This window comes from Carassius carassius, chromosome 41 (assembly GCF_963082965.1).
Source record: "Carassius carassius chromosome 41, fCarCar2.1, whole genome shotgun sequence".
NCBI classification, from domain to species: Eukaryota; Metazoa; Chordata; class Actinopteri; order Cypriniformes; family Cyprinidae; genus Carassius; species Carassius carassius.
This window is the reverse complement of record NC_081795.1, coordinates 15,143,879-15,202,900: the sequence shown is the minus strand read 5'-3', so window position 1 is coordinate 15,202,900 and position 59,022 is coordinate 15,143,879. Positions and strand designations below refer to the sequence as shown.

Genomic DNA, 59,022 nt, shown 5'->3' with positions numbered 1-59,022 from the left:
ATAACAAAAACTACGACTTTATTCAGCATTGTCTTCTCTTCAAAACAAAAAAGAGTTCAAAACAAAGCAGTCTGTGATATCCGGTTCGCGAATGAATCATTCGATGTAACCAGATCTTTTTGAACCAGTTCACCAAAACAAACTGAATTGTTTTAAACGGTTCTCCAATACACATTAATCCAGAAATGACTTAAGCTGTTAACTTTTTTAATGTGGCTGACACTCCCTCTGAGTTCAAACAAACCAATATCCCGGAGTAATTAATTTACTCAAACAGTACACTGACTGAACTGCTGTGAAGAGAGAACTGAAGATGAACACCGAGAGTCATCAAAAGATGACTTTTTCACTGGAGAAAACAACATTATGGATAGAGGACTTATTTGAAGTTAAACTTCATTTGGATGTGGATGGCCTGAGGGTGAAATTTCAGCTAATTTTCATTTTTTGGTGAACTATCCCTGCTTCAAGGGATTTGCAAATTGAAAGTTCAGAAAATATACTGTATTCAGGAATATTCAGCATATATTTTGATCACAGATGTTTCACACAACATACAGCAAAGGTTAGATGTTTCGTCTGCATGCAATAATTAACTGTTTTGGAAAAGTCAAAAAACTGTATTTTTGTCACGTTTATGTTCTGTTTTGGTTGAGATATCCCCGTGTTTCTGTTCTACCTGCCTTGACCTATAGTTTCCTGTGTTGCTTGATTAGTTCATTCAATTCCACCTGTGTTTATGAATTATCTGGTTTGTCTCAGTTAATTTAAGCCCTGTGTTCTCCCGAGTTAATTTGCAATGTATTACTTTAAGCAGTTATCCTTTCTGCTTGTTATTTCCCTGAGTTTAAATTGGAGTTAAAGACTTTCTATTGGATTACTCCTGTGTCATGCACTTTCTCTACAGCCACAAACTGCTAGTTTTATTGTTTTGCTTCATTTTCAGCATCGATTGCCCTCTCACAGGCCTCCCTTTCTGAGCTGAGATCTTTTAAAACAAATACTAGCCTATGGGCACACTGAAATACACTTTTATCTAGGCATAAATTTATTATGATGGCAGCCTGGATATTTTTTTTAAGCAACTGAGTCTTGCTGATACACTCTAGGAGAATGCCTTTTGTCTAATCACTATTCTGTGTTGTACTCAGTGGACTGTTCATATAACAATTATTGTTTTAAATGTAGTTTCATTTGTGTTCATTTTTACAAGCAAAAGTTAGATTTTTTTTTTAATGAATGCAAAAAAACGTTGTTCCTTTGAAGTGGGATGGACTAGTTTCCTTTCCTTTTTTTAATTAATATTTATTTATTTTTACTTACCATTTATATGAATGTACTGTAGGCTTACTGGTGAGAAATGACAGCTCTACTAATTAAACATTTTGACTCTATATAGCAAAATTAACATAATCAAGCTAAAACTACAACTTAATCAAACTCAAACTATAATCAAACTTTAAATATCTTTATACAACAGTTTGTTCTGGTTCTCAGATTTAATTGGCTGTGCAAGAGCAACATTGTCAGAGTAGTGCACTCCAACAGAACTGGAAATTTTCACTTGTTTGAAAAAAAAACATTTTATTTTTTTATTTCACTGTTTACATCACTCTGCTTGTTTGCATATTCCAGACAGAGGCTGCATCCATAATCGCACATCTCCCTGTTATATAGTAGGTGAAAAACAGCATGTGACAAAAGAAGTATGTATGAATGCACAGCACTCATAAAAGTGTAGGAAACAATTACAACATGGTGAATGTACTGTAGTATGTCCAGATACCTGTGGCCTTGTGCCTGTATCTAAACAACAACACTCATGTTCTTTTGAAATTGCTTAAATCAGAAACCAAGAGCCTCTAAACATGATTAAGACACAATATAGGCCTAACATCCAAACACACCCTGAAGGCTGTATTGCGGCATGATTCTTTACGCAGACCGCTGAAAATTCAGTGAGCAAAGAGAATGTTCCTGGGATAAGACAAGCTACTTCTCAGGGTGACAGAGCAAATAAATGATTCAAAATCATTTCCCTGCCGTCTACAGAGATCAAAAATTCTGCAAACAATATCCCATAATGACAACATGAAAGAAGTCTGTTTGAAATCTTTGCAAATATATATATAAAAAAAATATATATATATATATATGTGTGTGTGTGTGTGTGTGTGTGTGTGTGTGTGTGTAACCCAGTAAAATAATATTTTCAGGTAATGAGTGTATGCTTTTAAGAACGTGAGCATATATCAAATTAGATTGTTTTACACATGTGAAAAACGAGGTGTTAACCTACAAGTTAGGTCTTTCTTTATTTTATTGGTTCAAGAGAGTTAAGTCCCGCCCGCGCTTATGTCTTATGTTTTTTTAGTGGTTGTTGAGGGGGTGATTGACAAGGCGGAAAAGGGAGATTCAAGGGAGAAGAGAGACGCGCAGTATGCGGGAATAGAGTGGTGAATGAGCTACGAGTTTACAAGTTTAAAATCTTGAACTGTAATATTGATTGCGTGTGAAACACACGATTCATATTTATTTGTATTTATTGTGAGTTCGCGGTGAGTGTTTATACGACATTCCGGTATAGTAAATCGTTCAGTCACGCGCACAGAATGTTACTTAAAGGGTTAGTTCACCCAGATAGCAAATTTATGTAATTAATTACTTACCCTCATGTTGTTTCAAACTCGTAAGACCTCCGTTCATCTTCGGAACACAGTTTAAGATATTTTAGATTTAGTCCGAGAGCTCTCAGTCCCTCCATTGAAGCTGTGTGTACGGTCTACTGTCCATGTCCAGAAAGGTAAGAAAAACATCATCAAAGTAGTCCATGTGACATCAGAGGGTCAGATAGAATTTTTTGAAGCATCGAAAATACATTTTGGTCCAAAAATAGCAAAAACGACGACTTTATTCAGCATTGTCTTCTCTTCTGTGTCTGTTGTGTGAGAGAGTTCAAAACAAAGCAGTTTGTCATATTCGGTTCGCGAACGAATCATTTGATGTAGCCGGATCTTTTTGAACCAGTTCACCAAATCGAACTGAATCTTTTAAAACGGTTCGCGTCTCCAATACACATTAATCCAGAAATGACTTAAGCTGTTAACTTTTTAATGTGGCTGACACTCCCTCTGAGTTCAAACAAACCAATATCCCGGAGTAATTCATTTACTCAAACAGTACACTGACTGAACTGCTGTGAAGAGAGAACTGAAGATGAACACCGAGCCGAGCCAGATAAGTAATTGAGGTACCAGTGTTGATTTTGTTTGTGCTCAGGAGAGTGAAGGGGCCATTTTAAGTTTCCCGGCCACCACGAACACAAGCTACGATCCAAGCCTGCAACTGTGTGTGTGTTTGTGTATATGTGGGCCCACAAAGTTTAATCTTCTTTTATATTGTGTTTATTCAGCGCGCTTATTAACTGAATATTCAAAGAGATTTCTGACAGCTAGAGTGAATAAGTTTGTACGTTTAATTCCAAGTGGATTCATTCGTTCCTTTAATTCTGAGTTTTGTTACAGAGACCATTTCAGTACTCTTGTCACCTGAGATATATATATTTTTTAGGGTTATTTGGTTAGATTTAAAGTCTATGTGATTGTGTGAATACCTCACATCACTCAAATTCTATAGTTGACTTGCTATTTCTGTTTAAATTAAATTATTTATATTTTGTTACTTATCTAAGAGTTTGTGCTTGACTATTTACTATAGTATACATATAATACATTATACCTATTACATTTGAGTACAGTACGTAATTATATATACTTTCTAAAGTAGAAGTAATTCACTTGTGACACCAGAGGGGCCTAACTTCAACATCTGTAGGCACATAGTTAACGAATCTTATACACTGCCCTATTTAATCAACAAAGACCAGTAGGGGGTGCTACATATATATATATATCAAATGAAGAATCAGTAGGCTAACCTTGTCATTAATTGAAGAACGTTTTGTTTATCTTTGTCCACTAGAGGACAGCATTGATCCCAAAATGAACCACAGACGTCGGTTGTGGGCAAGTGAGGTTAATGTGTAGCCTAGTATTTACATAGTGTTGCAGACATTGTCAGATGTATTGTTTTTAAAGGAATGACAACACCTGTTGAATTGTGATTTTTATATCTTTCAAATGAAGACCTGATAGGTGTAGTCAGTTGCCAGTTGTAATTTATTACTTGATGGAAAATTCTCACATATCCTTAATCCTTTAACAGGAATTCATTGAGTCATTGATCTAATAAAAGCACTGTAGCTAGCTGGAAATAAAGATGGAGACTTGCTTTGCATAATCATAATTCCATGCAGTTAGTTTGTGTTCTAAAATAATGACCATAACCGCATTTGCTAATGGACAGGTTGACAATATTTTGCCGGTTAAATTATAGTTACACATTTATCAGACTGACAACAAAAATAATTAAAAAAGAATTTTAATAAGAAAGTTTAGAGCATCACATCCCATTATTACAGGTGTTTTGTTCTTTGAACAGCATTTATTTGAATTAAGCTATATCATTCAACTATAGTGTGCAAATTTCTGTCCCTGGAAGTAAAAATTTCCTTACAATAAAATATCACATTATTCTTTCTGTTCTCATTATTTAAAATGTAAGATGCATACTGACTTTCAGCATCTGTCCAAAAGGAACTGACCCATGGACTTTCACTGTAAAGTCTCTCACGATCAGATTTGCATTTTTCTATATTTGACAGCAAGTCAGAAAGAAAAGTCATGTACCGTAATTGAAAAACGCGTTACATTTCTAGAGCTGTGCACCACATAATGCCCATCCACATTCATGCAGTTATTATTAAGAGAAATATTAGAGTTTGATACCTTGACGCCGTAAAATTTGTTGTAAGTATTTTTTTTTATAGTTTTAGTAAGTGTTTGAGACATGCAGTCAGAAAAATATATTTTGGCACATATTAGAACATTTGTCCTCATCACAGTATATATATATATATATATATATATATATATATATTTATTATTATTATTACAGTTTCCACAAAATAATGAAGAAGCACAACTGTTTTTAATGTACATAATAGTAATACGCGTTTAACAGCATATTAGAATGATTTGTGAAGGATCATGTGACACTGAAGACTGGAGTAATGATCCAAGACTTTGCCATCACAGGAATAAATTACATTTTAGAATATAAACAGTTATTTTAAATTGTAATTTTTTTTATGTCATAAGAGACTTCTTTCCTTTCCCTTCATTTCCTTTCCTTTCCTTTCCTTTTCCTTTCCTTTCCTTTCCTTTCCTTTCCTTTCCTTTCCTTTCCTTTCCTTTCCTTTCCTTTCCTTTCCTTTCCTTTCCTTTTCCTTTCCTTTCCTTTCCTTTCCTTTCCTTTCTAACTGTATTTTTATCATTACACATAAAACCAACAACATACAAGTTTGGAACTACATGTTGATAATACTGACAAATGTAAAATTTTAAGGCACTTTTCTCTTATTTATATTCATACATATTCAATTATTTTTTTCTAAAATGTTATTTAATAAATTAACTAAACATTACTTCATATTTATTGAACTATTGTTTGAAAGCAATATCTCTCTTGTATTTGTGTTGTTGGTTCGAATCTGTGTTTTCCTGTGGCCCTCAGCTGAATTACATCAGACTTTACTTTCTAAACACCTTCAGCATTTTTCATTTGGATTTTTATGATCTCAATTCTCTATTTAATCCCCCCTCCCTTTAATTAGATGTGTAGTGTAAAACATCCATCAGGAATGTTGAACGTTGAAAGATTTCTTATTATCCTGACACAAGCAAAATAATTAGCTGTCTTTGTATTTTCAGTCAACCAAATATTTTTTCATACATTTCCATTTTAGGTTTCTAGTAAGTGACACACTTAGCGTGAGAAGAGATTACATGAGAGATGGAAAAAATATCCAACTGGAAGAGGTACCCATGTAGAAACAGGAAGGTGTGCACATGAGTCACTCACAGAGAGGACAAAAACGGTAATCTATGTTTTGATAGTTGCACTGTCTAAATAACCCTAGATGAAAAGTCACTAAAATAACTAACATACATACTCCAGGGCATTTGAATTTACTGTGTAGACAAAAGCTTCACTAGTAAGAGCTGAGGTATCAGATCTTCATTTCTGGTCAACACTTATCCCTCATACTGAAACACTGTACGTCTATAATGATCAAGTGAAGGCATCCTTTGTCCTTAATGTAATAAAATGAATGGTCCTCTAATGCTAAGCAAAGGTGTATGAGAATCGCACCATGCTATAATAAAAACCCCAAATGACCAGCAAAGGTTAGTCTTGACATTACCAACGATGATGCCGTGTCATTCGTGCATGCTCCTCACTAATCTGGAAGGTTGATGCAAATGCCTGAAAAACGTCCTGCTGATTATTTGCATGCAAACAAATATGTGAGGGTCATTTCAAAAGTTGACTTCTGATCAGCATCTATAGTATAGTTCACTACAGCGGAGCTGGATTTTGTGTCTTTGGTATAATGGTCAAATTCAGCTGGAGTTTGGAAGCAGACAAAGTTGTTTCACTGGGATAGATAGCTGACTATTTCCTGTCACTTACATCTGAAGTGTCTGCATCATGGAAACAGGTAAGGTGTAGTTTTACCTGTTACTGGTATTTAAAAACTCTGTAGCTTGAGCTCAGTTTTTGTCATGCTGTTTATTTTGAAGGTAAAGATTAATCTTTTTGGAATGATTGAACTACATCACTTAATATTTAACTCGAATGTTAACTGCTCTGATTACTTAATTACAAGACAACGTCATGATAGACATGGCTCAGTGTACTTTGAACCAGTTTTAACTTACTTATAAAACAGAAAATTTCAATAAATGTATATATTTTGGACAGTCTTCGATGCTTGTAAGTGGCAGCAGAACTTCAGAGCTCCTCAACTTCATTCATGAAGCTGGGGTCTTTTACATAACGCTACAATGATTTTTGCATGCAATTTCCTATCACAGACATTTTAAATTGCAAATACACTGTTCTGTTGACTAGGATCTTTGCTTCCCAGGAATCATTGTATTGTGTGTGTGTGTGTATATATATATACATTTCAATGTTGAATGATGATACCTTGTTTTGCTCCTTTTACATCTTATGTCGTAATAGCATATTTGACATAAAAGTAAAAGTGGCGTTTCAACTGGACGGAGTTAGTGTTTATAAACTGATCAATTTGCATTGACCAAAACCAAAGATAATTTCCATGCCAGTTATAGATGCACGCCATAAAACTGACTAGAGATACTGAACATGCTCGAAAATCAAGCTGCAAATTATAAATTATTGTACACTTGTGATAATAAACGTGCAGTTATAAAACAAACCAGAGCTTCGAACTGAATACTAGCAAAAGCTGTCTTTCTGTGCAACTGATTTCCTGTGAAGCCATTTGCTTGACATTCACTCATATGATCAGTAACCTACACAAACGGAATAACATCAGGCATCCATGGTTAATCAGCATGGGTTTTCCATGTTTACAAGTACGTTATGCTCTCTGTGTATATCTCTGCAGAATTCTCGAAGAGAGCGTATCAGGGAGTCAGGGTGAAGCACACGGTGAAAGATCTGCTGGCAGAAAAGAAGTCACGGCAGACGAGCGGCCCGCGCTACGCTGTAAGTCCACCGCTTAATCTTACCTGGGCAATACCCTCAACTGAAACATACCCCGCCCTATCATTCATAATGTCTCCTTTCACTCCATTCACCCTGCCACTCTACTCTTCTTTCATATATGCAAACAGACAGTTTAAAACAGTTGGTATATTCTGTGCCCGGCCACTATATTTGCTCATTGGCTTATCTTTTTTTATTCCAATGGTGAGCTTATGGCCTCTGATACAAACCCTCGGAGCCTCGTCCTTTTCTCACACGGGTGGGATGAAACAAAGCCTGTTAGTGAATACCTGCACATAAGCGGCAGACAATAGCAGCAGTGCTGATGGTCATGAGCTGCTGAGGTTTGGGAGTTAATCATTCTTTTGCTGCTGTAGTATGGCTATGCAAAGTCTTACACTCGCACACCTGCTCCACTGTATTGTTCCTCCTGTAGACCACAGACAAGTCGCCTGTCGTCACTTTAGACAGGCACAAATCAGACTTGCAGACATCTGGCTGCACAAGAGAGAAAGCTTTTCTACATGTCAATGGCACGCTGAACTCTCTTTTGTTTGAATAAGTAGCTTAATGGCTTCTGGCTCGTCACTGTACAAACTAATAGACAATAACATTGTATTTAAATTGTACACAAAATATTTATTAAATGTAAGACAAATAGCGAATGATCGAATCCAAAATAAAAGTTTGTGTTTACATAATATGTGTGTGTACTGTATATATTTATATGTATATACAAATATAAATACACATACATAAATATATTTATGGAATAAATGTTATATATTTATATATATTTACACATATAAATGGGTGTGTGTGTGTAAATATTATTTCTTAAGTATATACATGTATATATGTTTGTTTATATAAACATAAATATATACAGTACACACACTTACATTATATAAACACAAACTTTTTTTTTGGATGCATTTAATCACGATTAAACGGTTTGACAGTCCTTAATAATACTTGAACAGTAGCCTACTAAGTATTGTGAAAATAAAATTAACCTGTCTAAAACTTGTCCAAATATGCAGTTGTGGTCAAAATGTAATTAAATTAAAAATGTAAATGTGACCACAAGTGTATACACATAATAAAAAAATAATAATAATCATAAAAATGTGTGCATGTAGGTGTCAATCATTTTGATTCCACGGGGACACGACTGAGACCAAACACGTACCACAATGGCAGAGCAGGGGGAGGGTTGCACAGGAGAATTGGAGCATGTCGAGGCCACGCAGAACAAAAATTGCTTTATAATAAGCTTACATCTCTATCTATGGCCTTTTATTTGGGGTAGAAGAGCCATCTGCAGACTTCAGCAAATGTTGTCCACAGAAGTCATGTCCAAACACAGAACCAAAACAATACAGACACTTGCCAGGGGTTTCAGACGAACAATAGTAAAATACTGCTCTTATATAATCTTTGGTCAAAGAAAAATGTTTAAATAAAAGTTGCATGGATCAGATAATAAAAAATTTTCAGTGAGAGCTGATATTACAGAATGTGATTGGATTTTATTTTACATATTGTTTTAAGTATTGTGTTAGTAGTCAGTGTTATTTTAGTAGGATTGAGACAGTATTATATTTTTATTAATATTTTACATTAATTTAAATTGTAATATATATATATATATATATATATATATATTATTGTTTTAGTTTTACTTAATTTTAGATTTTTTTTTTCAATTTTTGTCATTTGTATTCATTTTTTTTTAAATAATGTCAACATAGCGTTCATCAGGGAACTACACTGGGCATATGCGACCTTTTGAAATGACATTGCGACCCTAATTTTTATGAGGTCGCAAATGTATCACTCACTGATTATTTTTGTACCTACCTTGTTTGGTTGTTGTTTTAGGCAATATGCTATCATTTACTATGAGCATTTATTAAAACAGAAATGTGTATTTTAAAAATACATTTTATAACGTGCTCTGAGCACATCAAGTTGGCTTCAAGATTCAACACATCAAGTTGGCTTCAGCCCCGCGATTCAGGAAAGCTCGACTGAGTAGCTGGTTACTCACTCGCTGTGCTCGGTGTGCACGAGAGCCGCGTCTCACGGACAGCAACTCTGAACCGAGCTCTCCTTCAGGACGTTTGCGTCCTCCTGCACCTGAACCAACAAATACAAATCGCAGTTTAAACAAACATTAAAGGATGCGAAAGAGGTTAATTCAATTAATTACTGTCTTTAATGTATGAAAATGAAAGTAAATCACTCAGTGCTCTTGATTGAATTACTTTGTAGTTTTAACAAGAATTTATCCATAATCAGATATAATTGATTATATATTTTTTTTACTAGTGGGTGCAGGATTCATTCGTTAGTTAAATAGTTCATTTATGTAAGTGAGTATAGCAAAATACAGCGAACTGTGAAATATTATACCCAAAAACTCTTCATACTGTAGACTACCAGTGAAATTGATAAATATATATATATATTAAATTAGGGACCTGACCATGTTTTGCTTAAGTGTTTATTTCTTTAATTGCTAATGCAACCTTTTCAAACCACAGACTGAACAAAATTAAGCATTGCTTGGTAATTGTTCAATAAAGTATATTGAGTTGTGTAAATGTCATACTGACAGTTGTCTGAAGTTTTGGTCGATTCCATTACATATTTTTCTATCAAAGTTATCTGACATTATCAAGAAGAATTTGTTCTGACACAGTTTAACTCTGAGTTCTTGTCATATTTTTTTTTACCAATTTCTAAACTATAACAAATAAACTGTGATAATGTGAGAAATGTTGAAGGTGTCTGAATACATTTTGGTTTGTGTATTTTATTTTACAGTGAAGACTATGCAGTGCTATTTTAAATTAGTTTCTGGACACCTAAAAAAAAAAAAAAAAGGAAACATTGGGTAAATAGCACAAATAAATTCCAAGATAGAGCAATGCACTGTGTGTACTGTAAGAAATAAAACAAGAAGGCATGTGGTTTAAAAGATGGCAAGTAAAATAAAAAGCACATCTGTATGCAATACAGTTTCATTATTATTCATAGCGGCTTACTGTAAAAAATTTGTGCGACCAAATCATGTTTTGCGCCTGTAACTGAAAAAGGTTAGTGTAGTTCCCTGGCGTTCATCTTTTTTCCCCCCAATTTTTGTTTTAGTTATTTTAGTGCATCAAGTTAAACTAAACGGAAATGAGAAATGTTGCATTGAGAGCTAACTGAAACAAACAAATAAAATATTAAAATTAAATAAAACAACAAGCACCAATCGTAACAGCCATTTCAAAATGATTTCAGAAAGTAAAAGTTTATGATTAATGAACCAGTACAGAAAAAAATAAAATTTTGCACACAAATTTTGCATCTATTCTAAAACGTCACTTTATTTCTAGCAACTTGGCATAAGCAAATACTCTCCATATAATGCATAAGGACATAATGCATATCATCCAGGCATCAATTCAAAAGCAGAATCCTGGTAAATATGAAAAGAGAATAAAGTGCTTGCCAACTTAATGCACAGATTGATCTTCATTTGACTGTTTCACACTCTTGTACAGTGTGTTATTTTGAGATGCTCTCCATCCTGAAAACCACCAACCTCTTCACTTCCACCTACTCCAGCTTGGTTTATCTTGAGTCTGAATCATGTGGAGTGCCACAGCCTTGGAGCTCTTCAACAGCCTGATTTCCATACCATGCCTTCAAAGAGGCACTGAGGCGTAGCCTGTTCACACAGGGAAGTCTTGGGACGAGCAAACAGCATTCAAATACTAGCCTCAAAATTTGTTTGCCCTCTAGCCAGTGCTGCGTTGATATCAGCTCTTTTATGCTTGTAATATGCAAACGAAAGAGAGCCTGTGTCTGTCTATTGCCTCACCAATAGCTCTCGACCATTTAATATCAAAATCGTAAGCTACAAATCTCTAGCTCCCACTGGTGTTTTGGTAGTAGAAGAACTGAACCTTAACTAGTCGCATCATCTAGTCTTGCAAAACATGAGATATGCAACAAATTTGTGTTTTAGAGTCTGCACTGATGAATATCATTGTGTTTTTGAGTTTTGTTGTTCATGGGACCAGACTGTTTGTTTTGAACACTTGCAAGTGAGACACTCTTTGCAATCTCTCTGAGATTTCCGGCAGTTCAGTAGATGCATGCAAATATTTGGCGTTAGCTTGTCGTGTGCCATTAAGACTGGACTGCATTAGTCAAATGAACGAAATAATCACAGACAACTGATGGTTAATGGTAAAGTGATGATATCGACCTTTTTTTCCAGGGTGTCTCATCTCCTCCGAGTCCATTTGTTCAAATGACTGGTGAGTCTCCAAACACTTAACAAATCTATGCAATGCTATTTCTATATATGTAAATACTGTCTGGGTCATGAATTATTTTCATGTAATGATCAGGATTGTTGTGGTCTCTTCAGGTTCTCACATGCTTCCGAGTTACTACGGCATGAGAAGACCTTTCATTGCAGACACAGAGTTTTGTTCCTCAACGAAACCATTTTCTACTGATGTCTACCCATCATCGCTAATGGGAAAGTCTCTCTCGGTTGACCCCGGATGCGTATCTGGTTATTCCTCGCTTATAGACAGCTACTACCCAGAGTCTTTTGGAGACTACCGCAACACACCTTTCTCCAGCGGAGGAAGTACAATATTCTCGCCCTCTGCATTGTCTTCTTTTCTTCCTTCTTACTCCAGTGACACATCACATTATTCGCTGGTAAGATATGGCACATGGAGTAAGGTGGCACAGTAACAAAAATGTCAATGATGTTTAAATGTATAGCCAAAATTGTTCAAATTGTGTGTCCATCTGTCTACAAGTGCGGGACAACACTTGTTCTGCTTTGTGATAGAACTATTTAGTAGTTCAGCCAATATTAAACTATAAAGGGACTTTTTTTCTCTTTGCTTTAATTTGCATATGAGACAAAGATCAAATGAATCAATAAATGAAATAAGTTTGCAGGCAGTTTCATCTAAGTTGTACAAGTTTTTAGAAAACAAAATACAATTATTTAATTAATAAAAAATATATATATTACATTAATATTATCACATTTTATATGTTTATATAAATACAATTAAATATATATTTTCATTTGATTAATTTATTTCAAATTAACATTATTTTTATGTAAAAAAAAATTGGGGGTGGGGTAGGGTAAAAAAAAAATGTAAATGTAGTACTAATTTTAGTATATATATATATATAGTATTCCTTTTAAGATATATTGTATACTATATACTTTATTATATTTATTTATATTAAAATATTTTCCAGTTTCATCCAAGTATTATAGGGCAGTTTTAACCAAATAGTACACATTTTCAGAAAACTTTTTTTTAAATAATAATTATATATATATATATGTGTGTGTGTGTGTGTGTGTTTAAAAAAATATTTTATTTCATAAGTTTATTCGGGCTTTGACCATTTCTTTTAAACAGTTCTCACTTTACAACATCATACAGGCTTTTTTTGTGTGTATATTTCAAATTTTTGTCTATGGCCTGTTATCTCTCCCATTGTTATTCATCTTGTTCTAAAAGATCTTGTCTTTAGTAAAAGGAGATACAGCAATAGAATATTCTATTGGTATTGAACTCTTGCTTGTGTTCACTGCAGAGGGACTCTTGGGAGCCCACGGGGAGCGACGGCGTGGAGGGTTTGTGTGGAGATGCTCTGGCTCCCATGCCCCCGTCTACACCCAGTTCTCTGGTCAACCCCGACACCGTCAGCCCGACCCAGTTCCGCTCATCGTCCCGGGGCTCTAGCATGACGTCTTCACAGCCGTACTCTCTCCATTCACTGGAGGAAGTCAATTATCACTCCTCATTTCAAACCACCTCTGGCAGCTTTGCTTCCCCTTCATTCATGACTGAGCCTGCGACCAAACTAGTACCAGTACTGCCCTCAGAAGATACTGAACATGCCCCTTCAGCCTTGAGCGACAGCCTGGCTTGGGGCAAGGAGGACACTGCTAGCACTTGGTCACAGTATGAGGTCAGGAGGGCATTCTGAGCTTGAACTGGAAGGAAATAAAGGCTTCCCAGCCTAGAAGATCAACACTACTTCAATACACAACAATTAGCACTAAAACATTTTTGCCAGTTTTACTTAGCAGAGCTAAGGTTTAACATTTAACAAATTATATCTTCAATTTAAAGATTTATTTGTATCATTTATTATATTTGTACTTTGTATATATATATTTTTTGTCATCACAACTTGATAATTAGGAGTCTGTTTATCCAAATTTTTAATACTGTGACAATGTATATTACCTGCAAACATTAAGTGTTACAGTATTTATAGTCGATGTGTAATATCTAGCTAGTCCTATTTCTCTTCTTGTGAGAAATGGTCTAAAGGGTAAATAAACTAGAAGTACAACAAATTATGTAACTCTACAGCATGATGGAATTTAAAGAATTATAAAAAGATATAAACAACAGAAAGAAACTTTATATTTAATGAATTCTCAGACATTTTATTGAATGATTAAATGTACAAATATTTTCAAGAAAAATACATAACATTTCCTTTCTTTTCTTTTTTTATTTATTCAAATAATTAGACTAATATATATGTAAATGGTTTATACTTAAAAGGTGTTTTTGTGCGTGTACTGATTATGATGGAACTTTGTGAGATTGCGATGAGCTATGGAGAGTGGCTGCTTTTATTGATTATTAAGGGAGTTTGCAATGTGATACTGATTTAAGACAATTCAATAAACAAGAAATATTAAGTGATTTACATTGTCTGACTATAACACTTTTGCCTAAGCTGTGCATCTCTAAAAGCAAACACAGCGGTGTTTTGTTTATCAAAGAATGTGCGTTTCATGATTCATGATTACCTAGGCCCTATTCATAATTGCTTCATTCCTGTACGAATCAGCCATTCCAACGAATCAACTGAAATCATTATTCGATGATAAAATCAGTGACCTGATGCCACTAGCAGTTTTAATTCACTTTTTAAAGTATAATTTCAGTCATTTCAATTATTGGATATTTAAAAATCCTTTTAAAGTTGTTATATTTAACATATTAAAGTCAACATGTTCCTGTTGCTCAATTGGTAGAGCGTTGCACAATCAAGCGCAAGGATGGGGGTTCGATTCCCCGGGAACACATGATGGGTAAAAATTGATAGCCTGAATGTACTGTAAGTCACTTTGGATAAAAGAGTCTGATAAATTTCATTTAAATTTAATTGCACTCATGCCACCTCTGAGCCTCATTAAACATCTGAAAATACACCCAAAATCCACTTTTGTCTTCTTCTATGCCATGTATTAGCCTATACAAATTAAAATTAATACTGTTTCCATATGATTGTCAACTTATTCTTACTTGTTCTTATTCTATTGTTTTAATTAGAAATTGTAAAAAGCTTATAATTTGATTTGATTCTAATTTGAATTTGACATAAAAGCTGACATAGCCTACTTGTAATAAAATTAGAAAAATCCCATTACTGTTGTCTAAATCACGTTAAGGAGTCAGATATCACCTCATAATGGTAAGGCTATTATTTTATTTTTTTATATAATTTTTTGATTAGCTATTGAACAGAAGGTTAGGCCTATACTCCTTATTTTTCTGACAGTGCTCCTTAATTTTTTGTACATTTATGAATGCTCCTAAAAGAAAAGTAAGCTCAGAGCCCTAAGAAGCAAGCACAAATGTTGTCAACACTGTCCCTCGCCTTTTATTATAATAAAATAGCTTCAAGACTCTGCACCAACGAGGTGTTTCTTAAAGTAACTAATGTTAAACTGAGACGAACAGATCATTCACATGCAATTTTTATCCTGTCTCTTTCAAAATGGCCATATTTAAGTGGAAATAATCATGTAGTTTGCATCATTGGGTCAAAGTGAAAGTGATCAAAGTGACGTGACATACAGCCAAGTATGGTGACACATACCCAGAATTTGTGCTCTGCATTTAACCCATCCAAAGTGCACACACACAGCAGTGAACACACACACACACAATGGCTAGCTCAATTATTGTTTAGTTTTTTTTTTGAGGGGAGGGGGGTGGGGGGGAGGGGCTATTCCCTGGTGGTAAGGGCCCTGAGATAAAGAGATGTACTGTATGTCAGTTTAATTCTAAAGTAAGAGTCTGTCATGAACCTTTTATGCGCATACATTATACCATATAAAACTAATAAATTTACCGAATTTTGATTTATCTACTATACTAACACACACACACACACACACACACACATATATGAAAAGCATTTAAGAAGGATTGCTGAAATGAGCACAAATCAGACTATAATTCACAATATTAACAATTAAATAATAATAATAATATTAATAATAAACAATAAAACTGCTATAAAGTTGAAAGCTTACAAGCAATAATATAAAACAGATTTATTTGATTTAGAAAAGGCTACTGATTAAATACTCATATTCAATAGCAGTAGCTTTCCATTTTTATTTTTATTCTTATTTATATTTTAAACGGTAGAATTTTTCTCTGCGTGTGAAAATTTTGGAGAAATTGCCTTAAATTGCATTATATCTATTGCCAAATAAAGTGATTATGCTTTATCTTCACATAAATCGAGTCAGATGAAAGACGCAAGCCTCTTGCAACATGACCTGCAGGTGTCCTGTTTCATCAGCAGGGGGCGACATTCAACTATCTCGAACTAACAGACCTCCTCAAGCCGCTTAAAGTCTTTCTAAGAGATTTTCTGAGGGTTATGGAAGACTTATTCATAAATTCGACTGATAATAAAAGACTGGTAAGAAAACAATATTTTGAAACTGGAGGTCTATGTGCAGCGGATTAACGCTACAAAACTATTTCACAAAGGCATATTCTTTCACAGATTATACCGAGACGAGTTTAAATTAAGACTAACCAAGATGTTTGAAGACATATTTATAAAGTAGGCTACCCCATATATATATATTTTTAATCACTAATCACTCTTTTGTTTCGAATGAATTTTTCAATTTGTCTGTACTACATGTCACTTGGAGACGTTTTCGGTTTTCTCTTTTCTAAGACAAAGAACCTTTGCATATAGGTTAATCATTTTATATGCGTTCAGTCTTAAATATTCGACAATTAAATCTGACACAAGCACATTAACAACGGCATTGTGATTTCAGAGGTCTTGAAATATAAATGTGCTACTTGGAGCTTTTGATGTAAATGAGGCTATTTCCAAAATAAAAGTGACTAAAGAAAGGTGTGTGAGATTCTGTTTGAGAACCACTCAGCATCAAACAACACCCAACTTATATATTTTTAAAGGATTTAAATGATGATTATATGCAATGATCAAATAAAATGTTGCATTAAAACAAAAATACCCTGAGAAAATAAACTAATAAATATTATTGTGAACACTGATCGTTTAAGTCTCAATTAACTTGGCTTCTGATTTATAAGAATGGCCGAGGACCCTTTCAATTAAATCTATAATTATAATTGAATTTATTTCATATTCAGCTTTGTTATACCTGCCTCCACTGTCCTAATAACTTGACTTCAGCAGATGTCCCAATTGTTCTGATGACAAACATGGCTGCTGTCCTATGCCACGCCCACCACTGCAATAATTCTTAAAAACGACCTAAATTTGATCCATAAGAAGCAATATTTAATTTTTTGACATGACTACTTATTACATAAGATATTTAAAATGTGTCATGGCTTGTAAAACTTCATTTGAGCCTTCAGTCTCACTGCAAAGTTGAAATAGTGCTTCTAAGTGAGACTCCAACCACCAACACCAAAAGGATGATAAAATGTTAAAAATATATATTTGCTTGATGTCAAAATGTGAAATAACACAACATTCTATTAAAAGAGATGTTGTTATATGCACTTTAATAGCGAATATCACTCAGAAATAAGTCTTTTTACGAAGCCTTTGAATATTCAAATTGAAAGTATCGCGCAATCAAATCATTGTCAAATCATTGAGTTCTTGGGGTTTTAAATAGTAGGGATGAGGGGAGAAAAACTCAAACTAAAATATCCCTAGCTATATTACTGTATAATTGTATGTCCTGAGAGTGTTTTGAGCTTACTTTATTGAGACTTTTTAAGACTTTTGTGAATAATTCGTTCTTGCCCATACAACAGAGCAAAGAAGTGAAGTTGGGGTATTTTACTGTAGCTCTTCCAGAGATTTCCTCCTTTTCAGACCAATATGTCTGGTAAGTAAAAAAATATTTTTCTTTCATATAAGATGTTCTCTTCTTCAGCAACCTGAAAAACATTGAGAGAGAGAAATATATTAATTAAAACAATTAAATTCATTGGTAAACGTTTCTTGGAACTGTACAGGTCAAAACTTAAATATTTTAAAACAGCAAACACATCTGAAGGATTACATTTAAACAAATTGGTGCATTTTTATATATACAGTTAATTTGATAAGTTTGCTGCATTACATTTATTTCTTGCAGTTTAATAGGAATAACAGGCTAATATTTCTGGTGATTCATTCAAGTTCAAGTTTTCTTCATAGCTTGAATATCTGTCTGCTTTGTATTTTAAACTCAGCTTTTCTTCAAGCAAAACTGAACATGCATTTACCTGAAGATTTGTTTACTTTGTTATATTTTCAACATTTATTGAATGCAACGGTTTTCCTGAATAACCAACAGTATGCTAAACGCTGACTGAATATAATTTCGACATTTTAACGAGAATCCAAACTTTGCTTTAGAGCGCATATGAATAAGCTACTCATTAAAATATGTTAAGTTGTCAATACGCTCATTAAAAAACTGCCGAGGGACGTTTTTGCAGTTTTCTCAAGCTCAGCGAAGCCTACTTTTGTCTTCTGTAAACTCAACTGCCTCCATGAACTCAGCCATGGCGTGGCGTTGTTTTGAATCACTTATGTTCAGACAGAATTTTTATATATCCTAGCTATATTAACGCGGATCAGGAAGACGTCCCACTGTGTATGTCTTCACGGGGCTGAACAACCAATTAAAGAATTAGGAAAGAACGACAACTATTTTTCATCTATTTTTTTTTTTTACACATTTGGGTTTGGGGGAAGTTATTAGGCGCGGCTTCACTCATGTCATGTAAGAAGAGATAAGAGGACTGCCCATTAACTATATCAAGAAATAGCCTAACTTCACATTTACCAAGCGGATAGCAAAAACTAACTTGGACCCTGGACGTGTTTAGGGAATTTAAACCAACTGTTGCTTATCGACAGCGCACGCGTAAACAAATCGGGCTTCAGTCCAGCAAATCTAAACTGGTTTTCTGTTGGACTTCGGCTTGAGTTTACCATCTATTTTTCAATGAAGTAACGTTACATTCTCTGTTCTCTTGTATGCGGCTTTTACTGTGTCAAACGTGTTTACTTACGGTTGTAATTCGTAGAGGCGTCTACCGAAGAAGCTTCTCTTCTTTTTCTTTGTCTCGCGAGTAGAGTTTTACAGTGTTTTCTCTTCGCTCCCGCGAAACCAACTTTCTGCGCCTTTTTGCTCTCGAGTCAAACTCTCTATAATTAGATTAGGCTTCTCGCCAGTTTAGTCAGGTTTTCATTTACAGCTACAAAAAAAACTAGACTGCTCCAACTCCAAATCAAAACCGTCGTCCCGAGGTAAAGATGGCTGGAGAGCATGTTTCTCCAAACTCTCTAGTCTATTGTAATGCGAAACTAACCCATTCACTGCCGGACTGTGCGCTCAGACAAATGGACTCTCAACTGGGAAGACGGGCATAGTTTTCTAATCTTGTGTTATAATTTAACTTATATATTTATTGGCGTTTTCCAATGGCATATGGAAAAAGTGAATTATATCTGTGTAGGGTGAAACGTGTATGAGGGGCAGTGATAAATAAAGCTGTCGAAGATTATATTTAGGAGAAATATTCTAAGGATCTACTAAATAGCCTACATGTCCCACGGTCTTAGTGTTCTTTCATTCATTTTCATTCATTAAAAACATTATATATATATATATATATATATATATATATATATATATATATATATATATATATATATATTCGTTTAATGACTCTAAAATGTTAAATGGTGTAACCATTAGGTAAAAAGTGGCAAAATAGTACTTTCCTTGCAACTTCATTTTGACCACCAGATCGTTATTTTTTTCTTTCAAAACAGTTATTAAGACATAGCAAAACAACTAAATCGCTTCCCACGCAGACATTAACCCCCCCCCCCCACAATAATATATATATATATATATATATACACACACACACACACAAACATATATATAGGATATATATATATATATATATATATATATATATATATATATATATATATATATATATATATATATATATATACACACACACACACACACACACAAACATATATATAGGATATATATATATATACACACACACACACACACACATGTATACACAATACTGTTCTTATAATGTTCTTCATAGAAGAGATTTATTTAGTTCTTGTGTGTTTTACCGACATATCAGATCCAAACAAAAGTCACTTCACTGACCCAGAAACGCTGTCTTAAAGATGAATGTGAAAATTCTAATATCAATAGGCTACGTTAACATTTTCCTTTTTGCAAAAAAAAAAAAAAAAAAACCTGCACAGACTGCTTTACAGAATCTAATTTTGGAGAAAATTAATGTCAGCGGTGAATGAAAATGAAATAAACCTTTCTGCCTTTCTTTTCTAGCAGATAAAACCAAGGTATACCAGGGTGTGCGTGTGAAGACCACTGTTAAGGAGTTACTGCAGAAGCACAGAGCCCTGCAGGCACAGAAAACCGCAACGGTAAACAATGGTGTTGTATACCAATAAAACTCATAAGTCAGACACTACTGACGTATAAGTTCATGGTAGCCAAACTAAAACGAAGCCTGGTCAGTGCAATACCGATTTTAATCACCATCTATTTGTCTTAAAGCACCACGCCCCCTCAGGCCTTATCTGTGCTCGAGGTTTCAGTTGACACCAGATAACTGTACAAACTAACGGCAGATTTCTGCTGTTTTTCAACTGAACGAAAGCAGTGATTAATGTTTTCCCTTTCTTCTTTCTCTATTCTACAATTGCAATCCTATAGAAATCACAAGCCATGGCTGCTCGCGATGTCTGCTCTACGACCATGAATAGTAAGTTTAAAATACTAACAAATTAACTGGACGGTGATAACTGATTGTAATCTCAATCCTTTGCCCCATGCAGTCAAGACATTTTACAAAGCTGTTTACAAAAGCATCATATTTCAGTAAATGTACAAGCACCTTTTGAAAATGTAGTTAAGAAACCTTCTGCCTGCTAACATGTAAGAGCTTGAATTTTAATCAGGAAACCTGAGGCAAAGACAAGAAGTATACTGACTGCATGCACTTACTATTTTCCAAAATAGAAACCCTTTTCATCCACCGCCAGGCATCAGCTCTACATTTACAATCTTGTCGGGGGGGAAAATGAAATAAAACAACAATGACACCTAGATCTATGAGTTCCTGACAGATCCGTGAATGATCTCCTTTTTATAAACTAATATTCAAATGTGATTTAGCTGTTTGGCTGATGGTCTCGTGACATCATCTCAAGTCTTGCTGGCCTAATTTAAATGTTCTCCTGTGCTCAAGCCAGCATTTTCTTCTCTCTTACCCACAGCCCACCTTGATGTCTTTGGAATGCAAGCTCCAGAGCCCTATTTTCACGCACGTCCCTTTACCCAAAATGTCAATGTCCCGATGGAAAATGCTTATGATCATCAACAGATGATGCACCTGATGCCACATGAGACTTTCAGCGGCAGTAATTTCGTGTGCCCCACTTCTTCGCAGTGGTCGAATGGATATATACCTTCTAATACGGACCTCTATGGTACTAGCATGGTATGTGTTTGGTGCTTTTAATATTTTTTTAGTAAACTTTTTTTTTTGTGTGTGTGGGGGGGGGGTGCATTAGGACGGTTCTGATGCTCGAGTATGTTGTCACTAAAAAAAAAACTAAAAATCACGCATGCAGTATAGGCCTATTTAAGAAATATTTTTGTGCTTTTAAAATGTTTCCCTCAGGTATCCAGATCACCCTCAGATTCCTTCAATCTCTCAAGTCCAGTGGACTACAACAGTTACTCTCCCCCTCAGTCCAACTCCTCATCTTCTTCGTGCTACAGCTCTCCAACGCGGATGGATTTGAGCTCCAGTTACTCTCCAGAAACTTTCCACTACCAGCATTGCAACCTACAGAATTGCTTTTGTCTTTCGCATTGGTCCAATCTACAGGAAGGCATGGCAACCTCGGAGTTTGCGCCCTATGGCTCATCAGACTGTTTGTATTCATATGGCGACGACAGTTATTTCAGAAGGGATACTTCAAACTCAGAGATGTGTTACTTATAAAATGTATTTTGAAGCTCTTTGCGCGAAAATTCAGTGTCATAATTGATTTATTTGAATGCATTTGTTGTATTTTTGTTTAGATAAAAGAACAAGCAGTGATAGAATGAATGATTTACAAATTACTCATTTATCTTTTCTACAATAAACTCTTTTTTCGTAATTATACTGGCATTGGGGAAATTTCAGATTTTCAGTGTGCAGTTTTTTTTAACTCATGGAATGTACATCGGAGCTTCGAGTTTTTATTTTTTATTTATTTTTTAATTTTACTTACAAATGCAGCTGTGGTACTGAGGGCTCATGTATTGTTTTGCATATCAACATATCAACATTCGACGTTATGAAAAGTACCAGAAGAAAGCTTAAAATGTGTCATTTATGAAAACAGATTTTGTCTTGTAACTACAGATGTTAACATTTTCCTTTGCTCTTAACAAATGCACGGTAAACGTCAATTCACATTAAAACATAAGTTTAATTGCTGCCTTCTTTATTTTAAAGTAAAAATAAAGCATACATTGCACTTTTCCAACTGCTTTACTGATTAAATATAAAGCTCATAAAATTAGTTCGAAATTAAATTAAGACAAGTTCATTTGTAAAAGTTTCTTATCTATAAGAATATAGATGATGATTTAAGATTGATCTATAAACTGGTTGTCACTCACACCACAAACTGTTCAAAGTAATCACACACTTTGAAAAGATCAAATGGAATGAAAATCGCAGCCCCGTAACTGAGGTTCAGATGAAGCTAAATTAAATAAAGACAATAGGAATCCCACAAACTGAATTTAATGTGGAGATAGCTCAAGATGTTAACAATTCCACATGTATCTTGTAAACTGCTCAGGGACAATCGTACCTATATAAAACACGATTTCTAAACGATAAGCATGACCTATACACACTCAAAGGCTATTCACTTTAAGCTTGTCCTATAAGTTTCCCGGAATTAGAAATCAATTCATGCTTGGGTATCTGTTTTTAAACATGCCGAGACATGAGGTAGCCTATTTTTTTATAGCTATTAAATGTCCTGTGTATTTAACTTTGGAACATGGCACGACCTCGACTTAATAATTAAACGGTCACGCAAAGGTGTATTCATTAACTAAAGAAACCGGGAATGTTTTGCAGTCAAACAGAAGGGTGTGTACAGTGATCCAGAATTGGCAGACGCACACGCTTTGTGCCCGCTGCTCACCAACTTGGAATTCCCCTCGGGAAAGCAAAGGACAAGGAAGTCTTCCTCTATCCACGTGTACGTTGGCTTATTTATTTATTTATTTTCCCCTGAACTGCTTCCCTCCCACTTCTCTTCTGCACAACGTGATGTCTGATAGCGATTGCCTACTGATCCCAGCAAACTTCTCTCGTTTTATTTTTCCTTCTGAGAAAAAAAGGTAATTGTTATTCTTATCATAGTGTGCAGTCCAGCAATATAATTTCCAACAGACTTATAGCACGCGGGTGGAATAGTTCGGGGAACTCCAGTTCAAACTGGTTACGTTTTTGTAGGGAAATGAAAAGGATTTCTGACTTTTTTCACCAGTCTAAATGAGCTATGAAAAAAATCCGCACCCAAATGTAGCAGGATCTTGTCAGAGTCAGTGGTTGCGTAATGCTCATGTTTGTGATTGGCTGTAACACGTATCCGATGAGCGTCCTTGTAAGATCTCTCACTAAAGTTAGGCCAGCTCAGTTAACAGGTGCTGAATTAAGAATAGTAGTAAGAGTATTTTAAGAGTCTTGATATACGTTTGATAGCTATCACTGCCATCATTGCTCGGTGTTTGCATATCTAGTTATCTGCAACATTTATCAAATACACGTTTTGGACGGTTTCATGTAGCAACAAAATCAATTTACATTCAATATTTTATTTATTGCTTAATACAGCGCTTGGATGTAAAATAATAAAGCTACACATATAAATTACTACACAATTTAAATACCAAAGTGGGGGTCTGTATGTTTTCATCAGCTAGCTATATCTTCATAAACATGAGACAATATAACACTAGGGTTACATGAAAAGAGTCTGTTATAAAAACAAACAAACAAACAGAACACACATTTGTGAGCTTTAGCGGAATTTAAGGTGAATATATCATAGTTTTCATTTTTGAATCCGGCTAATCGTCAAACAGCTGTGTCCTCATCACCGAGGAACTCTCTGACAGGTGGGGAAGGGGCCAAAACTTAGTTTTGAGGTTTTAGTACATTTTCACTTCAATTAGCCTACAACATACCATTTTATAGGCTATGCAATATATTTAAAACAACACACAAAGAGGAATTTGTTATTAATAGTTTTTAATGACTCGTGTAAGCTTGCATTTTAATAAATAATACATAAAGACAAGTAAACAGTCAGTAATAAATTAATAATTAAAGCAATAACCAAGCCTAGACTGGCCATCGGGAGCACCGGGAGAATTCCCAGTGTCCAGGCGGTTGATTCGGCCGCTGACCTGTTTTTCTTTTCTTTTTTTCTGTTAAGCTATCAGAGGTGTGACCAAGTCGTTGTTTTGGAAGTCACAAGTAATTCTTTGCATTCAGTTCTCGAGTCAAGTCCCGAGTCAAGACATGCAGGCAAGTCCAAGTCGAGTTGCAAGTCCTAAACTTTTAGCTTCAAGTCTCAAACAAGTCATTAGTGCTCTTTGTGCTCATTAGTCTCAGAGTTAGTTACCATATCAAATGTATAATAATTTTAATCAGGAAGGCAGGTAGAATATGTTTTAACATCGTTCAATTTCATGTGAGATGGATGCCCTTAGTAAAACTACTAAAATTCAGGGATGGTGCCAAAATAGAAAAAACAGTGAAAAAAAAAAGAAAAAACTATTTTATTATTAACAGAAAAGCAAAAAACAACAATTTTAAAATACAGCTGCAACAGGCTGCTTTGCATTTGTGCTTAAGAATATATGAGTCTAGGTGATATATCTAGGCAATGAGCCATCATTTGGTATCTCGTGAAACAGATTTAAAAACGTGAGCGGAAACGCAGAAAGAACTGCTTTGAAAAAACTAGAATAACTGCTGCCACCATACTTTACAAGTGAGAGGAAACAAAGAAAAAATCATTTTATAGAAATAAATTATTGTACGTTAAATGTTGATTATAATATTCATAGTTAAATTGCTAAATTGCTAAATTTAGGGACTATGTGCGCTAAAGGCCTACAACAGATTAATTCATTTATCCCGAAAGAAATGAAAGCGACATAAGGGCCTGTCGAAGTGGGAGAAAAATATAGTATATATAAGTTGTCGTGCCTGTGAGGAGCTTCCCATCAAGATCCTTCGTGCAAGGCTGGCCGTTACTCGTAACGCTGGCCCTGTATCTCCTGCCTCTCCCCCGTCTGCCGCCGTCGAGCCGCAAACCGGGAGACTGAAGAGAGCTCCGTCAATGGATTCTGTCGAGGTACTGGCGTCGGCCCAATGCCCACAGCATCATCACGTGGAAGAGCCCCTCTCATACTCTGAGGCCAGTTACCGCCCTCCACTAGAAGCGTGGGAAATGGTCTCGTTTGGATATGACGAGGTTGACACCATGTCTACTAATGCCTCAGACCCGGGAGCGTGGTCCGAGGCCCCGTCTGAAGCCGCCCCCGCCTCGCTGGATGCGAAGCTTATGGCGATCCTCACGGAGGCGGTGGCAGATATGGATTTGGAGTGGACAGCCCCAAAGGAGCTACCTTCTAAGAGATGGATGGACGGTTCCTTACTCGGTGCGGGCCGTCAGGCTGAAGCCCCGCAGAGACCCGCGCCCTTTTTCTCTGAGGCCCACGAGGAACTCACCAGGTCATGGTGTTCCCCTTACTCAGTCCGAGCCCATGCACAGGGGACCCAGCTGCTGACGACGATGGAAGGGGCGGAGAAATTAGGATACGCGCGACTGCCTCCCGTCGAGGATGCTATCGCGGCCCACCTGGCGTCTTCTCCTGGCTGGAAAACCGCCTCTTTGCCTTCTAGGCCATGTCGAGCTACTGTTCACATCGCCGAGAAGGTGTACATATCGACTGGACATGCAGCATCTGCCCTCCACACGATGGCAATCCTACAGGTCTTCCAAACTCGGCTCCTGGGGTCCCTGGACGAGGTAAGCTCGGACCCAGAGTCGCTCAGGAAGCTGCGCATGGCGGAGGATCTCGCTCTCATGGCGTCGAAGAAGGTCGTGCAGGGAATTGGCCGCAATATGAGCAGCCTTGTGGTCCTGCATCGCCATCTGTGGCTGACGCTGTCCGGCATGCGCGATGCCGAAAAGAGGCAGTTCCTGGATGCACCGGTGAGCCCCACCGGTCTTTTCGGTGTCGCGGTGGAATCTCTGTCGGAGAAATACGCCAAGACCGTGAAGCAGTCTAAGATGATGCCTCATCTCCTGCCGAAACGGTCTCAAGCCCCCCCCTGCAGCGAGGTCCAGGTCTTCTTCAGCGCAGCGCCGGCAGGGAACCAGGCGCGCGTTCCCGAGCGCGGTAGAGCATCATGAGCCAGAGCCACCGTTCCGCCAGAGGCTGCCCAGAAAGCCCCGTTTTGGTACTAAACCGGCCTCTAGCAGCCAAGGGCACCCGGCGGGCAAGAAGGAGCAGCGTTCCTGATGCTCGTGCCAGGGGGAAGAGAGCGCGGGACGTGTTCGTCGGACCCGCTGCGAAGAGGGCGTGTTCCCGCCCGGAGTTCATCAACAATGTAGATGTTGTGAGAATGAAACCGCTGTGTTCTGTTTCAATAAACATGCATTACATGCCTCAGCAAAAGAGCTTTCTTCCTCCCTCTACTATTACCCGCTACATAAGCGAAGCCTCTCCCCCGAGAGATGCTTTGCAAAGCGGAAGCTCGGGAAACCCGAGGAGGTGACTATGTATGTTCCCGTGCAAGAAGCCGCGGACAAGTCACCTGCCATTCATATAGCGGTCAATGCTTCCCCATTGGCTGGCGCGCAGCCCCCGACGCAGCATGCATTAATACCCCCTGTATTGAGTCATCTGAGCGCGTGGGCGACGCTCCCGGCGGCATCTTATTGGGTGATCAACACGATAAAACGCGGTTATACGCTCCAGTTCGCTCGCAGACCACCCCGCTTCGGCAGTGTGATTATGACAGAAGTATCAGAACAGAGCGCCCCGCTGCTATCTCCTCTCTCCTGGCCAAACAAGCAGTAAAGATAGTGCCCGAGGAACGGAGAAATTCAGGGTTCTACAGCCGTTATTTTCTAGTTCCGAAAAAGGACGGAGGTATGCACCCCATCTTAGACCTGAGATTACTGAACAAAGCGCTCACGAAATGCACGTTCAAGATGATAACTGTGAAGCAGATCCTCACGCACATTCAGCCCGACGATTACTTCATCGCAGTGTATCTAAAGGATGCATACTTCCACATCCAGATAGCCCCACATCACAGGCGCCTCCTGTGTTTTGCATTCGAGGGTGTGGCGTACCAGTTCAAAGTGTTGCCGTTTGGGCTCGGTTTGGCTCCCCGCGTATTTACAATGTGCATGAATACAGCGCTCGTTCCCCTGAAGCTCAGTGGAATGCGCATACTGAACTATCTCGACGACTGGTTAGTCATCGCACGGTCGAGAAGCGCTCTCGAGGAACACAAACACAGACTCCTCGCCCATCTGAAAGGTTTGGGGCTGTCTGTGAACATTCAGAAGAGCACACTGCAGCCGCGCCAATATATCACATTCCTGGGTATGATACTGGACTCGCGCACTATGATCGCGAAGCTGTCAGAGCCTAGAATCCAGTCGATTCACAATACACTAGCCCTCTTCGTACAAGGCAGAGCTATCCACTTAAGAACGTTTCAGAGGTTGCTCGGTCTGATGGCGGCCGCAGCCTCCATCTGCAGACTGGGCTTGTTGCACATGTTACAGCTTCAACACTGGTTACAGAGCCGAGTGAACCCGCAGGCGTGGAGAGCGGGAACGGAATGCCTTATCATAACGCGTTCATGTCTCGAGACTCTGGCGCCTTGGTTCGGCACGACCATATTCGAGCAGGGTGCTGCTATGGGCAGAGTGGTCAGACGTGTAGTGGTCACTACGGATGCATCACTATCAGGCTGGGGAGCCCTATGCGATGGCAGACCAGATGAATCGCAAACGCGGCTATTCGCCTAAAGTACTCTCAACACCGTTCAGAGCTCAGATAGTTACAATTCAAGCATTTTGTCCTGAGGAGGACAGTAATTCAGTGTCTCAGAAGTGCACTTTGTGCCCCGTGCATGCCCTGCGTGCATATGTGAACAGAACTAGCCAGTTTCGAACTTCAGAGCAGCTTTTCGTCTGCTACGCGGGTGCCAAGAAGGGCAGCGCGCTGTCGAAGCAGAGGCTATCACACTGGATAGTGGAGGCTGTGCGACTAGCTTATGCTTCCCGGGGAACCACCAGCCCAATCGGGGTGCACGCCCACTCCACAAGGAGTTTGGCGTCGTCATGGGGTTGGGCGAAAGGCATGTCTATTCAGGACATTTGTTTCGCAGCGGGCTGGTCGTCTCGCAACACGTTTGCGAGATTCTATAATTTGGACATTCCCTCGTTCGCATCACATGTGCTCTCAGTGCAGGAGGAGGGAGTTGAGCAGTCATTGGACTAGGCTATGGGCACGCCTTGCCTGGCGCGTGCCCTAGCCATGGTTTCGACCAGGTCATATAGACAGCGTCAGTTATTTTAGTAATAGCTGCTTTTGAGGTATTCATTCACTATCTAATGTGGCCCCTTTATTATGCCCGCATTATAAGCCGACAGTGTATTCCCAAGCACCAACATATTGCTGCATTCTCCCCATATCACACCAATGTTGCTTATCTGGGTGCACTGGATTACGATGGTGTAAGAGCTGATTTGGCTCTGTGCCAAGAGGTGTTTCAACCAGGTCCGGTACCCGACCTAGAGCTAATGCGCTGTAAGAACTAGTGCTTATGCTCTTCTGTGGCTCGATGTGAGCTAGGCCGGACAGTATTTCCCACACGGCAGGGGTTTTATTGTTCCCCATACGTAATGTCGAGAGACTGACTCGATAAGGGAACGTCTCCGGTTACTCACGTAACCTTAGTTCCCTAAGAGGAGGGAAAGAGACATTACGTAACCTGCCATTCAGTCGAAGATTCTGAGGTTTTTGGCGCCCGCCGTCACCTATATTGATGGCAGTCAGCCAATCAGGTGAGGGCGAGGGCGCCATTGGCTATTTGCAAGCAAAAGAGTTATTCAATCAGACTTCATAATTTAGACGAAATGTATTTCCCCATATGTAATGTCTCGTTCCCTCCTCTCAGGGAACTAAGGTTACGTGAGCAACCGGAGATGTTACCTTCATTAACACTGCTGAGTGTTATTAGTCACCAGAGGTGGGTAGAGTACCCAAAAACTGTACTCAAGTAAAAGTAAAAGTACTTCTAGAAATATTTACTCAAGTAAAAGTAAAAGTACTAGTCTTGAATAGTTACTTGAGTAAGAGTAAAAGAGTATCGGATAAAAAATCTACTCAAGTAGTTAGTTACTAGTTACTTTGGGTCATATATACTGAGCCCATTTTTATTTAGATATATAGATAAAATGGATGTTATGTATGTGTGCGTGTATAAATGTATATATTTCATCAGCCTTTACTCCAATTTATGTAATTTATTATAAAACCCTGTCTGTTTACTTAAGTAACAGATATAGGTGTCATGCCATAACATATTTTTAATACGACTGACTTTATATTAAATGTGATTGTTAATGTGATATAAATATTGCTACTAATCTTTCATTGTTCAGAAAGAGAGCAAATAACAATTACATTATTAAAGATCATTTTCACTGACAGTCTAGAGTTTAATCACTCTCAAAAACTCCAATTAAAATCACTGAAACTGTTAACACTGTGAAATCAATATCTTAATTAAAGATTCGTACACACATGATCTGCACTTTGTTGTTTCTGACGAGAGAATTCGCCAGAAAGAGGTATTCAGTCAGTGAGCGAGTGAAGGAAGCACCGGGATTTTAGCGATGACTCATCGGAACACCTCTGATTGGCCAATGCTTTAATAAGCTCAAAAGAATCATGTGCGATTAGTTATAATGCACACTGCTGTAAAAACACATCTATCTCTGGCTCAGCGCCAGCAAGCAATCACAGATCTGAATTTAGCAGCTGGACTTGCTGAACGTACTTGCACCGGTGTGATTGTATTAAAATTAATAAAATCTTTATCGGCTATTTTTTGTCTTTTGGAAGCTGCATTCAACTTGACTCCCCTCTGTTATAAGGCACACACGTACAACAAACTAATGTCACAGTGGTATCGTGTACTGTAATCGAATGTAGCCCAAGTTATTACCTGTTAAACAGTAGACAGCACACGCGGTGTTCATCTAATAGGGATCTCCATCGCTAGCAAATAATAGCCTTTGCAGATTTGCTTTCAATTCAGTGCAGTTCCATAGCCACGTTTTCAACGCTGCTGATGTTCTTAAACGTTACAACTCTGAGTGAACCACTTCAGACGCTCAGCGCGTGCGATTGGTTTGATCAAGCCTTTGAACAGAATTGACTCAAAAGAATGAATCATTCGCGAATGGGCAACGCTCATTACCCAGAGAAAAGTAGACGGCGCGTTTGGAATAAACTGAAGCATTTATAACATTTATTGCATTAAGATAAAGTAACGAGAGGAGCGTCGCCCACAGTAACGAAGTAAAAGTACAGATATTTCCCCCAAAATTTACTCAAGTAAGAGTATAAAGTACCCATCTTTAAATATACTCCGAAAAGTATTAGTTACCCCAAAAAATTACTCAAGTAAATGTAACGAAGTAAATGTAACTCGTTACTACCCACCTCTGTTAGTCACATCCGGGACATTTGCTCGTGTGCGCGCCTGTCCCATCTGAAATATTTTTTCACAGACGCCATTATCTTTCCTCGCGATGTGGTGCGTATGAGGATGGAAAACGGCGAAATAAAGTGTATAATCTTACTCATAAAATGTGTTTTGTAATATCACATCGTTTTATAACGATATTTATTTGCTGTGTGCGCATAAACGTTTCTCAAAGACACTTTCTTTCACTCGCGATTCGGAACAGAAGAGGACCAGTGTTTTTATCTCTTTTAAAATATGTGTTTAATAACATTATATTGATTTATAGCGATATTTATGTGCCGTTCTTTCCAAAACTTTTTCTCAAGAGAGATATTTTCTTTCACTCACGATTGGGAGAAGACGGTGAATTTGGTTTTATCAAAGGAAAACACCATAAGTAAGTGTTTTAATGTTACCTCGTTTACATGTATTTTATAAGATGATTTTACTTATGATGATATTTAAATGCTGTGCGCACCTAAATGAGCCTAACGGTTTCTCACAGATTTGAATGTCTGTGCAGCGCAGACGCGGGTTATTTAGAGAAGGGAGAGACCAGAAGTAAGGATTTTACCTCATTTAAAATATGTATTGTATAACATCAGATTGATTTATAGCGACATTCATATGTTGTGCGCTCCTACACAAAGTGTTTTACTGTAACGTTATGTATTTCATAAAATAATATTATTTAACATTCTGTCTTTGGAGCTTGTATTACTAATAATGTGCATGTAAAATATCGAAATTACACCCTTAAAAATATTGGAATATTCAAATTAGCCATCAGCTATATTATATGGGATGAGGTCATGTTGTTGCAGGATGCTATTAAAGCCTATGATTTATTTTTGACTCTCTTTAATTCTGCTCTGGAATCCAGTTTTCCTATGACAGCTGTGAAATCCAAAGTAGCTAGAGACAAACCCTGGTTTACCGGTGAATTGAGAAAACTATCTAGAAAGAAAAATCGGTTGTATCGCAAGTCTGTCACTAAGCCTACTCCTCATAACCTAGAAACATCCAAAAAATATAGGAACCAATTCACAAGCTTAATTAAGGCGATTAAAAAAAGTTTTATGCCGACCAGTTTAATCGAGTCTCTAATGACATTAAATCAACCTGGAACATTATAAATCAGGTACTGAGTCGTAATAGGAAGGCTGCATCTGCACCCACAGAGGTGAGGGACTATGATAGGTGTCTATCAGACCCTATTGATATAGCTGATGGCTTCAATAATTTCTTTACAAAAATTGGTTCTGATTTAGCACACAATATCCAGAATGGGCGGTATTCTCCCCTCCCAAATCTTGATCACCCAACTATGCAGGTGTCACGGCTTACGCTGCTGGAAGGAACACGGAGCCGAGGGATAAACGAAACAAGGATTTATTAAATCAAACATAGGCAAGGTAAGTAGCAAATAACAGGTTTCAAGTGGCAAGTGGCAAGTAACAGGTAACAAGTGGACAAGTAGACAAGTTGACAAGTAACAAGAAGACGAGTCGACCCGACAAAACAGAACTGAAAGGACAAGGCTGTTATACCAGGGATAATAGGGAAAACACAGGTGGATGGAATGACTAAATTAACAGGGACATGGAACACATGCGGAAATGACTAGACACACCTGGGAACTAATCAAACCACATAGAGACAGAAACTGGGTCACAGGGGCAAAAAACACACAAAATGATTAGGTGCGTCCTCGCACCGTAGAAACAACAAAGGGAGGCCAGCAGACAGGGACCACAGAGGAAGGAGCCAGGGAGGAGATGACGGAGGGAGGAGCCAGGGAGGAGACAGGAAGGATCTGAAGCAGGAGGCACCCAGCAGGACCCAGGCCACAGCCATAACGGCCCAAGGTGGGGCCGACGGAGGAAGGAGCCATGGAGGAGGAATGGTCACCGACTCCAGGGACTCGACCCACGGCAACGGAGCAAGTGGAGGAGGAGCCCGAGGCGGAGACGGAGAGCCGAATAGCCAGGGTGACGGGGAGGAGCCGGAGGTCCTAGGCGGAACTGATGGCTCTGGTGACTGACGCGGCGATGTGGATCCGGAAGGCCGCGGTGAGGCCAGAGTGACCGAGGACTGAGGTGTAGCCGAGGGGATGAAGGAGCCTGACGGAGCCGGAGGGACGGAGGGATGAGGCGAAGCCGGAGGAGTGGAGTCCCGAGGCATAGGATGGACGACGCCAGACCAAGGCGGAGCCGGAGGGACGAGGGAGCCAGGCAGAGCCTGCGGACTGCCGGGCCACGGCGGAGAGGAAGGAGCTAGGAGCCATGGTGGAGCCGACGGGTCAACGGGCCGAGGCGGAGTCCAGGCCTCAGAGGCTGGAGGCGGAGGTGAGGGAGACGCCGACTAAGGCGTCGCTGGAGGATGGCGGTCCCGCTGAGCTCACACCACAATGATGGTAGGCTGAGGCAAGCAGAGGGGCAGCCAGACGACAGCGGAGGAGGAGGCAGGAGTGGGCAGGAGGGTGGGAATTTTGGAAGAGCAGGCATTGGAGTAAGCTCTGGGGCTGGAGCCCTTCCTGGGCTTAACGGAGGATCAGGAGCCCGTCCTGGGCTTAACGGAGGATCAGGAGCCCGTCCTGGGCTTAACGGGGGTTCAGGAGCCCGTCCTCGGCTTAACGGGGGATCAGGAGCCCGTCCTGGGCTTAAAGGAGGATCAGGAGCCCGTCCTGGGCTTAACGGAGGATCAGGAGCCCGTCCTGGGCTTAACGGAGGATCAGGAGCCCGTCCTGGGCTTAACGGAGGATCAGGAGCCCGTCCTGGGCTTAAAGGAGGATCAGGAGCCCGTCCTGGGCCTAACGGAAGATCAGGAGCCCTTTCTGGGCTTAACGGGGGTTCAGGAGCCCGTCCTGGGCTTAACGGGGGTTCAGGAGCCCGTCCTGGGCTTAACGGGGGTTCAGGAGCCCGTCCTGGGCTTAAAGGAGGATCAGGAGCCCGTCCTGGGCTTAACGGGGGAACAGGAGCCCGTCCTGGGCTTAACGGGGAATCAGGAGCCCTTCCTGGGCTTAACAGAGGATCAGGAGCCCGTCCTGGGCTTACAGGAGGATCAGGCATAGGTGAATTGGAAACCCCCTCATTTTGACCCATTTGGCGCTCCACATTTTGCTCCCTCGTGGTGGGCAGTGTCGCCGGCTCTCGCACCTGGTCTGACGGGTTGCTCTCTGGCTCTCCGTCATCGGTGGGCTCGGGCTTATGCCTCGTACCGTGGGGAGATTGTAGGCTGGGCTCTGGGTCCAGAGTGGACCTGGCGAGATCCTCCATTGGGCCGACCATGAGAGGTGACCCATTTCTCACCAGATTCCACTCTATGAATGTGGCGAAATCCTCCCGAGGACCATCTTCGGGCGACAACGCTCTGCACCTGGAGTTCAGGCTGGCGTGATAAAAGGTGCAGAGCGCGTGGTCCGGGTAGCTGGTGGCATTAGCTATCAAGAGAAACCGTCTGGTATGGTCCTCGAGAGACAGTCCCTCCTGCTCCAGCAGGAGGAGGAGGTATTCGGGGCGATAGAGGGGATCCATGACACACTACGGAAAGAAAAAGACTGTGAAAAAACGGAAAACAAAACGGAGGGAAAACACGCAGTTTTTTTAACTTTTTAGGTCGGGTCTTCTGTCACGGCTTACGCTGCTGGAAGGAACACGGAGCCGAGGGATAAACGAAACAAGGATTTATTAAATCAAACATAGGCAAGGTAAGTAGCAAATAACAGGTGGCAAGTGGCAAGTGGCAAGTAACAGGTAACAAGTGGACAAGTAGACAAGTTGACAAGTAACAAGAAGACGAGTCGACCCGACAAAACAGAACTGAAAGGACAAGGCTGTTATACCAGGGATAATAGGGAAAACACAGGTGGATGGAATGACTAAATTAACAGGGACATGGAACACATGCGGAAATGACTAGACACACCTGGGAACTAATCAAACCACATAGAGACAGAAACTGGGTCACAGGGGCAAAAAACACACAAAATGAGTCCAGGTGTGTGACAGCAGGAGGTCCGAGATATTATTTTTTCTTTAAAGAACTCAGCCCCTGGCCACCATGGCATTAAGAGTATCCTCCTTAAGGAGACCATTGATCATATTATTCAACCTCTTACTTATGTAATTTCTTTATCATTTCAATCTGGAATTATTCCCCAAGCTCTTAAAATTGCAAAAGTTATTCCCATTTTTAAATCAGGTGATACAAAGGTGTTTAGCAATTATCGTCCCATATCCATTCTGCCCTGTATCTCTAAAATATTTGAGAAACTCGTCTATGAACGATTAAATAAACATTTAATTGTTAATAACATTATATACAAAAATCAATATGGGTTTCGAAAAAAATATTCAACGGAACATGCATTAATACAGCTTGTAAATTATATATCAAATGCCCTCGATAATAAAAAATTTGCTCTTGGTGTTTCTCTTGATTTAAGTAAGGATTTTGACACTGTTCCACATGATATTTTGATTTCTAAGCTTAATAGATATGGAGTGGAGGGTACTGCCTTAGTTTGGTTTCGCAATTACTTTATTAACAGAGAACAATTTGTTTATCTCAATGGTTTCTTTTCTAAAACTTCTAAAATTTCATTTGGGGTTCCTCAGGGTTCTATTCTGGGTCCTTTATTGTTTCTAATTTATATTAATGATTTATTCCTTTGTTGTGATAATTTTCTACCTATATTATTTGCAGATGACACCAATCTCATTGCAGTACACGAGGATTTTGTCACCTTGATCCAACATGTTAATGACGAGTTAAAAATATGATCAAATTGGTTTCGGACTAACAAGCTAACGCTCAATGTCAAAAAATGTAATTTTATGATATTTCACAATATTAATAAATTCTACCCCAAAGAACATGCTTGTATATAAATTGATGGAGCTCCAGTTACTCAAGTGGCTTCAACAAAATTTCTCGATGTGCTGATTGACGAAGGTTTAACTTGGTCCAAACATGTTGATCTAGTCTGTACAAGATCCTCTAAAATGTTAAATATTCTAAGAATTGTTTTACCTTCAATTCACTCATCTGCTCATCTAACGCTTTACTACAGCTTTTTATTTCCCTTTATGAATTATTGTTATATTGTCTGGGGTGCTACTTTTCCCACTTATCTCGCAAAAATTGCAAAAATTCAGAAGAAGTTCTTGCGTATGATTTCCTACTCTTCTAAATATGCTCCTTCTGCACCTCTATTTCTCAGATACAAGATTTTATCAATTGAGAAAGTCAATGTTTATTTATCATGCATATTTATTCATAAGTTTATTTATAAGAGAGAAGATTTCCCACCAACATTACAACACTTTTTTACTTTTATTTCAGATACTCATATCCATCAAACAAGGCATAGAGAAATAAATCTTGTCTTACCGTTCTCTAGAACTTCAGGTCATAAAACTGACCTCAGCTTTAGGGGTCCTCAACTATGGAGTAAATTAAGTTTGTCCCTAAGATCCATGTCTTCTTTGCTTGTCTTTAAAAAACAGTTGAAAGATCTTTTGATTTTACAATGACAGCTTTTGTTATAGTACTCTGCAGTATACTATAGCCTTACTGACTCTCATATGCTGCTCTTTACTTTTGATTCTCCTTTACTATTACCCTTTAACATCTGTAACTTTAAGTTCCCTATCTGTTGGTCACTACGAGTTATGTCGAATGACATATGGGGTCTCACTTGGGAGGCCAATCATCTCTGAATTTAAGGGAAAATGCCAATGAAAATTGGCTAGTGGATTAACACACCTGAACCACTCCCCGAGCCACGGGTATAAATAGGGCGACAGGTGCATCCACTCATTAGATTTTTGCTTCGGAGCCGAGTAGTCGATGAGAGCAGTCACTACAAAGCCATTCATCTTTGTTTTAAAGAAGCTGTTCCTGGTCGGTGTGACGGCATGGTACAGCGGTGTCCCTGTGACGGCGATTCCCCTTGGCGCTTCGGCTAAAAGAGACAGTTTTCTAAAAGAGCAAATCACGGGCGATTCGCGTCTTTTTCAAGATGCCGTTTCGTCCGTGTCCTTCTGGATGCGGTCGTTTCCTGTCTTCGGTGGATGGTCAAGAGCGTTGTCTGCAGTGTCTGGGCGTCCAACACGCTGAGGCTGCGCTCGTGGATGATTCATGCGTCTACTGTGGGCGTATGAACATAGCAGCGCTGCGATCGCATCTCTCACTCCTCAAGGGGAGTGCAGCAGACCCCTCTGTCGCCACCCGTCCCGGTTTCTCTGGCTCGAGCAGAGGGCCGCCGGCTGGCCCTCTGGGAGATCTGAGGGTTACAGTGAGAGCTTCTCCGCCGGGCCACGGACCTCTCACTCCTCCCGCAGCGCCTGTCCCGTGCAGCTGCCAATTGATTCTGCTGGGCCGTCTCACGGCGGTCCCAGCGTGTCTTTCGGTGCGCCGCCCGAAGATCTGATGTCGATCGCTGCATCGGGGGATGGGTTATCGACCTCTGAGGATGAGGATTCGGCGGGGCTGCCCCCCTCGGGTGTTGTCGCTGCTGTCGAATCTGACTTGGAGTTGTCGGCCATGCTTGCCCGGGCAGCCGTGAGTATCGGGCTGTAGGTGACTACACCGCCCAGTCCCGAGCCCTCGGGGCTGGATGATTGGTTTCTCGGCGCGGGATGCGGCTCACAACCTCGTTCTGCTCCGGTGCCTTTCTTCACGGAGGTGCATGAAGAGGTAACAAAGTCGTGGACGGCCCCTCTCACGGCCAGAAGCCGCTCGTCTCCCTCTTCCATCCTCACCACCCTCGATGGCGGGGACGCCAGGGGGTACGTGGATGTTCCCCAGGTGGAGAGAGCGGTTGCGGTGCACCTGTGCCCACAAAACGCCGCCACTTGGAGGAATCGTCCGCGTCTCCCGTCCAAGGCCTGTAAACTGTCGGCCGCGCTCACTGCCAAGGCTTACAGTGCCGCGGGCCAAGCTGCCTCCGCCCTGCATGCCATGGCTATTCTGCAGGTACACCAAGCCAAGGTGCTCAAAGCAATGCACGAGGGTGGTACCGACCCGGGGTTGATGCAGGAGCTGCGCACGGCGACTGACTTCGCCTTACGGGCGACGAAGGTCACGGCGCGGTCCCTCGGGAAGGCGGTGTCTACGCTGGTGGTCCAGGAGCGGCATCTCTGGCTGAACGGCGACTCCATCCCCAGACGGTCCAGCTGATCTGGAGTCGATTCGGGGAAGCCCAGGTAGACCTGTTTGCTTCCCACGAGTCCTCCCACTGCCAGCTGTACTATTCCCTGTCCCAGGCCCCCCTGGGCACAGATGCACTGGCACACAGCTGGCCTCGGGCTTTACGCAAGTATGCCTTTCCCCCAGTGAGCCTGCTCGCACAGACATTGTGCAAGGTCAGGGAGGACGAGGAACAGGTCCTGTTGGTTGCGCCTTATTGACCCACCCGGACCTGGTTTTCGGAACTCATGCTCCTCGTGACAGCCCCTCCCTGGCGCATTCCCCTGAGGAGAGACCTTCTCTCTCAGGGGCTTGGCACCATTTGGCACCCGCGTCCAGATCTCTGGAACCTCCACGTGTGGCTTCTGGATGGGACGCAGCAGACCTAAGTGATCTGCCCCCAGCGGTGGTAGAAACTATCACTCAGGCTAGAGCCCCTTCTACGAGGCAGGCCTATGCTCTGAAGTGGAGTCTGTTCACGAATTGGTGTTCTTCTCACCGAGAAGACCCCCGGAGATGCCCGGTCAGAGTCGTGCTTTCTTTACTGCAAGAAAGGTTGGAGCGTGGGCTGTCACCCTCCACCCTGAAAGTGTATGTGGCTGCCATTGCAGCCCATCACGATGCAGTAGACGGCCGGTCCCTGGGGAGGCATGACCTGATCGTTAGGTTCCTGAGGGGTGCCAGAAGGTTACATCCTCCTAGGACACCCCTGATTCCCTCCTGGGACCTCTCTATTGTCATGGCGGGACTTCAGAGGGGTCCCTTTGAGCTGCTGGATTCAGTCGAGCTTAAGTTCCTGTCTCTCAAGACAGCGCTCCTGATCGCGCTCACTTCCATCAAGAGGGTCGGGGACCTCCAAGCATTTTCGGTAAGTGAAGAGTGCCTTGTGTTCGGGCCGGCCTACTCTCACGTTGTCCTGAGACCCCGGCCTGGATACGTGCCCAAGGTTCCCACCACTCCCTTCCGAGACCAGGTGGTGAACCTGCAAGCGCTGCCCCTGGAGGAGGCAGATCCAGCCTTGGCGTCGCTGTGTCCCGTAAGAGCGCTTCGCATATACGTGGACCACACCCAGAGCTTTAGAAGCTCTGAGCAGCTCCTGGTCTGCTTTGGAGGTCAGCAGAAGGGGAAGGCTGTCTCTAAGCAGAGGTTGGCCCACTGGATAGTGGATGCCATCGCCTTGGCTTACCATTCCCAAGGCGAGCCGTGCCCCCTGGGGGTGAGGGCCCACTCCACACGGAGTGTGGCCTCCTCCTATGCACTGGCGCACGGCGCCTCTCTGGCAGACATCTGTCGAGCTGCGGGCTGGGCGACACCTAACACCTTTGCGAGGTTTTACAACCTCCGTGTGGAGCCAGTTTCTTCCCGTGTGTTGGGTAAAAGGTAATTGGCGGGAAGGGCTGGCTGGGTGTCACGCTTGCTGTGCCATTCCCCCTAACACGGGGATGTGAGCACCTTTCTTCTCCCAGTAGAGTTCCCCGGTTGGCGTACCCTGGTCGAGCATCCTCCAGCACCCTCGGAAGTCAGACTTGGCGGAGCAGTCTGTCGCCAGGCCCAGTACTGGTGTTAGCATGCCCGGAGTTCCGGTCAGCCCCTGTACTGGGCTAGGTGTTCATATGGCTTGGTTCCCTACGGGTAATCCCATATGGGTATTCTTCCACGGTAAGGTTTCCCTCTTGGCAAACCCGTGTCTTCCCTTGACAGACCCGTTCTGTCAGTCTCTTCTGGCAGCCGTTCCATCCCTACTCCAAGGTAGAACCTGCCTCAGAGACCCCTTCCATATGTAGTACTGCCCCCTGGGTCAGTCCATATCGGTATATCCACATGTCACCTCCCTACGGGTAGGATGTGGTCTCCGTAGCGACCTTTTCCTAGGCTCGCTTCCCCATTGTCTTGCCAGCTGAAAGAACAAATAGGGAAGATTTGAAGCAATCTTTCTCTGAAGGTTGAAATCCCTTCCATTAACTTATGTGGGCGGAACAGCAGCGTGGCCTTCTCCAGCAGCGATCTACCCCCCCCCCCCCCCCCCTTTGGCCCCTTCGGTACCAAGGTCAGTGAATTTGCGCTGGGGCTTTGGGAAGGTTACGACCTTAAGCGTAGCTTTTGTGGCACGCCAGGGCTTGTCGACAATTGCAGCGCCACAGGGTTGTGACGATGTTCAGGTTGTGGCGTTTTCCATAGGACCCCATATGTCGTTCGACATAACTCGTAGTGACCGACAGATAGGGAACGTCTCGGTTACGTACGTAACCCTCGTTCCCTGATGGAGGGAACGGAGACGTTATGTCCCCATGCCACAACCTTGAACCGTTCGCTGTTGCCGGGACACGTTCTTGGCTCCTCAGCGTAAAACCTGATGAGTGGATGCACCTGTCGCCCTATTTATACCCGTGGCTCGGGGAGTGGCTCAGGTGTGTTAATCCACTAGCCAATTTTCATTGGTGTTTTCTCTTAAATTCAGAGATGATTGGCCTCCCAAGTGAGACCCCATATGTCGTTCGACATAACGTCTCCGTTCCCTCCATCAGGGAACGAGGGTTACGTACATAACCGAGACGTTACTTTCATTAGGATAATCATGCTTCTGAAAATGTTTTTCCCCTCTTTTTTATTATTCAACTTATTTGTCTGCGTGCCTTTTTCTGTTTATTCATGCAAGTGGAGTGGAACTCTGTATAAACCCAATTGGGTTTTGTCCCCCTCCTTGTACTGTATCCATGTGATATCCGGGCAGAACAAATAAATAAAAATAAATAAATAATAACGATATTTGTATGCTGTGCGTGCCTTGATGTGTCAGTTGAGTTGGATTGAATTTCTTAGCCTTGCTAAAAGAGTCTCATGAACGCACATTCATGCACAGAGACCAACAGTCAGGTAAATAAATTATTACGTCATTTTTATGTTTTGGGGCGAAATAACCCTTTAAACAAATTATTCACCTGAATTGTTATTTACTTATACTCATGCCATTCCACAGACATGTATGTCATACAGGTTTGGAACCACATCAAGATTTAAAAAAATGATGACAGAATTTTAGGGTAAATGTTTTGAGTAAACTGTTATTGTATTATAATTGATACTTGTCTCTGATATTTCACTTGTTAATAATAGCTTTGATAAATGGATGTGAATTTATGTGGATGTGAGTTTCCCCCCCCCCCCAATTTTATAGGAGCACTTTTGTGATGCTGCAAGTGGGAGTGGATTTCATGCTTAGCTGGAAACAGCAGAGAACCATATCCTGCCGTCCTGACTTACTCCAAGGAAGTCCAAACGCCACTGGCACAGACTTTGTTCAGAGATCAGTAACATACATCCAGCCAGGGCCGTCCTTACAGGGTACAACTGGTGCGGTCGCAACAGACTCCACACTTGGGGGGTAAACAGACTGAATGAGCCCCTCACCCGGGAACAGTCCTTACTTTGCACTGGGTCACACATCAGCTAAGTACGACCCTGCATTCAGCTTTGATGGTAATAAATGAGATGCTGTGGTTTAAGCAGATAAATGTAAGCACTATCCACCTTTTTCCTCAATACAGAAGTAAGTCTATGGGTGAGACTTCGTTTCATTAGCCGCTATAACGAGGAGAATAACAACGTGCAGTAAACAGTAAAACTGTTTGCATTATAAACAAGTGTGTTCTTAATATAGATAACAGATTAAAATAGTATTATAGGACACATCAATTGTCAATATCAAGCAGCAAAACGATGTGTTTTGTACAGCTAAAAATAGCTGGACGCAAATGAGAGTGGAAGCTACACCCATAGAATTTACAAATGGCGGCACCCATTTATACATCAGGAAAAAGGTGGATAAACCTAATGAAATTCAGAATACATATGGACCAAATAAGAATATGTATTTTGTGCCTTTACACTGATTTGCTTTAACGTCATGTTTTAATTTTTGTTGTTTACATGTATTGAAAACACTGAATGTGAAGACATTTTTGTGCAGGGATAAAGTTACAATGTTTCAATTTAATAAATAAATGTAAACATGTATTGATTTGTGGATTAATTTATTTATTGTCATATATACATTCCAGGAGTGTTAAATTTGACTTTTTTGTAATGCTAACTCAATAGACTGGAGTTAAAAATCAAGAGTTAAAATCTGTCTTAAAAGTGTTAAATTGTACCTCTTTACACTGGTGTTAAGGAAAGTCAACACTCTGTGGTGTGGACCAGAGTTGTTTTTTAACTCTATACCGTGTACATATAACTCAATCATAGTGTTAAACATGTAACTCTTTGAAGAGTGTTAAAGTAACTCTGAAAAGATTGGGACAATATGCGCACTTTTTCGGAGTTGATTTTAACTCTGCAAGAGTTTAATTAACACTTGCAATTTTGCTGTGAAGAGTCCATACCATATTGGAGCTTCTCCAAACTTAACAGGGCCTCCAAAGAGTCTTTATCCATCTGTGTCATCCAAAGCAGCCCTAATTTATCAAAGTACTCTTTACAAGCTGATTAATCAAAATCGGTTTCGTTTTTGTACAGATTTGTGTGAAACCCCTTAAATATGGTGTTAATTAACATAGGATTTGTGTTAACCTGGTCATCCGAAGATTTTATTGCACTGATGTATGCCTTAGACTCACATTCCCTCAGCCTGAGGGCCAATAAGTGGCTAGGTTTCTCTGATTCAAAATAATATTTTTGCCTCATCCTGTGTAAAATAAACTCTGCCTTTGATTGTGAAAGTTGTTCATATTCCTCTTATAAGGAGGACAATCGTGTACCTTGTTGATCAGAAAATGTTAGTTTTTGTAAATTTATTGGATCTTATTTTCTAATTGTGTAAATTTGTGGGTTTTTGTTTTGGCAAGAGCAGAAGAAAAAGATATACAGAATCCTCGTATTGCACACTTCATCGTTTCCCATAATATTTGAGGATCTATCACATGATCTTTGAAAGAATTAATGAATGTATTATCATTTAGTAATGATGTGATAAGACGCCATATAGGGGCCTTGGTCTTAACGATGAAAAGGTGAACATTACATAACACTGCAGAGTGATCAGACAATAAAATTGGTAATATTAGAGATGGAAGAGTTAGATGAAATTGGAGATAAACTGAGAAATATGTAATCTATCCTAGAGAAAGTCCCTAGATGTAGTATTCTGTATTCTAGTAAGATCGATTACATTAAGTTCCATGATAAATGTATTCAATATCTTAGAGGACGGGTAAGCTGTAGTATCAGGGTGAGATTTATCTAGTGCAGAATTTAAGACAGCATTAAAATCACCACCCATCAATAAAGAACAATTAATTAATACATTTAAAATATTTGTGAAAAATGCACTTTCTGCCTCATTCAGGCAGTAAATGCAGACCAGTGCTAACCTGTCATTATGTATTTTACAGTATAAAAATTCTACCTTCATCATCATGTCGAGTATGTTCAATAGTTATGTTCAATAGACTAAGATAAGCACCCCCTATGTTTTATTATGAGCACAAGAGAAGGCTGCCAGTTTGTAATACTTGTTTTGAAAATGTGCCACATCGCATTGTTTTAAAATGGACTCTTGTATTAGGGCACATGGAATTGATTTACAGTGAAAATATTCTAAAATCTGGGTGCGCTTAATAGGAGAATTTAGGCCATTCACATTCAATGATAAAATATTCAGAACATGCATTGTGTGCTCGCAATGTCAAAATTATATCTATGTGAAGAAAAACAGAAGCAATGCCATACTGCCAGTGACACGTAAACGTTAGTATGTATCAAAGATACCAATCCACCTACAGTAGATGTACAATCCTTTTAAAAGAAAAGCTAAATAAATAAAAGTATTGATGTCTGTTGAACATTATAGAAAAATAATCGTGTGACATTATCCTGTGTACGTTTCACCGGATATGCCTGCCGAGCACCATTCATGATCGACGAACTGTTATGCCAACTTAGTACACTGATGCTGAGAGTACGCGGCCAATCAGAGTTTTTCCTTCCATCATACATGTGATGTGCCCAGTCAATCTCAATGTCACGGCCTTTCAGTGAAGGGATCCACTTGGACAGATTAGCTCTGAGTAAGCCAGCTGCATCGGAGCCCTCAGCCCCTTCCAGCAACCCCACCAGTCATATGTTATTTCTCCTGCTCCTATATTCAGTGTCTGTTATTTTTCTGTGAGTTTCCTGCATTAGCCAGCTTTACCACTTCTGTTTTTAGCTCTTTTACAGAATCGTTGGTTGTTTGTATATCCAAAAGTAGATCACAAAGTGCTGGGGTCAGTGCAGAGTCTATTTCTTCTCTTGCAGTCCAAGCCAAAACCAAATCGACTTATTTCCTTATTGCCGATTGTTCAATCTCTCTTTTCCAAACGTCACTGACTGTTGGGGTACTAATAGAAGAGTGCTTCAAAGGTTACTGACAGGATATATAAAATTTCTGACAAAGTGAGCAGAACAAAGGACTATGCACGCATTGCTGCCGAAGGGTCATGTGAGGGCCTTCCCAGGGCCTGACCTTTCTGATGTTGTGCAATGCATACCATCAAGGTCTAGCAGTCTTTGTAATGTTCTCTTTGAAGGTCACCTGGTCATCAAAGATTACACCAATATTTCTGAATGAAGTTGATGGGGTAATTGTAAAAGAACCTAGCTGGATGGTGAAATCATGCTGTAGAGTTGTAGAGGCAGGGAAGACAAGAAGCTCAGTTGTCATGTTGTCATTGTCATGTGACTTACCAGTCATTCACAACTCCTCTCCTGTGATCATGAAATAATGAAGTTTCCAATGGATGCACATTTCAGAATGTTGCTGGAAGTGTGGGTCATCTGGGTACTTTTCGCATACTGTTTCAAGAAGACTGCTTTTGCCTACTATTTAGTAGGGAAGTATGTGTATTCGGTTGCAGACATTTTTCATTCATGGTTGTATCATTGTTTTAATTATATAAGTTCTATTATACAAATGTTTGACTGAAGGATGTTTCTTAAACATTCAGTAGTTATTCTTTAGAATTATGTACCATATTAATCTAAAAGTATTTAAAACTTTTACATTTTTATTTATTTATTTTTATAATTTTTTTTTTTTGTGAAGAGAGGCTGATGAGATTTAAAATAAGCCCCCAGCCCTCCCCACACACAAGTCCCTGTTTTTGTGGGATATGCAGCGTGACCCGATAAGTACAGGAAATACTTTTTTTTTTTTAAGTAGCTGTATCATTCTTTCTGTTGACACTACTGTAACTGATCCTGCTGACTCGTTAGTTTAAACAAGAACATTGTGGACTGCTGTGGAACATGATAACGATTAATTGTGTTTTGCAGTGGCCATCCTTATGAAAAATAAGTTTATTCAAGTGTGCTATTACTATACTTCTTTTAAACTAAAAAATAGGAAAGTATGCTTTTAATTGACTTTTTATGTACTTCTCAGAAATGGCCTACATTTAAGTATGCTTGACTTATACTTACAGAAATTCCAAATATATTTGAACTATACTTGTGCTCCTAGAATCCGTGTTTTCATTGTTATACGGTAGAGAGAGCTAGTACTTATCTTGTGTACAGAATTTCCAAAAAACACAAGTGAAGAAGAAAAAACACCTGATACTAACACATGTAATCTAACATGATCATCTGACATGAAACAGCATCAAAACTGTAATGTTATGGAATAAAATGTAGACTGATGAAGAGGTAATAATTACAGTCAAGTTTTGGGGTGTTGATCGACTCCATCTATGTTTTGATTATCATTCTGAATCCAATTCATAGTCTTTTTTCAGCATTTTGTTCAAAATGTTATTTCTTTATTTTTTATGAAACTTACCCACATTAAAGTGTTAAAAAAAGAATGCATGAAGCTAGAATAAAATGTTTTTGTTTACAAGCAGATACTTCTTTCTTTGGATGTTATGTATGTTCAGATATTCATACAACAAAATATATACAAATTCAAAACTAGTATTAGTCCCAAGGAGTATTGAAACAGTACACTTATATTCTTGCTACATAAAGTATACTTAAAAATGTACTTGAACTTTACTTAAGTGTACTAAGTAAAATAAACTTGAAGTATACTTTTTGGTAAGGGCAGTCCTCATCTTGGAGTTCATCTTGGATCTGAGTGTGGCCTGGCGAGAGGCAGGTATTGTATTGTGATTACAGATAATTACAGATAATCTCTGTCTCTGTGTGTGTGTCTCACTGTGGGTGTGTGTTTCTGTGTGTGTTATTATAGGAGGGTTGGGGAAGCCAAACGTGATATGGGTTTATACCATCATGAGGATTTCTCACGTTCTGAACATGCTGAACAATGATGACAAAGATGTTAGGGAGTTGGCTCGATCCTCCCTGTTCCTGGACCTCAGGAGACGCAAGGTGCCATTAGCCAGGGACGTTAGTCAGAACCCCATTTCCTTGGCTTCAAAAAAATACCAGAAAGAAAATTGGAAACACACTCTGCTGGTTTTGGTGTCTGGTCAGACTGGCTGGACCGAACCGGAGTATCACTGGATAGGGCTCAGTCTGACTCTTGGACAGTGAGGGTCTTAGGGGAAATTATTGCTGAGCCCCTGATGTCAGAGCAACGGCCACATTCAGTGAATATAGCCACCTGCTAACATCTGCAGGTGCCTGGCGAACTCTCATGGATTACATCACTATCACCAAAAACAACACTGGACTGATCCTTCAGGGAAAACTTGCGTGTCTTCCCTCTGCTGATCATGCTGATCATTCATTTCTCACTCAGTGAGGACATTGTTATTTTAACAGATTACAAATACTTCCTACTAGGCTCAACCATTTTTATCTGGTTTAGTAGAACTCAGGTTCCTCACTCTCTGCATCACACTATAGAACAGATCAAAGAAACATTACCACATATCTTGAATGGCTGTCATGCTTACAAAGGAATGTACACAGCACGCCACGACAGAATAGTGGACCTAATAGTGAAAGATATATCAAGTTATGCATCTTTAGGAAGCATATACAAATATTCCTGTGTAAATTCATCCATGTTTGAGAATCTCAACAGTAATTCTGAAATCTTTTCTCATTTGTCTGCTAACACAAATATATATTAAACTATTATATGAAAATTCTAACTGAAGCTAAAGGAAATTGTAAAGTAATGTGGAAACAAATTAACAGTCTAATTAAACCTAATGCAAATACAAATAACTCATATGAACTAAAATGTGAAGAAAAAAACATATCAGACCCTGTCCAAGTTGCTAATGCTTTTAATCAATTTTTTTTATTATATCAGTACAAGATCTTGCTTCTAATTTTTTAGATGACGAGCCTAATAGTGTCAACTTAAACATATTGCCATCAGCAAATGAGAATTCCTTTAAAATTACAGAAGTGGATCAGGCAGTGGTACTGAAAGCTATTTCAGACCTGAAAACTAATTTATCCAAAGACAACTATAACATAGACACAACTTCCCTCAAAAAATATTCTCAAATTATCATTCAACCTTTGACCCACATTATAAATGTCTCGATTAAAACTGGAATATTTCCAGACGCGTGGAAAAAGGCACTGGTTAAACCCATCTTTAAGTCCGGGCATACCACAGACGTTAGTAACTATCGACCAATAAGTCTAGTTCCAGTAATGTCAAAAATACTAGAAAAAATTGTTTCAGAACAGCTAACACAATATTTAGAAATACATCAGTATATACACGCTCAACAGTATGGTTTCAGACAGAACCATTTCACTGAATCAGCCATCTGCGCATTATTGGAAAATATTGTGCAGCCGCTTGATAGAGGAAACATCGTGGGTGCGGTATTCCTAGACTTAAAGAGGTACATTCGATACAGTAAACCACAGCCGTCTTATTTCAAAACTGTCATCTTATAATATGTCACCCCAAGCATTATCATGGTTTGAGTCATACTTTCAGGGCAGAGAACTATGTGCAGTCATTGATCATGTAAAATCTGCCCCATGTAAAATTAAGAACGGAATCCCTCAGGGAACCATACTGGGGCCTGTTCTCTTCAGCCTGTATGTGAACGAGCTGCCTGAAGTGTGTCCTGAAGTTGGCCTTCAGATGTATGCCGATGACACTGTGGTTTATGTGTCTGGCAAAAGCCCTGTTGTTATCGGCAATACACTGACCAAAAGTCTTGAGAAAGTGTCTAATTGGCTAAATAAATCATTTTTTAACACTTAATCTGAGGAAAACTAAATCAATGTGTTTCTCTATAAAAAGAACGAGGATAATAAATGAACTTAACGTTAAAATGAATGGTGAACTCATCGATCAGGTAGAACAAGAAAAATATTTAAGAGTGATTTTAGATTCTCAGTTAAATTTTAAAAGTCATATTAAAAATATCTCAAGAAAAATGAAGGCCAGTATGAACTGTTACAGAATGATCAGAAACAGTCTAACATTTGAATGTGCTCATGTCTTTCTGAACACTATGATCATGCCCCACTTGTCGTACTGCACCACTGTTTGGTCCCAGACTAGCCAAACTACTCTAAAGCCTATTGAGAGGCTTTATAACGTGCCTTAAAAATTTTAGATAAAAAGCCCATTCGATTCCATCATCGTTACATTTTAAGTAAGCATAAAATCTTAAATTTTGTTAATTTTGTTAATCTTGGACACATAAAGTTGTTTTTTTAAAATGTTTGACTGGACTTGCACCTGAACCACTTTGTAAATTTGTGAACAGACTGGACACCTCCAGATCAACATGTGGAGACTGTAAAGTCCCGTTTTGTAGAACATCTTTTGCCCAAAATGTTTTTTCTGTGAAAGGAGCCAATTTGTGGAACTGCCTTCCTACAAATATAAAGACTTTAACTAAACTGTCCACCTTTAAAAAACTAACAAAAGCCTGGTTCATAGAGCAGCAGCAGTGTGATCATGCCATATGAGATGTGTAGCTGGGTGTATGTGAGGTGTGCATCTGTGTGAGTTCGAGTGAATGTGTTTATTTATTATACTTATCTTTATTGGTGCTAACTGGTTTCTGGACATTTCATTGTATTCGCTGTAATTATACAATTATACAATGTGAGAGGTGTTTGTTTTGTAGGTTGCGTGCACCTTTGACTCTAGTATGGAGGAAGTTTTCAAGTCATTAAATATAAATACTCCTAAATACCATTTCAGAAATAGGTTATCGAGGCAGATTACTTGATTTTATATTTGCCAGCTTAGGACACACACACAGGTTGGTTGTAAGAGGGCTTCAACAACTTGGGATGTCCAAAACGAGGGCCAAACGGCTAGCAAAGTATTGTGCTTTGTCTACTATCATAGGCAGCCATCATATATTTGGAGGAGACGCTGTTATTTATACCCATAAGAACTAAGTGTTATGCCTAATATTGTAAAGATCTGCTGCATGCGACTGGTCCATGACCTTGTACATGTATTTAACTGCATCTATAATATTTATGTAATTTATGTAATATTTATGTTACTTATTTTAAGTGGACTTAAATAAATTGTTACAATTTGTGTGTGTTTTCCATCTACTTCCTTGCATGCAGCTTAGTTCCACCGGCTTCTGGAAAGCCCTCTATCCTCATCGTCTCCTTCAGAGCTAGTAATCTATAGAATATCCTTATCAGTGTCATCTCCTGTACTATAATCATCAGTTCCATCATCTCCTTCATACTGCTCAATTAACCTGTTGATTCTAACTCACCTGTCTTGAGTCTGACATCCTGTTACATCAGCGCAGTTGTTTCTACAGCAATTTTTATTTCCAATGCAGCAGAATTGAGTATTGAGCAATAGGTTTTCTGTGCTTTTCCACCTGGATCTAATTAGTTTAGATGATAGCAAATACAGGAATTTGCTTATCCCTGCTGTTTTTCATATTTTTCTCATGCCTTAGTAATTTCAATAACCTCACAAGGGACTTCTCGGGAATTTTGGAGTAGTTTTAATTTTATGAGAGATATTGACAAAGTCTGTGAAACATAAGAAGGAAAATGCCATGAGCTATCACAAGCAGACTTATTTTTCTAGAAATCTACTGAACTAGGGCCAAAACCTACACTGACACAGGGAGTAAAAGATGTCTTTACAGAAACAATGAGAGTAGGTATGTAAGTGTTACATTTTCTTTGGCAACACTGCATTATGGTTATAAATGAACCATATTGCAAAAATGCCCATGGCCAGCTAACCTTGTCTCCCCCTACATTTTGTGTTATTTATTGTTTAATTAAAGTTAAAAGCACCTTTCTCAAGCATGACCAGTTCCAGTCTTACTTTATAAATTTGAAGGAATATAGTATTATATTAACAATATATTAACCTTTACTGTTCATTAAGAATATTGAAAACCGTTGACTGTCACTGATAGAGTGCCTCCTTATTGTCCGTCTTTTACATATAAAAAAAAAAACATGCATTCAGCATAAATCAGGCAGAATACATAACATCTTCTTTAACATACCTGTACTGGTCATTCCTGAATGACACTGCCATAAATTACTTTATTATTGTATAAGGAGTGAGAGTTCAAGATTGAAAAGATCAGATTCATGTCAACAGTGAAGAGAACTTGAGTTAAACAGAATCTATGACAAAAAGACAATTTAATAAATTAACATTTTAATTTGACCAATAAAAACTCTCAGAAACTGTAGAGGAAAGATATTCTTTGACGTAACTGGACTAGGATGAATGTACGGTTCAATGTATTTTACACTAAAATGCTGGAAGTGTTTTTTTTTTTTTGTTATTAGCAATCAATCTATGTGGCCTGTCACCCAGTTTTTTGTAGTATTGGTAGTAGTAAAAGTCGTCTCTGTTCCTAGAGAAACTGAGGGCAGGTCGTATCATGCCCCTCTCAGCTTTCTCCTAATACATTTCTCAATAGTTGGTGTTAAATTTTTCTCATAGACTCTTTGCAAGCATGGCTTGGTCTAGACTTGTTTGTGTTTATTTACCACTTCATTCCTCTTGTATATAGGTTTTGATCTTTGCTGTAGTATTTGATCCCATCCATTTAATCCAGCAGTCTAAATGATGAATTTTTAAAGGGAGAATAAATTGCAGCACCTAATGTCTATGGCGCGGTCAGTGTTGAAAGATATCATGTGATCTGTGATCCAACACCTGTGATAATCACAGGAGGGTGAAGATCTTTGAAATAGTTACAAACATGAATTTTCACTATTTAATAAAAATAAATAAATAAATCGATTTTAAAACAGACAATATTAGCCATCTAGAAATGTCCAATTAGATTTGTCCACTATACAGATGGAAATCTAATATGTATTAACATGATATAAATAATACAATTCCTTATGACCCTACATAGGACAAACAGTTTGCAGTATGGATGGATAAATATATTTTAATACTTGCAGAGACCTTAAGAAACCTAACATACAAATGGTTCAAATTACCATGTTTTTCTTAAATTGCAGTTTTCCTGGCAGTCTTGGAAGTTTCTCACGGCTCTTTGACTGTCGAAATCATCAATCTGTCTTTAAAACCAGAAAGTTGGGTTTTCTGCAGTTTTCCCAAGGAGCTAGTAAGAGTGTGAGATCTTGGCACTGTCTAACTGCCATTTGATAAGAGGAGTTTGGAAATGTCTTTGTTTTTCAGGCATGATTCTGTATCACTGGGATCCCAGCTCACCTATGACGATTGTGTCTGGAAATTGTTAATGAATTGGCACATGAAGATAGTCAAATCTAACGTTAATGTTTGCCAAAGAATTATCAAGTAATCAACAAAGAAATACGAACCGTTTTCTGCCCCATAACAATGATCACGGCATATTTTTGTCCCTATGGCGGTTTTGAAAGTGCTTGCAATAAACAGTAAATCTAGGTTAGTCTTCAATGAACACTTCTGCATGGACTGTAATTGGAGCAATTTAAGCAGGTATTTAGATGTTTCCCTCCTTTTCATCCTGCCTGCCTAAGTGCAAAATATTGTCCGTCTCCCGCACACACTTTCCCTGCTTCTCCTCAAAAGTCACACCTTGTACTGTACCTTCTTCCATCTCTTAACGTTTGTGCAGACTTGCCTTTGGATCCTGTTAGGCAGATTCAGCGGCACCTTAAAGGTATGCAGAGGCATCTTGGCAGCACAGTGTGTCCTGAGTAGTCATGTGCAAAAATTTGTGCACAAAGGTAATATACACTCAAAAAAAGAGAAACAAGACAAATTAATGCAGATGTCAGTGTCTTGGTTTCACTCATTCTTAGTAGTCTTTAAGGTTTGAAAACACCCATTCACCTCTGAGGGTCATGACAGCAGAATCTTCTGTCTTGCTGCTAGATTTCATGTGCTTTAAACATTTGAACTATGACCAAGCTTGTGTAAATTATGACTTGCTAGCATTAAAACAATAATTATAACCAGTAGTAGTAGCAACACCAAGGTTGTGGATTAAATCTCAGGGAATGCATAAATTTGAATGCAAATAAAAATAAAGAGCTCACGAGCACATGTGTAAAATCAATAGTGTACTCAAAAATGCTAATTTACTCACCCTTGTGTTGTTCCAAACAGGTATTTCTTTCGTCTGTTAGGTAGTATGTTTGCATCTCTTTTTCATACACTGAAAGACAAGCTGCATTTCAAATCTTCTGAAGCCACTATGAGGAGGGGACCAAAAACTTGAATCACTGAAAATCTTTCACTGTGATCCAATGTGATTTAAAGGTGCCCATATTAAAATGAGATGCTTCATGATCAGTTATGAGACACAGGAGAACAATAATTGATGGAGAGACTGTATTTTACTGGGTTTATATTTATTTTATTTATTGCTTACTTTCAGTGTTTAAAGCTGTTTTATATTTCCTGTTTTAGTAGACTATATGCAGCCTTTACAAAACTGCACCTCGTGGGAAGCATTCATTTTAGTGGGTTATCCATCATTATACATGAATCGATTTTCTCTCTCTCTCTCTCTCTCTTGTTCACAGATTGAGACAATAATTGATTTTATGTAAATGGAATGTTCAAATTGGGGAATTTGTATATAGTAAGCCATCCCTTAGTTATTATGTTAGTGGGCGGATAGTGTTGGGCTTAGATCCTGACTTATCATCTTTGCTGACTCTGTGTTGAATTAGTGAAGCATGATTGTTGGCAACACAAACATCTCAGTGAAAACCACATGGAAGCAATTGAAAAACAGTCACATTCTCACACACATACACAGCCCCACCATCACAAACAAAATCACACACACTAAAAATTCTTGCAAATGCACATTCGCTTTATTGTCATACCCTTTATAGGCTACGTCATGTACAGAAGTTCTAAAGAAGCAGATTTGATGGTGGAGCGTGTGCAGAGTAGACCCTTATTCAAACATCTCATTAGAAAGGTGTTAACTTGAGAGACAACTAAGCCTGCAGGTTAAGGACATGGGAAGATAAAATGATAACATCCACTGGGGATTTCTCCAACTTTCAGAATACTTCTGGCTTTCCAATTCTAACTGACATTTTAATGAACTGTAAAGAAGGAAGAGCACTCTGTAAATGTTAGCATTTTAACAAATGTAAACAGACTATGGGATCCTGCAGATATTATTCTTTTTTTTTAATTGCAGCTACACAATCCAGTTAAAACTGACATTAATATATGCTCTCATTATTCATTGATATTATCGATTTGACAGCACTGTCACTATTGGATGAGAATAAAACTTAAATATATTTGAGCTGAATAATGACACCACTGTCCTCTAAAGAGATGCTTTATAGCAGAATAGAATTTGTTTTGATGACTTTTGCAACACAGTTATTGAACTGAATTGTACCAACACTGATCTGACGTGAAATTTTTTTTTTTTTATTAATTAATTAATTTTTTATTTTATTTTAACTTGCTTCATAATTGATGAACACCGTTTTTGAACTGAACTGAATCAACACTGAACTGACTGGAGCCGAATAATTCCAATATTGTTTTGTTAGAGCTGCTTTGCAGCATAATTTATTTTCTGTAATTAAATAAATTTGACTTGAATAGACTGAACTTAAAAATAAAGTTCCAAAAGGGCTGCAGCGATTGCATAGAAGAACCATTTTTTTTGGTTCCCCAAAAAGAACCATTCATTTAAGATACATGTATTTATTTAATTTTATTTACTTATTATTTTGTAAAGAACATTTTATAAATCTAAAGAACGTTTTGCAATGGAAATGATCCATGGAGTTTCTTAAAGGTTCTTCATGGAACCAGAATGTATCCCTTTTACAGTAGTTTCTAGAATTTGTTATTTCTTCTAAATTACATTTTTAATAAGAGCTGCCAAAATGCTGTACTAAACGCTCAATATCTGTATCACCTTAGCAAATCCTACATATTAAGAAGCTGCACAAAAAGAGTGCTAATGCGAATATCTTAAATATCTTCTGAAAACAGTGAGGAGCTGCAGATGTAGGGTTCTTTTTGGCCCTCATCTTCTTCCAGCAGTTTCTCAAGGGCCAGAGTGCCCTCGGGGGCCGGGGGTGTCTCCATCTGCTGAGGCTCAGGTTCTGGTGAGAGAATTGGCAGGGTCAGAGGCACTGGGAAGAGCTGGGGGGCTGGCATTGAGGGGGCCTGCACAACGGAGCTGGAGATAGTGGATAAAGGCTGAGCCCAAGGGATGTACGTGAAGGATGAGTCCGGGGCCTCCACCTGAGGTAGGGCTGAGCTGGAAGTGCTCATGGTCTAATAGGGAACCAGATATGGGACTAGTTAACATCTTTAGACATGAAATAATAGCAGTGGCTAAGCATCAGTCTGTGGCTCACCGCAAGGTTGGTGAAGAGAGGTGTGTGTAACCTCAGCATAGGAGAAGGGCCCACCACAGTGTAACTGGGACAGATCGGCTGGACGTACATATCCATGTGGGACGGGATGGCAGGGTCGTGGTGTTGGTCAGGAGGAGTCCAGTGACTCAGAGGTTGAAGAGCAGATGTGCTGGTGGTCTGGGCAATCCATCCTGTGCAGAGCCCACTGATATCCACTAATGAATCATTAAGGGCGCTCTGGTTGACTTCTACGAAGCTAGAAGACGCTTTCAGAGAGGGAAAAAATGGCATTAAAAGGAGTTGCATTAATCAATTAAAAAAGAAAGTTCATATGTTACTTACCAGCATGTGTGTATGGGGGCAGAGTGTTGTTGGGAACCATCAACTAGAAAAAGTACAAATAAAACATAATTACATTTTTGAAATATTCTTGAATCAAGATACATTTACTTAAGAAGCAAAATAATTTAAGATATTGAAACTCTTTCCCCGCCATTGACGAGTTATCTCGTCTTTTAGAAGACAACGTTTCCCCGCCAAAGACAAGTTTTTACGGCTTTTTGAGTTTTTACTGTTATACACTCGGGGGCACTATTACACATCTTCTAAATGAGTACAAAACCTCCCGAACAAAACCACACATGGACAGGACGGAGAAATGAGCGATCTCTTATGTAAACAGATGCATATTAAAAATAATGCAATCTTTGGCAAATGGCAAATGACAAATGACACGATATCAATGAAAACTGCATAATGTTAATAAGAGTAAAATGTTGATCCAGGCGGTGGTATATGTCTGTGCAAGCTTTGGAGGTGTTGATGGAAGCAATTTACTGGATTTATGCATTGATAATCCTACTAAATATTATCCAGATGTAGTTTATGATCATTTTTGCTCAAAACTATACATTTTAATGAACCTACCTATATTCAAGCATTGATAAAGACTAGAATAAAACAGATTATTATTCTTCTGATCATTATTTTGGTGTATTGTATATCTAAATATTCATACAGGAAAATATACTAGTGGCCATCACATTTGAGTGAAAATCATCAAAAACGCTGGCGGTGGCTTGCAACGTTTTTCAAAAATGCTAGTGGGGAAAGAGCTATGTCATGTTTTCTGGGAAAAAGTATACAAATTTTGAGTAGAAAAAAGTTTCTTAAAACAAGAAAAAAAAGGTAATGGGGGGGAAGAAAAATAGTCTTAGGATTAGGTGTACTGGATGAATGGTAAATTATCCACAGAAGAATACACATATTAAATAACGTTATCTTCAGAAAACAAGCTCATGTTACTTAGCATTGGTCAGACATTCTTTCAGATCGATGTTAAGAATGAAACGTGACAATTCCTGTTTACATTTGGAGCTTGGAAATGGTCAATTTTGTACACTGCTTACACTTCATATCTGTTATTAAACATTAACATTTTTCTTGTTGCTTTATAGAGACAAATATTGAAAGTATTCCATCCTCAGGATTCAATTAAGGATATAACCTCATACAGTCAGGGCTGGGATCTCAGTGAGTATCGTCTAGAAAAGATGGTCTTGGTTCCACAAAGCTAAAAATGTAAGTGTTTCTTTTACGGTGAGCACATTTGCATAGAAGAAACTCAGGAGTTTAAAAGAATACATCCAAACAGCAACCAACAAGTAAGAGACAAAAAGAAATGATAGACAACTTAAAATAGAGAAATAAAGGTTACATTGTAGCTATATATTTTAGTTAACTAGACTGTTGAAAGTTATAATATTACTGCAGTGCTTGTCTCTTTGCTAGGCCAATTTCTACATTGTAATGGACTGTTTTTAACATCTGGCATGATAATACACAACCAGTTGTCTTAACCACAGTTTATTTAACAATAACAATGACAAGCTTGCTATACATTACTTTTTACACAACAGATCAAAACAATTAAGTTGTAGCACAATGTAATACCTTTGTAAAATGATTAACATGTCAGGACAAGTCGTTCCACTTAAATTCCACTTAAACAGATGACAGGAATTTTATTTAATACCTAGTCGTTTGGATCAAGTAGTTTGCAGTGTTTGGCCCCCAAGCCAACAAATGGCAGTTTTAAAAACACATCTCCAAACCGAGAGAGGTGTTGATTGAAATGGAAGAGAGCACATGAAGGGGCTGGCTTACAGATAACCTAATTAGCACTAAAGTAACAGAGAGCAGGTCTAATTCTCATGTGTGGTTTCACTTATTGCCATAATATGTAATGCCACTTAGGACGCAATTACTAAGTCAAGGGTCATCAGCTTCTGTAAAATAGCTTAAAGAGGATTTGTAAACAATCAGGATGGCATTAGAAGAGCCATAGAGATGCTTCATAAGATCTCATGCTTTTCTACAGTTTGCTAAAGGCATTAAACAGAGTTTGACCCGTTATGTGCTTTCAATGTGAGAAGGAGGCTGTTGAGTGTGTGTTTGTGTGTATATGTTTTTATGTGTTGTCAAGAATAATTAGAAGGTTGGTATGCAAGCCTCTTGGCAGATCCGTAAGCGGATTTGCATAGGCTCTTTGCCCAACCCCTCCGGCTGTGTGGGGGAATAGTTTAACTGTCAATGAAAAACACCTGGACTATATAAGACCAAAATCCCCTTGGAGTTTGGAGAGCTTGCCTTTCTGCACTCAGTAATTCCTAGTAAAATTCAAGCTGAAATAGATTTTGCAATATTGCACAATCACATAATCAATTTCAGATAACAGTTAACAGGATTTTATTGTGGAATTTTAACTTTTTCTTCCATTAAAATTACATTTGAACAGTGTTGCTAGACTTTTAAAGTGAGCTGATCTCAACCTGTCCATGCAGTATTTTGCAATACTTCGCCATCCAATAATCAATTTGAGAGTTTTCAGTCCTCCTGGGCTCCATTATTCAGCCAGTTATTAGTAAGTGCCATGAACTGACCTGACTTGTGTTTGTCATTTTAACAACTACAATTAAAGGGATAGTTCACCCAGAATGAAAGTTCTGCCATCATTTACTCACCTTCATGTCAATCCAAAACTGTACTTAATTTTTTTCTTTTTTTCTTTGGAACATACAAGAAGATGTTTTGAGTCCTACAGGTCTGAAATGACATGAGGGTGATTAAACAAAGACAGCATTTTTTTTGGGGGGGGGGGGGGGTGAACTGTTTCATAAGTGACACAGTCACCAAACAATCAGCCATGTTTAAAACCCAAGGTCCTCATTTCTTTCATAACTAATCTTTTAACATTCACTTCTGTATATACTGGTACATTTAAAAAATGTCAAGATAAATAACATTACATTAAAGTTAAATTAAAAGAATATAAAAATATGCTTAATGAGGAAAATGGAAGCAATCAAAATCAACAAGAGAGCAATGATATGCAAGTGCTGTAACAAGTCTCAGTTAGCTTAACGCTGTACACTTATCATGTTTTTTTATTATATAATAAAAATAATAGAAATAGAAAAATAATAGAGCAAACTATTGTTAGAGGCCTTTTTGTGCAATTTTCTCTTGCACACAGAACAGAATGAACTACAAATAAAACAAACACTGTCTAAAAGATTCAACAGCATCATTTGCAGCACTTTCATACTTTTCAGTATTACTGTTATTCAGGGTTCCCACACTTTGGTTAACTTCAAAATTCAAGGACCTTTCAAGGACTTTACAGTTCCAATACCCTCAAATTCAAGGACTTAATGTAGGGACACATTTCAAGTGAGAGCAGGGTTACATTGTGTTATCTTGTAAGATACATCGTTACAGTTTTCAAAAAAAGTTTTTAGTTTTTTTGCATTTATTTTTTGGCCATAAGAGAGTGATCTGTTATTCTATTGTCATATTTCTGTTTTGCATAAGAAGAAGAATATTGGGTACATCATATACTGTATACAAGGTCATGCGTGACGCAGGTGGAAGTGCTGTCTCAGTGTTTACAAGTCGAACGTGCAAAGACTAAGTCAAATGATGTTTACAAAAAATTGGAATATGTGTCATTGAACATACAACAACTTTTGAACAGTCCTCCTTCTCCACATTAGAAACAATGACTTCGGCGGTACTTCTGCCTATGTCAAGTGTGACCTTTTCATCTTGATTTCGTTTTGAAGCTGCACTTAAACTGTAA

At 39.1% G+C, this 59,022-nt stretch overlaps 3 protein-coding genes and 1 long non-coding RNA gene across 6 annotated transcripts in view; 2 read left to right on the top strand and 2 right to left on the bottom strand.

Moving 5' to 3' along the window:
- The first annotated feature begins 6,485 nt into the window (after nt 1-6,485).
- Nucleotides 6,486-13,698, top strand: LOC132123278 (POU class 2 homeobox associating-factor 2-like). Its single transcript, XM_059533837.1, has 5 exons — nt 6,486-6,622; nt 7,559-7,659; nt 11,939-11,978; nt 12,092-12,393; nt 13,303-13,698. Exons 1-5 carry the CDS (start codon nt 6,613-6,615, stop codon nt 13,696-13,698), a joined length of 849 nt encoding a protein of 282 aa, XP_059389820.1. The 5' UTR covers nt 6,486-6,612.
- Nucleotides 13,699-17,534: 3,836 nt separating this feature from the next.
- On the bottom strand, nt 17,535-19,394 carry LOC132122835 (uncharacterized). Its single transcript, XR_009426439.1, has 2 exons — nt 19,059-19,394; nt 17,535-17,933 (listed from the first exon to the last, which is right to left on the bottom strand). It is a non-coding gene; the product is annotated as an uncharacterized LOC132122835 (long non-coding RNA).
- Nucleotides 17,784-22,224, top strand: LOC132122834 (POU class 2 homeobox associating factor 3-like). 2 transcript variants are annotated; one of them, XM_059533303.1, is made up of 5 exons: nt 17,784-17,881; nt 20,378-20,475; nt 20,768-20,816; nt 21,331-21,554; nt 21,738-22,224. In XM_059533303.1, the coding sequence occupies exons 1-5, from the start codon at nt 17,875-17,877 to the stop codon at nt 22,062-22,064; spliced, it is 705 nt and encodes a 234-aa protein (XP_059389286.1). In that variant the 5' UTR covers nt 17,784-17,874; the 3' UTR covers nt 22,065-22,224. The 2 variants fall into 2 exon arrangements, with proteins under 2 accessions (XP_059389286.1, XP_059389287.1); XM_059533304.1 differs by having other exon boundaries at nt 17,860-17,881; nt 20,381-20,475.
- A 31,983-nt stretch (nt 22,225-54,207) lies between these two features.
- The window catches only part of LOC132122833 (POU domain class 2-associating factor 1-like), a 10,976-nt gene continuing 6,161 nt past the window's right edge, over nt 54,208-59,022 (bottom strand). For both annotated transcript variants that reach the window (XM_059533302.1, XM_059533300.1), the window contains exons 3-5: nt 55,224-55,266; nt 54,882-55,147; nt 54,208-54,798 (exon numbers count right to left, since the gene is read on the bottom strand). In XM_059533302.1, the coding sequence (XP_059389285.1) occupies nt 54,490-54,798; nt 54,882-55,147; nt 55,224-55,263 (615 nt within the window). In that variant the 5' untranslated portion in view covers nt 55,264-55,266 and the 3' untranslated portion in view covers nt 54,208-54,489. The remainder of the gene's footprint in view (nt 54,799-54,881; nt 55,148-55,223; nt 55,267-59,022) is intronic.

Bases quoted from the DNA above. Each gene is read 5' to 3' on its own strand.
- LOC132123278 (XM_059533837.1), top strand. The intron at 7,660-11,938 runs GTAAGTCCACCG...CTTTTTTTCCAG, and splicing joins CGAGCGGCCCGCGCTACGCT to GGTGTCTCATCTCCTCCGAG. The intron at 12,394-13,302 runs GTAAGATATGGC...TGTTCACTGCAG, and splicing joins ACACATCACATTATTCGCTG to AGGGACTCTTGGGAGCCCAC.
- LOC132122834 (XM_059533303.1), top strand. The intron at 20,476-20,767 runs GTAAACAATGGT...GCAATCCTATAG, and splicing joins AGGCACAGAAAACCGCAACG to AAATCACAAGCCATGGCTGC. The intron at 20,817-21,330 runs GTAAGTTTAAAA...TCTTACCCACAG, and splicing joins CTGCTCTACGACCATGAATA to CCCACCTTGATGTCTTTGGA.